The sequence below is a fragment of the Oncorhynchus tshawytscha genome, linkage group LG10 (genome assembly GCF_018296145.1).
Source record: "Oncorhynchus tshawytscha isolate Ot180627B linkage group LG10, Otsh_v2.0, whole genome shotgun sequence".
Taxonomy (NCBI): Eukaryota; Metazoa; Chordata; class Actinopteri; order Salmoniformes; family Salmonidae; genus Oncorhynchus; species Oncorhynchus tshawytscha.
The window spans coordinates 1,472,510-1,544,598 of record NC_056438.1 but is presented as its reverse complement, the minus strand read 5'-3'; the positions used below and the strand labels follow the sequence as shown (position 1 = coordinate 1,544,598).

Genomic DNA, 72,089 nt, shown 5'->3' with positions numbered 1-72,089 from the left:
AATATGGTTGTAAATGCATTTACCGGGACTCCTATTGTCCATGCCCGCTATGGGAGTACCCTACTACGACCCTCTATCCATGGGGGCCGCCCTGAGTGCTTTATGGACTGTTTAAAATAGGCACCTGGTAACCCAAAAATAAAAATATGGTTGTAAAATGCAAGCGAGCTACGGTCAAGCGGGATATCTCGTTGAACTCGGCACGGCCTAGGGATTATGGTAATGCCATTGCCTGCTCTCTGTGTCTTTAAGCACCGCACTTTGTCACTCCATCCTTGCTGTGTGTGTGTGTGAGAGCTTTTCTTTGACATCTGTTGGGAGAAATGACTGACTTACAGTTTATGGGGATTGCCTAATCACACATATGAAGTTTTGAAAAGATCTGACCTTTTTAACCCTTGGAAACTGCCACTATGACATCATTTAAGGCACTTCCGGTTGGCACAGGAAGCTATAAATAAACCCATATCCTGATTGGGGTATGCCTTTACAGAATCCTGAGTTTTAAGTCTTTACGTTAAGAACTGAGTTATTTACAGAGGGTTTAGTGAGTGTGTGTTATTTCAGAAAATCATAGAAAATCACAGAAATCTCGCAGAGCTCCGCAGCACACTTTAAAAAGATTCGTAAGAACACCCTGCAACTGGATCTGTAACCGTTGAAAAAAAAAACACCTATCCGTGAACATCACCAATCTGTCATTGTACGATTTCTCTTAAAATGACGATAGATAAATGGCTGGTTCTTTTTTTATTGACACCGGAGGCTCCTTGACTTTGACATGAAGTGGAAAAATAATTTCTCTATTTTCATTTTGGACCTTTAATCCCAGATAAATGGCCATAACTCAAAAACCGTTGAGGCCTGGACGCTATCTTGTTCGGGGCCAACTGCCCATTATGCCAAACCTACGCTCACCGAGTTTCGGCTTCGAAATATTTTCCGTTTTCGAGATAAGGCCCCGTCGTGAATCGTGATGTTTTGTCCGATAGCAATATGATTGCTTATGCCCCCCTGTGGGATATTCTGGGACAGTGGAAAAATGACCAAAATCTTATTATTTTTGTGAAACGGAAACCGAATGTCCGACAAAGTTCATTTGATGACTTCCTGGTAGGTCCGGCCCTGCCGCTCGGCCCGACGCCGTCCGCGAATTTTAAAAACGTTTTCGGACGTCTAGTAAGGGACCGTACATTTGCAATGTGCACTTTCTCACTAACCATACGGCAAATGCCCAAATGTTCCCTTAAGGTATGTAAGGGGATAAAGAATATGTACATAAGGATATATGAATGAGTGATGGTACAGAGCAGCATAGGCAAGATACAGTAGATGATATTGAGTACAGTATATACATATGAGATAAGTATGTAAACCAAGTGGCATAGTTAAAGTGGCTAGTGATACATGTATTACATAAGGATGCAGTCGATGATATAGAGTACAGTATCAACGTATGCATATGAGATGAACAATGTAGGGTAAGTAACATTATATAAGGTAGCATTGTTTAAAGTGGCTAGTGATATATTTACATCATTTCCCATCAATTCCCATGATTAAAGTGGCTGGAGTAGAGTCAGTGTCATTGACAGTGTGTTGGCAGTAGCCACTCAATGTTAGTGGTGGCTGTTTAACAGTCTGATGGCCTTGAGATAGAAGCTGTTTTTCAGTCTCTCGGTCCCAGCTTTGATGCACCTGTACTGACCTCGCCTTCTGGATGGCAGCGGGGTGAACAGGCAGTGGCTCGGGTGGTTGATGTCCTTGATGATCTTTATGGCCTTCCTGTAGCATCGGGTGGTGTCGGTGTCCTGGAGGGCAGGTAGTTTGCCCCGGTGATGCGTTGTGCAGACCTCACTACCCTCTGGAGAGCCTTACGGTTGAGGGCGGTGCAGTTGCCATACCAGGCGGTGATACAGCCCGCCAGGATGCTCTCGATTGTGCATCTGTAGAAGTTTGTGAGTGCTTTTGGTGACAAGCCGAATTTCTTCAGCCTCCTGAGGTTGAAGAGGCGCTGCTGCGCCTTCCTCACGATGCTGTCTGTGTGAGTGGACCAATTCAGTTTGTCTGTGATGTGTATGCCGAGGAACTTAAAACTTGCTACCCTCTCCACTACTGTTCCATCGATGTGGATGGGGGGTGTTCCCTCTGCTGTTTCCTGAAGTCCACAATCATCTCCTTAGTTTTGTTGACGTTGAGTGTGAGGTTATTTTCCTGACACCACACTCCGAGGGCCCTCACCTCCTCCCTGTAGGCCGTCTCGTCGTTGTTGGTAATCAAGCCTACCACTGTTGTGTCGTCCGCAAACTTGATGATTGAGTTGGAGGCGTGCATGGCCACGCAGTCGTGGGTGAACAGGGAGTACAGGAGAGGGCTCAGAATGCACCCTTGTGGGGCCCCAGTGTTGAGGATCAGCAGGGAGGAGATGTTGTTGCCTACCCTCACCACCTGGGGGCGGCCCGTCAGGAAGTCCAGTACCCAGTTGCACAGGGCGGGGTCGAGACCCAGGGTCTCGAGCTTGATGATGAGCTTGGAGGGTACTATGGTGTTGAATGCCGAGCTGTAGTCGATGAACAGCATTCTCACATAGGTTGTTTACATTTCAGCCACCAGTGCATCATGTTATACTGTTTACATTTCAGCCACCAGACCAGAGCATCATGTTATACTGTTTAAATATCAGCCACCAGACCAGAGCATCATGCTATACTGTTTAAATATCAGCCACCAGAGCATCATGTTATACTGTTTAAATGTCAGCCACCAGACCAGAGCATCATGTTATACTGTTTAAATGTCAGCCATCAGACCAGAGCATCATGTTATACTGTTTACATTTCAGCCACCAGTGCATCATGTTATACTGTTTACATTTCAGCCACCAGACCAGAGCATCATGTTATACTGTTTAAATGTCACCCACCAGACCAGAGCATCATGCTATACTGTTTAAATGTCAGCCACCAGACCAGAGCATCATGTTATACTGTTTAAATGTCAGCCACCAGACCAGAGCATCATGTTAGACTGTTTAAATGTCAGCCATCAGACCAGAGCATCATGTTATACTGTTTAAATGTCAGCCACCAGACCAGAGCATCATGTTATACTGTTTAAATGTCAGCCACCAGACCAGAGCATCATGTTATACTGTTTAAATGTCAGCCACCAGACCAGAGCATCATGTTATACTGTTTAAATGTCAGCCACCAGACCAGAGCATCATGTTATACTGTTTAAATGTCAGCCACCAGACCAGAGCATCATGCTATACTGTTTAAATATCAGCCACCAGAGCATCATGTTATACTGTTTAAATGTCAGCCACCAGACCAGAGCATCATGTTATACTGTTTAAATGTCAGCCATCAGACCAGAGCATCATGTTATACTGTTTAAATGTCAGCCACCAGCCTAGAGCATCATGTTATACTGTTTACATTTCAGCCACCAGTGCATCATGTTATACTGTTTAAATGTCAGCTACCAGACCAGAGCATCATGCTATACTGTTTAAATGTCAGCCACCAGACCAGAGCATCATGTTATACTGTTTAAATGTCAGCCACCAGACCAGAGCATCATGTTATACTGTTTAAATGTCAGCCACCAGACCAGAGCATCATGCTATACTGTTTAAATGTCAGCCACCAGACCAGAGCATCATGTTAGACTGTTTAAATGTCAGCCATCAGACCAGAGCATCATGTTATACTGTTTAAATGTCAGCCACCAGACCAGAGCATCATGTTATACTGTTTAAATGTCAGCCACCAGACCAGAGCATCATGTTATACTGTTTAAATGTCAGCCACCAGACCAGAGCATCATGTTATACTGTTTAAATGTCAGCCACCAGACCAGAGCATCATGTTATACTGTTTAAATGTCAGCCACCAGACCAGAGCATCATGCTATACTGTTTAAATATCAGCCACCAGAGCATCATGTTATACTGTTTAAATGTCAGCCACCAGACCAGAGCATCATGTTATACTGTTTAAATGTCAGCCATCAGACCAGAGCATCATGTTATACTGTTTAAATGTAAGCCACCAGCCTAGAGCATCATGTTATACTGTTTACATTTCAGCCACCAGTGCATCATGTTATACTGTTTAAATGTCAGCTACCAGACCAGAGCATCATGCTATACTGTTTAAATGTCAGCCACCAGACCAGAGCATCATGTTATACTGTTTAAATGTCAGCCACCAGACCAGAGCATCATGTTATACTGTTTAAATGTCAGCCACCAGACCAGAGCATCATGCTATACTGTTTAAATGTCAGCCACCAGACCAGAGCATCATGTTATACTGTTTAAATGTCAGCCACCAGACCAGAGCATCATGTTATACTGTCTAAATGTCAGCCACCAGACCAGAGCATCATGCTATACTGTTTAAATGTCAGCCACCAGACCAGAGCATCATGTTATACTGTTTAAATGTCAGCCACCAGACCAGTGCATCATGTTATACTGTTTACATTTCAGCCACCAGTGCATCATGTTATACTGTTTACATTTCAGCCACCAGACCAGAGCATCATGTTATACTGTTTAAATGTCAGCCACCAGACCAGAGCATCATGCTATACTGTTTAAATATCAGCCACCAGAGCATCATGTTATACTGTTTAAATGTCAGCCACCAGACCAGAGCATCATGTTATACTGTTTAAATGTCAGCCATCAGACCAGAGCATCATGTTATACTGTTTAAATGTCAGCCATCAGACCAGAGCATCATGTTATACTGTTTAAATGTCAGCCACCAGCCTAGAGCATCATGTTATACTGTTTACATTTCAGCCACCAGTGCATCATGTTATACTGTTTAAATGTCAGCTACCAGACCAGAGCATCATGTTATACTGTTTAAATGTCAGCCACCAGACCAGAGCATCATGCTATACTGTTTAAATGTCAGCCACCAGACCAGAGCATCATGTTATACTGTTTAAATGTCAGCCACCAGACCAGAGCATCATGCTATACTGTTTACATTTCAGCCACCAGTGCATCATGTTATACTGTTTACATTTCAGCCACCAGTGCATCATGTTATACTGTTTACATTTCAGCCACCAGCCTAGAGCATCATGTTATACTGTTTAAATGTCAGCCACCAGAGAATCATGCTATACTGTTTAAATGTCAGCCACCAGAGCATCATGTTATACTGTTTAAATGTCAGCCACCAGACCAGAGCATCATGTTATACTGTTTAAATGTCAGCCACCAGAGCATCATGTTATACTGTTTACATTTCAGCCACCAGTGCATCATGTTATACGGTTTACATTTCAGCCACCAGACCAGAGCATCATGTTATACTGTTTCAATGTCAGCCACCAGAGAATCATGCTATACTGTTTAAATGTCAGCCACCAGAGCATCATGTTATACTGTTTAAATGTCAGCCACCAGACCAGAGCATCATGTTATACTGTTTAAATGTCAGCCACCAGAGCATCATGTTATACTGTTTAAATGTCAGCCACCAGCCTAGAGCATCATGTTATACTGTTTACATTTCAGCAACCAGTGCATCATGTTATACTGTTTAAATGTCAGCTACCAGACCAGAGCATCATGTTATACTGTTTAAATGTCAGCCACCAGACCAGAGCATCATGCTATACTGTTTAAATGTCAGCCACCAGAGCATCATGTTATACTGTTTAAATGTAAGCCATCAGACCAGAGCATCATGTTATACTGTTTAAATGTCAGCCACCAGACTAGAGCATCATGTTATACTGTTTACATTTCAGCCACCAGTGCATCATGTTATACTGTTTACATTTCAGCCACCAGTGCATCATGTTATACTGTTTACATTTCAGCCACCAGACCAGAGCATCATGTTATACTGTTTAAATGTCAGCCACCAGAGCATCATGCTATACTGTTTAAATGTCAGCCACCAGAGCATCATGTTATACTGTTTAAATGTCAGCCACCAGACCAGAGCATCATGTTATACTGTTTAAATGTCAGCCACCAGACCAGAGCTTCATGCTATACTGTTTAAATGTCAGCCACCAGACCAGAGCATCATGTTATACTGTTTAAATGTCAGCCACCAGACCAGAGCATCATGTTATACTGTTTAAATGTCAGCCACCAGACCAGAGCATCATGTTATACTGTTTAAATGTCAGCCACCAGACCAGAGCATCATGTTATACTGTTTACATTTCAGCCACCAGTGCATCATGTTATACTGTTTACATTTCAGCCACCAGTGCATCATGTTATACTGTTTACATTTCAGCCACCAGACCAGAGCATCATGTTATACTGTTTAAATGTCAGCCACCAGACATGAGCATCATGCTATACTGTTTAAATATCAGCCACCAGAGCATCATGTTATACTGTTTAAATGTCAGCCACCAGACCAGAGCATCATGTTATACTGTTTAAATGTCAGCCATCAGACCAGAGCATCATGTTATACTGTTTAAATGTCAGCCATCAGACCATAGCATCATGTTATACTGTTTAAATGTCAGCCACCAGCCTAGAGCATCATGTTATACTGTTTACATTTCAGCCACCAGTGCATCATGTTATACTGTTTAAATGTCAGCTACCAGACCAGAGCATCATGTTATACTGTTTAAATGTCAGCCACCAGACCAGAGCATCATGCTATACTGTTTAAATGTCAGCCACCAGACCAGAGCATCATGTTATACTGTTTAAATGTCAGCCACCAGACCAGAGCATCATGTTATACTGTTTAAATGTCAGCCACCAGAGCATCATGTTATACTGTTTAAATGTCAGCCATCAGACCAGAGCATAATGTTATACTGTTTAAATGTCAGCCACCAGACTAGAGCATCACGTTATACTGTTTACATTTCAGCCACCAGTGCATCATGTTATACTGTTTACATTTCAGCCACCAGTGCATCATGTTATACTGTTTACATTTCAGCCACCAGACCAGAGCATCATGTTATACTGTTTAAATGTCAGCCACCAGAGCATCACGCTATACTGTTTAAATGTCAGCCACCAGAGCATCATGTTATACTGTTTAAATGTCAGCCACCAGACCAGAGCATCATGTTATACTGTTTAAATGTCAGCCATCAGACCAGAGCATCATGTTATACTGTTTAAATGTCAGCTACCAGACTAAAGCATCATGTTATACTGCTTAAATGTCAGCCCCCAGACTAGAGCATCATGTTATACTGTTTACATTTCAGCCAGCAGTGCATCATGTTATACTGTTTAAATGTCAGCTACCAGACCAGAGAATCATGTTATACTGTTTAAATGTCAGCCAACAGACCAGAGCATCATGCTATACTGTTTAAATGTCAGCCACCAGACCAGAGCATCATGTTATACTGTTTAAATGTCAGCCACCAGACCAGAGCATCATGTTATACTGTTTAAATGTCAGCCACCAGACCAGAGCATCATGTTATACTGTTTAAATGTCAGCCACCAGACCAGAGCATCATGTTATACTGTTTACATGTCAGCCACCAGAGTATCATGCTATACTGTTTAAATGTCAGCCACCAGACCAGAGCATCATGTTATACTGTTTAAATGTCAGCCACCAGACCAGAGCATCATGTTATACTTTTTAAATGTCAGCCACCAGAGCATCATGTTATACTGTTTACATTTCAGCCACCAGTGCATCATGTTATACTGTTTACATTTCAGCCACCAGACCAGAGCATCATGTTATACTGTTTAAATGTCAGCCACCAGAGAATCATGCTATACTGTTTAAATGTCAGCCACCAGAGCATCATGTTATACTGTTTAAATGTCAGCCACCAGACCAGAGCATCATGTTATACTGTTTAAATGTCAGCCACCAGAGCATCATGTTATACTGTTTAAATGTCAGCCACCAGCCTAGAGCATCATGTTATACTGTTTACATTTCAGCCACCAGTGCATCATGTTATATTGTTTAAATGTCAGCTACCAGACCAGAGCATCATGTTATACTGTTTAAATGTCAGCCACCAGACCAGAGCATCATGCTATACTGTTTAAATGTCAGCCACCAGACCAGAGCATCATGTTATACTGTTTAAATGTCAGCCACCAGACCAGAGCATCATGTTATACTGTTTAAATGTCAGCCACCAGACTAGAGCATCATGTTATACTGTTTACATTTCAGCCACCAGTGCATCATGTTATACTGTTTACATTTCAGCCACCAGTGCATCATGTTATACTGTTTACATTTCAGCCACCAGACCAGAGCATCATGTTATACTGTTTAAATGTCAGCCACCAGAGCATCATGCTATACTGTTTAAATGTCAGCATCATGTTATACTGTTTAAATGTCAGCCACCAGACCAGAGCATCATGTTATACTGTTTAAATGTCAGCCATCAGACCAGAGCATCATGTTATACTGTTTAAATGTCAGCCACCAGACCAGAGCATCATGTTATACTGTTTAAATGTCAGCCAGACCAGAGCATCATGTTATACTGTTTAAATGTCAGCCACCAGCCTAGAGCATCATGTTATACTGTTTACATTTCAGCAACCAGTGCATCATGTTATACTGTTTAAATGTCAGCTACCAGACCAGAGCATCATGTTATACTGTTTAAATGTCAGCCACCAGACCAGAGCATCATGCTATACTGTTTAAATGTCAGCCACCAGAGCATCATGTTATACTGTTTAAATGTCAGCCACCAGAGCATCATGTTATACTGTTTAAATGTCAGCCACCAGACTAGAGCATCATGTTATACTGTTTACATTTCAGCCACCAGTGCATCATGTTATACTGTTTACATTTCAGCCACCAGTGCATCATGTTATACTGTTTACATTTCAGCCACCAGACCAGAGCATCATGTTATACTGTTTAAATGTCAGCCACCAGAGCATCATGTTATACTGTTTAAATGTCAGCCACCAGAGCATCATGTTATACTGTTTAAATGTCAGCCACCAGACCAGAGCATCATGTTATACTGTTTAAATGTCAGCCACCAGACCAGAGCATCATGTTATACTGTTTAAATGTCAGCCACCAGACCAGAGCATCATGTTATACTGTTTAAATGTCAGCCACCAGACCAGAGCATCATGTTATACTGTTTAAATGTCAGCCACCAGACCAGAGCATCATGTTATACTGTTTAAATGTCAGCCACCAGACCAGAGCATCATGTTATACTGTTTACATTTCAGCCACCAGTGCATCATGTTATACTGTTTACATTTCAGCCACCAGTGCATCATGTTATACTGTTTAAATGTCAGCCACCAGACATGAGCATCATGCTATACTGTTTAAATATCAGCCACCAGAGCATCATGTTATACTGTTTAAATGTCAGCCACCAGACCAGAGCATCATGTTATACTGTTTAAATGTCAGCCATCAGACCAGAGCATCATGTTATACTGTTTAAATGTCAGCCATCAGACCAGAGCATCATGTTATACTGTTTAAATGTCAGCCACCAGCCTAGAGCATCATGTTATACTGTTTACATTTCAGCCACCAGTGCATCATGTTATACTGTTTAAATGTCAGCTACCAGACCAGAGCATCATGTTATACTGTTTAAATGTCAGCCACCAGACCAGAGCATCATGCTATACTGTTTAAATGTCAGCCACCAGACCAGAGCATCATGTTATACTGTTTAAATGTCAGCCACCAGACCAGAGCATCATGTTATACTGTTTAAATGTCAGCCACCAGAGCATCATGTTATACTGTTTAAATGTCAGCCATCAGACCAGAGCATAATGTTATACTGTTTAAATGTCAGCCACCAGACTAGAGCATCACGTTATACTGTTTACATTTCAGCCACCAGTGCATCATGTTATACTGTTTACATTTCAGCCACCAGTGCATCATGTTATACTGTTTAAATGTCAGCCACCAGACATGAGCATCATGCTATACTGTTTAAATATCAGCCACCAGAGCATCATGTTATACTGTTTAAATGTCAGCCACCAGACCAGAGCATCATGTTATACTGTTTAAATGTCAGCCATCAGACCAGAGCATCATGTTATACTGTTTACATTTCAGCCACCAGAGCATCATGTTATACTGTTTAAATGTCAGCCACCAGCCTAGAGCATCATGTTATACTGTTTACATTTCAGCCACCAGTGCATCATGTTATACTGTTTAAATGTCAGCTACCAGACCAGAGCATCATGTTATACTGTTTAAATGTCAGCCACCAGACCAGAGCATCATGCTATACTGTTTAAATGTCAGCCACCAGACCAGAGCATCATGTTATACTGTTTAAATGTCAGCCACCAGACCACAGCATCATGTTATACTGTTTAAATGTCAGCCAGACCAGAGCATCATGTTATACTGTTTAAATGTCAGCCATCAGACCAGAGCATCATGTTATACTGTTTAAATGTCAGCCACCAGACTAGAGCATCATGTTATACTGTTTACATTTCAGCCACCAGTGCATCATGTTATACTGTTTACATTTCAGCCACCAGTGCATCATGTTATACTGTTTAAATGTCAGCCACCAGACCAGAGCATCATGTTATACTGTTTAAATGTCAGCCACCAGACCAGAGCATACTGTTTAAATGTCAGCCACCAGAGCATCATGTTATACTGTTTAAATGTCAGCCACCAGACCAGAGCATCATGTTATACTGTTTAAATGTCAGCCATCAGACCAGAGCATCATGTTATACTGTTTAAATGTCAGCATCATGTTATACTGTTTAAATCAGACCAGAGCATCATGCATCATGTTATACTGTTTAAATGTCAGCCACCAGACCAGAGCATCATGTTATACTGTTTACATTTCAGCCACCAGTGCATCATGTTATACTGTTTAAATGTCAGCTACCAGACCAGAGCATCATGTTATACTGTTTAAATGTCAGCCACCAGACCAGAGCATCATGTTATACTGTTTAAATGTCAGAGCATCATGTTATACTGTTTAAATGTCAGCCACCACCAGAGCATCATGTTATACTGTTTAAATGTCAGCCACCAGACCAGAGCATCATGTTATACTGTTTAAATGTCAGCCACCAGACCAGAGCATCATGTTATATGTTCAGCCACCAGACCAGAGCATCATGTTATACTGTTTAAATGTCAGCCACAGACCAGAGCATCATGTTATACTGTTTAAATGTCAGCCACCAGACCAGAGCATCATGTTATACTGTTTAAATGTCAGCCACCAGACCAGAGCATCATGTTATACTGTTTAAATGTCAGCCACCAGACCAGAGCATCATGTTATACTGTTTAAATGTCAGCCACCAGACCAGAGCATCATGTTATACTGTTTAAATGTCAGCCAGACCAGTGCATCATGTTATACTGTTTAAATGTCAGCCACCAGACCAGTGCATCATGTTATACTGTTTAAATGTCAGCCACCAGCATCATGTTATACTGTTTAGCATCATGTTATACTGTTTAAATGTCAGCCACCAGACCAGAGCATCATGCTATACTGTTTAAATATCAGCCACCAGACCAGAGCATCATGTTATACTGTTTAAATGTCAGCCACCAGACCAGAGCATCATGCTATACTGTTTAAATGTCTGCCACCAGACCAGAGCATCATGCTATACTGTTTAAATGTCAGCCACCAGACCAGAGCATCATGCTATACTGTTTAAATGTCAGCCACCAGACCAGAGCATCATGTTATACTGTTTAAATGTCAGCCACCAGACCAGAGCATCATGTTATACTGTTTAAATGTCAGCCACCAGACCAGAGCATCATGTTATACTGTTTAAATGTCAGCCACCAGAGCATCATGTTATACTGTTTAAATGTCAGCCACCAGAGCATCATGTTATACTGTTTAAATGTCAGCCACCAGACCAGAGCATCATGTTATACTGTTTAAATGTCAGCCACCAGACCAGAGCATCATGTTATACTGTTTAAATGTCAGCCACCAGAGCATCATGTTATACTGTTTAAATGTCAGCCACCAGACCAGAGCATCATGTTATACTGTTTAAATGTCAGCCATCAGACCAGAGCATCATGTTATACTGTTTAAATGTCAGCCACCAGCCTAGAGCATCATGTTATACTGTTTACATTTCAGCCACCAGTGCATCATGTTATACTGTTTAAATGTCAGCTACCAGACCAGAGCATCATGTTATACTGTTTAAATGTCAGCCACCAGACCAGAGCATCATGTTATACTGTTTAAATGTCAGCCACCAGACCAGAGCATCATGTTATACTGTTTAAATGTCAGCCACCAGACCAGAGCATCATGTTATACTGTTTAAATGTCAGCCACCAGACCAGAGCATCATGTTATACTGTTTAAATGTCAGCCACCAGACAGAGCATCATGTTATACTGGTTAAATGTCAGCCACCAGACTAGAGCATTGTGTTATACTGTTTACATTTCAGCCACCAGTGCATCATGTTATACTGTTTAAATGTCAGCTACCAGACCAGAGCATCATGTTATACTGTTTACATGTCAGCCACCAGAGCATCATGTTATACTGTTTAAATGTCAGCCATCAGACCAGAGCATCATGTTATACTGTTTAAATGTCAGCCACCAGACCAGAGCATCATGCTATACTGTTTAAATGTCAGCCACCAGACCAGAGCATCATGTTATACTGTTTAAATGTCAGCCACCAGACCAGAGCATCATGTTATACTGTTTAAATGTCAGCCACCAGACCAGAGCATCATGTTATACTGTTTAAATGTCAGCCACCAGACCAGAGCATCATGTTATACTGTTTAAATGTCAGCCACCAGAGCATCATGTTATACTGTTTAAATGTCAGCCACCAGACTAGAGCATCATGTTATACTGTTTACATTTCAGCCACCAGTGCATCATGTTATACTGTTTACATTTCAGCCACCAGTGCATCATGTTATACTGTTTAAATGTCAGCCACCAGACCAGAGCATCATGTTATACTGTTTAAATGTCAGCCACCAGAGCATCATGTTATACTGTTTAAATGTCAGCCACCAGACCAGAGCATCATGTTATACTGTTTAAATGTCAGCCACCAGACCAGAGCATCATGCTATACTGTTTAAATGTCAGCCACCAGACCAGAGCATCATGTTATACTGTTTAAACGTCAGCCACCAGACCAGTGCATCATGTTATACTGTTTACATTTCAGCCACCAGTGCATCATGTTATACTGTTTACATTTCAGCCACCAGACCAGAGCATCATGTTATACTGTTTAAATGTCAGCCACCAGACCAGAGCATCATGCTATACTGTTTAAATATCAGCCACCAGACCAGAGCATCATGCTATACTGTTTAAATGTCAGCCACCAGACCAGAGCATCATGTTATACTGTTTAAATGTCAGCCACCAGACCAGAGCATCATGCTATACTGTTTAAATGTCAGCCACCAGACCAGAGCATCATGTTATACTGTTTAAATGTCAGCCACCAGACCAGAGCATCATGTTATACTGTTTAAATGTCAGCCACCAGACCAGAGCATCATGCTATACTGTTTAAATGTCAGCCACCAGACCAGAGCATCATGTTATACTGTTTAAATGTCAGCCACCAGACCAGTGCATCATGTTATACTGTTTACATTTCAGCCACCAGTGCATCATGTTATACTGTTTACATTTCAGCCACCAGACCAGAGCATCATGTTATACTGTTTAAATGTCAGCCACCAGACCAGAGCATCATGCTATACTGTTTAAATATCAGCCACCAGTGCATCATGTTATACTGTTTAAATGTCAGCCACCAGACCAGAGCATCATGTTATACTGTTTAAATGTCAGCCATCAGACCAGAGCATCATGTTATACTGTTTAAATGTCAGCCACCAGCCTAGAGAATCATGTTATACTGTTTACATTTCAGCCACCAGTGCATCATGTTATACTGTTTAAATGTCAGCTACCAGACCAGAGCATCATGTTATACTGTTTTAATGTCAGCCACCAGACCAGAGCATCATGCTATACTGTTTAAATGTCAGCCACCAGACCAGAGCATCATGTTATACTGTTTAAATGTCAGCCACCAGAGCATCATGTTATACTGTTTAAATGTCAGCCATCAGACCAGAGCATCATGTTATACTGTTTAAATGTCAGCCACCAGACTAGAGCATCATGTTATACTGGTTAAATGTCAGCCACCAGACTAGAGCATTGTGTTATACTGTTTACATTTCAGCCACCAGTGCATCATGTTATACTGTTTAAATGTCAGCTACCAGACCAGAGCATCATGTTATACTGTTTACATGTCAGCCACCAGAGCATCATGTTATACTGTTTAAATGTCAGCCACCAGACCAGAGCATCATGTTATACTGTTTAAATGTCAGCCACCAGACCAGAGCATCATGCTATACTGTTTAAATGTCAGCCACCAGACCAGAGCATCATGTTATACTGTTTAAATGTCAGCCACCAGACCAGAGCATCATGCTATACTGTTTAAATGTCAGCCACCAGACCAGAGCATCATGTTATACTGTTTAAATGTCAGCCACCAGACCAGAGCATCATGTTATACTGTTTAAATGTCAGCCACCAGAGCATCATGTTATACTGTTTAAATGTCAGCCACCAGACTAGAGCATCATGTTATACTGTTTACATTTCAGCCACCAGTGCATCATGTTATACTGTTTACATTCAGCCACCAGACCAGAGCATCATGTTATACTGTTTAAATTCAGCCACCAGACCAGAGCATCATGTTATACGGTTTAAATGTCAGCCACCAGACCAGAGCATCATGTTATACTGTTTAAATGTCAGCCACCAGACCAGAGCATCATGTTATACTGTTTAAATGTCAGCCACCAGACCAGAGCATCATGTTATACTGTTTAAATGTCAGCCACTAGACCAGAGCATCATGTTATACTGTTTAAATGTCAGCCACCAGACCAGAGCATCATGCTATACTGTTTAAATGTCAGCCACCAGACCAGAGCATCATGTTATACTGTTTAAATGTCAGCCACCAGACCAGTGCATCATGTTATACTGTTTACATTTCAGCCACCAGTGCATCATGTTATACTGTTTACATTTCAGCCACCAGACCAGAGCATCATGTTATACTGTTTAAATGTCAGCCACCAGACCAGAGCATCATGCTATACTGTTTAAATATCAGCCACCAGACCAGAGCATCATGCTATACTGTTTAAATGTCAGCCACCAGACCAGAGCATCATGTTATACTGTTTAAATGTCAGCCACCAGACCAGAGCATCATGCTATACTGTTTAAATGTCAGCCACCAGACCAGAGCATCATGTTATACTGTTTAAATGTCAGCCACCAGACCAGAGCATCATGTTATACTGTTTAAATCAGACCAGAGCATCATGCTATACTGTTTAAATGTCAGCCACCAGACCAGAGCATCATGTTATAGTTTAAATGTCAGCCACCAGACCAGAGCATCATGTTATACTGTTTAAATGTCAGCCACCAGACCAGAGCATCATGTTATACTGTTTAAATGTCAGCCACCAGACCAGAGCATCATGTTATACTGTTTAAATGTCAGCCACCAGACCAGAGCATCATGCTATACTGTTTAAATGTCAGCCACCAGACCAGAGCATCATGTTATACTGTTTAAATGTCAGCCACCAGACCAGTGCATCATGTTATACTGTTTACATTTCAGCCACCAGTGCATCATGTTATACTGTTTACATTTCAGCCACCAGACCAGAGCATCATGTTATACTGTTTAAATGTCAGCCACCAGACCAGAGCATCATGCTATACTGTTTAAATATCAGCCACCAGTGCATCATGTTATACTGTTTAAATGTCAGCCACCAGACCAGAGCATCATGTTATACTGTTTAAATGTCAGCCATCAGACCAGAGCATCATGTTATACTGTTTAAATGTCAGCCACCAGCCTAGAGAATCATGTTATACTGTTTACATTTCAGCCACCAGTGCATCATGTTATACTGTTTAAATGTCAGCTACCAGACCAGAGCATCATGTTATACTGTTTTAATGTCAGCCACCAGACCAGAGCATCATGCTATACTGTTTAAATGTCAGCCACCAGACCAGAGCATCATGTTATACTGTTTAAATGTCAGCCACCAGAGCATCATGTTATACTGTTTAAATGTCAGCCATCAGACCAGAGCATCATGTTATACTGTTTAAATGTCAGCCACCAGACTAGAGCATCATGTTATACTGGTTAAATGTCAGCCACCAGACTAGAGCATTGTGTTATACTGTTTACATTTCAGCCACCAGTGCATCATGTTATACTGTTTAAATGTCAGCTACCAGACCAGAGCATCATGTTATACTGTTTACATGTCAGCCACCAGAGCATCATGTTATACTGTTTAAATGTCAGCCACCAGACCAGAGCATCATGTTATACTGTTTAAATGTCAGCCACCAGACCAGAGCATCATGCTATACTGTTTAAATGTCAGCCACCAGACCAGAGCATCATGTTATACTGTTTAAATGTCAGCCACCAGACCAGAGCATCATGTTATACTGTTTAAATGTCAGCCACCAGACCAGAGCATCATGTTATACTGTTTAAATGTCAGCCACCAGTGCATCATGTTATACTGTTTACATTTCAGCCACCAGTGCATCATGTTATACTGTTTATACAGCCACCAGACCAGAGCATCATGTTATACTGTTTAAATGTCAGCTACCAGACCAGAGCATCATGTTATACTGTTTACATTTCAGCCACCAGTGCATCATGTTATACTGTTTAAATGTCAGCTACCAGACCAGAGCATCATGTTATACTGTTTACATTTCAGCCACTAGTGCATTATGTTATACTGTTTAAATGTCAGCTACCAGACCAGAGCATCATGTTATACTGTTTAAATGTCAGCCACCAGACCAGAGCATCATGCTATACTGTTTAAATGTCAGCCACCAGAACAGAGCATCATGTTATACTGTTTACATTTCAGCCACCAGTGCATCATGTTATACTGTTTAAATGTCAGCCACCAGACCAGCATCATGTTATACTGTTTAAATGTCAGCCACCAGACCAGAGCATCATGTTATACTGTTTAAATGTCAGCCACCAGACCAGAGCATCATGTTATACTGTTTAAATGTCAGCCACCAGACCAGAGCATCATGTTATACTGTTTAAATGTCAGCCACCAGACCAGAGCATCATGTTATACTGTTTAAATGTCAGCAGAGCATCATGTTATACTGTTTAAATGTCAGCCCAGACCAGAGCATCATGTTATACTGTTTAAATGTCAGCCACCAGACCAGAGCATCATGTTATACTGTTTACATTTCAGCCACCAGTGCATCATGTTATACTGTTTAAATGTCAGCCACCAGACCAGAGCATCATGCTATACTGTTTAAATGTCAGCCACCAGACCAGAGCATCATGTTATACTGTTTAAATGTCAGCCACCAGACCAGAGCATCATGTTATACTGTTTAAATGTCAGCCACCAGACCAGAGCATCATGTTATACTGTTTAAATGTCAGCCACCAGACCAGAGCATCATGTTATACTGTTTAAATGTCAGCCACCAGAGCATCATGTTATACTGTTTAAATGTCAGCCACCAGACCAGAGCATCATGTTATACTGTTTACATTTCAGCCACCAGTGCATCATGTTATACTGTTTAACCATGCATCAGCCACCAGACCAGAGCATCATGCTATACTGTTTAAATGTCAGCCACCAGACCAGAGCATCATGTTATACTGTTTAAATGTCAGCCACCAGACCAGAGCATCATGTTATACTGTTTAAATGTCAGCCACCAGACCAGAGCATCATGCTATACTGTTTAAATGTCAGCCACCAGACCAGAGCATCATGTTATACTGTTTAAATGTCAGCCACCAGACCAGAGCATCATGTTATACTGTTTAAATGTCAGCCACCAGACCAGAGCATCATGCTATACTGTTTAAATGTCAGCCACCAGACCAGAGCATCATGTTATACTGTTTAAATGTCAGCCACCAGACCAATGCATCATGTTATACTGTTTACATTTCAGCCACCAGTGCATCATGTTATACTGTTTACATTTCAGCCACCAGACCAGAGCATCATGTTATACTGTCAGCCACCAGAACAGAATATCATGCTATACTTCAGCCACCAGACCAGAGCATCATGCTATACTGTTTAAATGTCAGCCACCAGACCAGAGCATCATGTTATACTGTTTAAATGTCAGCCACCAGACCAGAGCATCATGTTATACTGTTTAAATGTCAGCCACCAGACCAGAGCATCATGTTATACTGTTTAAATGTCAGCCACCAGACCAGAGCATCATGTTATACTGTTTAAATGTCAGCCACCAGACCAGAGCATCATGTTATACTGTTTAAATGTCAGCCACCAGACCAGAGCATCATGTTATACTGTTTAAATGTCAGCCACCAGACCAGAGCATCATACTTACTGTTTAAATGTCAGCCACCAGACCAGAGCATCATGCTATACTGTTTAAATGTCAGCCACCAGACCAGAGCATCATGTTATACTGTTTAAATGTCAGCCACCAGACCAGTGCATCATGTTATACTGTTTACATTTCAGCCACCAGTGCATCATGTTATACTGTTTACATTTCAGCCACCAGACCAGAGCATCATGTTATACTGTTTAAATGTCAGCCACCAGACCAGAGCATCATGCTATACTGTTTAAATATCAGCCACCAGTGCATCATGTTATACTGTTTAAATGTCAGCCACCAGACCAGAGCATCATGTTATACTGTTTAAATGTCAGCCATCAGACCAGAGCATCATGTTATACTGTTTAAATGTCAGCCACCAGACCAGAGCATCATGTTATACTGTTTAAATTTCAGCCACCAGTGCATCATGTTATACTGTTTAAATGTCAGCTACCAGACCAGAGCATCATGTTATACTGTTTAAATGTCAGCCACCAGACCAGAGCATCATGTTATACTGTTTAAATGTCAGCCACCAGAGCATCATGTTATACTGTTTAAATGTCAGCCATCAGACCAGAGCATCATGTTATACTGTTTAAATGTCAGCCACCAGACCAGAGCATCATGTTATACTGTTTAAATGTCAGCCACCAGACTAGAGCATTGTGTTATACTGTTTACATTTCAGCCACCAGTGCATCATGTTATACTGTTTAAATGTCAGCCACCAGACCAGAGCATCATGTTATACTGTTTACATGTCAGCCACCAGAGCATCATGTTATACTGTTTAAATGTCAGCCACCAGACCAGAGCATCATGTTATACTGTTTAAATGTCAGCCACCAGACCAGAGCATCATGCTATACTGTTTAAATGTCAGCCACCAGACCAGAGCATCATGTTATACTGTTTAAATGTCAGCCACCAGACCAGAGCATCATGTTATACTGTTTAAATGTCAGCCACCAGACCAGAGCATCATGTTATACTATTTTAAATGTCAGCCACCAGTGCATCATGTTATACTGTTTACATTTCAGCCACCAGTGCATCATGTTATACTGTTTACATTACAGCCACCAGACCAGAGCATCATGTTATACTGGTTAAATGTCAGCCACCAGACTAGAGCATCATGTTATACTGTTTACATTTCAGCCACCAGTGCATCATGTTATACTGTTTAAATGTCAGCTCAGCCAGAGCATCATGTTATACTGTTTACATTTCATCCACCAGAGCATCATGTTATACTGTTTAAATGTCAGCCACCATTCCAGAGCATCATGTTATACTGTTTAAATGTCAGCCACCAGACTAGAGCATCATGTTATACTGTTTAAATGTCAGCCACCAGACCAGTGCATCATGTTATACTGCATCAGTGCATCATGTTATACTGTTTAAATTTCAGCCACCAGACCAGAGCATCATGTTATACTGTTTAAATGTCAGCCACCAGACCAGAGCATCATGCTATACTGTTTAAATATACCAGTGCATCATGTTATACTGTTTAAATGTCAGCCACCAGACCAGAGCATCATGTTATACTGTTTAAATGTCAGCCATCAGACCAGAGCATCATGTTATACTGTTTAAATGTCAGCCACCAGACCAGAGCATCATGTTATACTGTTTAAATGTCAGCCAGACCAGAGCATCATGTTATACTGTTTAAATGTCAGCCACCAGACCAGAGCATCATGTTATACTGTTTAAATGTCAACCAGAGCATCATGTTATACTGTTTAAATGTCAGCCATCATGTTATACAGACCAGAGCATCATGTTATACTGTTTAAATGTCAGCCACCAGACTAGAGCATCATGTTATACTGGTTAAATGTCAGCCACCAGACTAGAGCATTGTGTTATACTGTTTACATTTCAGCCACCAGTGCATCATGTTATACTGTTTAAATGTCAGCTACCAGACCAGAGCATCATGTTATACTGTTTACATGTCAGCCACCAGAGCATCATGTTATACTGTTTAAATGTCAGCCACCAGACCAGAGCATCATGTTATACTGTTTAAATGTCAGCCACCAGACCAGAGCATCATGCTATACTGTTTAAATGTCAGCCACCAGACCAGAGCATCATGTTATACTGTTTAAATGTCAGCCACCAGACCAGAGCATCATGTTATACTGTTTAAATGTCAGCCACCAGACCAGAGCATCATGTTATACTGTTTAAATGTCAGCCACCAGTGCATCATGTTATACTGTTTACATTTCAGCCACCAGTGCATCATGTTATACTGTTTACATTACAGCCACCAGACCAGAGCATCATGTTATACTGGTTAAATGTCAGCCACCAGACTAGAGCATCATGTTATACTGTTTACATTTCAGCCACCAGTGCATCATGTTATACTGTTTAAATGTCAGCTACCAGACCAGAGCATCATGTTATACTGTTTACATTTCATCCACCAGAGCATCATGTTATACTGTTTAAATGTCAGCCACCATTCCAGAGCATCATGTTATACTGTTTAAATGTCAGCCACCAGACTAGAGCATCATGTTATACTGGTTAAATGTCAGCCACCAGACTAGAGCATCATGTTATACTGTTTACATTTCAGCCACCAGTGCATCATGTTATACTGTTTAAATGTCAGCTACCAGACCAGAGCATCATGTTATACTGTTTACATTTCATCCACCGGTGCATCATGTTATACTGTTTAAATGTCAGCCACCAGACCAGAGCATCATGTTATACTGTTTAAATGTCAGCCATCAGACCAGAGCATCATGTTATACTGTTTAAATGTCAGCCACCAGACCAGAGCATCATGCTATACTGTTGAAATGTCAGCCACCATACCAGAGCATCATGTTATACTGTTTAAATGTCAGCCACCAGACCAGAGCATCATGTTATACTGTTTAAAAGTCAGCCACCAGAGCATCATGTTATACAGTTTAAATGTCAGCCATCAGACCAGAGCATCATGTTATACTGTTTAAATGTCATCCACCAGACCAGAGCATCATGCTATACTGTTTACATTTCAGCGACCAGTGCATCATGTTATACTGTTTACATGTCAGCCACCAGAGTATCATGCTATACTGTTTAAATGTCAGCCACCAGACCAGAGCATCATGTTATACTGTTTAAATGTCAGCCACCAGACCAGAGCATCATGTTATACTGTTTAAATGTCAGCCACCAGACTAGAGCATCATGTTATACTGTTTAAATGTCAGCCACCAAACCAGAGCATCATGCTATACTGTTTAAATGTCAGCCACCAGACCAGAGCATCATGTTATACTGTTTAAATGTCAGCCACCAGACCAGAGCATCATGTTATACTGTTTAAATGTCAGGCACCAGAGCATCATGTTATACTGTTTAAATGTCAGCCATCAGACCAGAGCATCATGCTATACTGTTTAAATGTCAGCCACCAGACCAGAGCATCATGTTATACTGTTTACATTTCAGCCACCAGTGCATCATGTTATACTGTTTACATTTCAGCCACCAGTGCATCATGTTATACTGTTTACATTTCAGCCACCAGACCAGAGCATCATGTTATACTGTTTAAATGTCAGCCACCAGACCAGAGCATCATGCTATACTGTTTAAATATCAGCCACCAGAGCATCATGTTATACTGTTTAAATGTCAGCCACCAGACCAGAGCATCATGTTATACTGTTTAAATGTCAGCCACCAGACTAGAGCATCATGTTATACTGTTTAAATGTCAGCCACCAAACCAGAGCATCATGCTATACTGTTTAAATGTCAGCCACCAGACCAGAGCATCATGTTATACTGTTTAAATGTCAGCCACCAGACCAGAGCATCATGTTATACTGTTTACATTTCAGCCACCAGTGCATCATGTTATACTGTTTAAATGTCAGCCACCAGACCAGAGCATCATGTTATACTGTTTACATGTCAGCCACCAGAGTATCATGCTATACTGTTTAAATGTCAGCCACCAGACCAGAGCATCATGTTATACTGTTTAAATGTCAGCCACCAGACCAGAGCATCATGTTATACTGTTTAAATGTCAGCCACCAGACCAGAGCATCATGCTATACTGTTTAAATCAAATCAAATTTTATTTGTCACATACACATGGTTAGCAGATGTTAATGCGAGTGTAGCAAAATTCTTGTGCTTCTAGTTCCGACAATGCAGTAATAACGAGCAAGTAATCTAACTAACAATTCCAAAAAAACTACTGTCATACACAGTGATAGGACCATGAGTAAGTCAACATTGATAGGACCAAAGAGTTAATCAATGTGTTTTTTCCATAAATAGACAAGTATTTACCTCTCCATGGTTGCAGAATTGTATCTATTTTTGTTAACTATTGATTGAAATGAATTGTGGTCAGTTCATTTATATTTTTGTAGGTGTGAATACCAAGTATGTCTACTTCACCATCCGCCCATTTTATTGGTCAACTACAAGGTAAACACTGTATTTTAATGATCCAATAGGTAATACAATCCAATACATACAATACAATACATACTTGTCATAATTAGGTTTTAGTCCAGAGAGGCTAGAAAAGTGACCAAGATCTTCAATGAGTCTGTGCAGGGATTCAGATTGCGGACAAGAGTCATCAACATACATTGAATTTGTACAGGGATCCAGATTGCGGACAAGAGTCATAGTCATACATTGAGACTGTGCAGGGATCCAGATTGCGGACTAGACTCATCAACATACATTGAGACTGTGCAGGGATCCAGACTAGACTCATCAACATACATTGAGACTGTGCAGGGATCCAGATTGCAGACTAGACTCATCAACATACATTGAGACTGTGCAGGGATCCAGATTGCGGACAAGAGTCATCGTCATACATTGCCACTTTTGTTTTTTTCCCCTGGATTTCCCTTGATGTTCTTGTTGGATCTAATTTTAATAGCCAGCATTTCAATGGCCATAATAATATAATTCTGATATCCTCTAGTGTCTCCCCATCCCGCGTGCGGGAGTGTAATCATTGACTGACACTAATTAGCATAACGCAACGGACATAAATATTCCTAGAAAATATTCCTATTCATGAAAATCACAAGTGAAATATATTGAGACACAGCTTAGCCTTTTGTTAATCACCCTGTCATCTCAGATTTTCAAAATATGCTTTACAGCCAAAGCTAGACAAGCATTTGTGTAAGTTTATCGATAGCCTAGTATAGCATTTTGTCCAGTTAGCAGCAGGTAACTTGGTCACGGAAATCAGAAAAGCAATCAAATTAAATCGTTTACCTTTGAGCTTCGGATGTTTTCACTTACGAGACTCCCAGTTAGATAGCCAATGTTCCTTTTTTCTAAAAATATTATTTTTGTTGGCGAAGTAGCTCTGTTTGTTCTTCACGTTTGGCTGAGAATTCTCCCGGAAATTGCAGTCACAAAAACTCAGAAAAATATTCCAAATTAGCTCCATAATATCGACAGAAACATGGCAAACGTTGTTTATAATCAACCCTCAAGGTGTTTTTCAAATATCTATTAGATAATATATCCACCGGGACAATTGGTTTTTCAGTAGGACCGATTGGAATAATGACTACCTCTGTAATTTACGCGAGAATCACTCTGGGAGCCATCAGGCGACCAGTTTCGCAATGTAGCCGCTTACGGGTATTCTTCAACATAAATGCGTAAAACTACGTCACAATACTGTAGACACCTTGGGGAATACGGAGAAAAAGTAATCTGGGTGATAGCCCATTCACTGCTCAATAGGGACGCATTGGAACGCAGAGCTTCCAAAAGATGAGTCACTTCCGGATTGGATTTTTCTCAGGCTTTCGCCTGCAAAATCAGTTATGTTATACTCACAGACAATATTTTTACAGTTTTGAAACTTTAGAGTGTTTTCTATCCTAAGCTGTCAATTATATGCATATTCTAGCATCTGGTCCTGACAAAATATCCCGTTTGCTATGGGAACGTTATTTTTCCAAAAATGAAAATACTGCCCCCTAGTCACAACAGGATATGAGGCGATCCTGTATGAACTCAGGTTCTCACCTTGAGCCCTGCTCCTGCAGCATTTCACCAGCAGTATGATGGTCACCAGCAGGTAGGGAGACCCCACCAGTAAACTACACAGCAGCCTGGGTAGAGACATGGACAACACTGGGACTACAGGAGATGGAACTGCAGTTGGAGAAAGAAAACAATGTTAAAAAACACTGGAGATGGTGATAGGCAGAGACATGGACAACACTGGAGATGGTGCTGGAGAGAGACATGGACAACACTGGAGATGGTGATGGAGAGAGACATGGACAACACTGGAGATGGTGCTGGAGAGAGACATGAACAACACTGGAGATGGTGATGGAGACAGACATGGACAACACTGGGACTGCTGGAGATGGAATGGGAGTTGGAACTGCAGTTGGGGGAAGATCGAATAAATCCCCAGTGCCTTCCGTTCTACTAGCTAACATGCAATCATTGGATAATAAAATTGACGACCTACGAGGAAGATTAAACTACCAACGGGACATTAAAACTGTAAAATCTTATGCTTCACAGAGTCACAGCTGAACAACAACATTATCAACATACAACTGGATGGTTATACGCTGTATCAGCAGGATAGAACAGCAGCGTCAAGGGGATTCGGACTATGTATATTTGTAAACAACAGCGGGTGCACGATATCTAAGGAAGTCTCGAGGATTTGCTCGCCTGAGGTAGAGTATCTCATGGTAAGCTGTAGACCACACTATCTAACTAGAGAATTTTCATCTGTATTTTTCATAGCTGTCTACATACCAACACAGCCCGATTCTGGCACTAACACCGCACTGAATGAGCTGTATTCCCGCCATAAGCAACCAAGAATACGCTCATCCATAGGCAACACTCCTAGTGGCCTTGAATGCAGGGACATTTAAATCCAAATTTCTATCAGCAGGTCAAATGTGCAACCAGAGGAAAAAAACTTAAATAAAAATAAATAAAGCAAAGCTCTCCCTCCATTTGGCAAATCTGACCATAATTCTATCCTCCTGATTCCTGCTTACAAGCCAAAAAATAAATCAGGAAGCACCAGTGACTCGGTCAATAAAAAAGTGGTCAGATGAAGCAGATGCTAGTCTACAGGACTGTTTTGCTAGCAAAACGTGACTCTTCCGAATGCATTGAGGAGTACACCACATCAGTCATTGGCTTCATCAATAAGTGCATCAATGACGTCGTCCCCACAGTGACTGTACGTACTTGCCCCAACCAGAATCCATGGATTACAGTCAACATCCGCACTGAGCTAAAGGCTAGAGCTGCTGCTTTCAAGGTGCGAGACTCTAACCTGGAATCGTATAAGAAATCCCGCTATGCCCCCCGACGAACCATCAAACAGTCAAAGTGTCAATACAGGACTAAGATCGAATCTGTACTACACCATTTCCTACGCTCGTAGGATGTGGCAGGGCTTGCAAACCATTACAGACTACAAAGGGAAGCACAGCCGAGAGCTGCCCAGTGACACGAGCCTCCAGAAGAGCTAAATCACTTCTATAATCACTTCGAGGCATTTCCCACCTGGACAAAAGGAACACCTATGTGAGAATGCTATTCATTGACTACAGCTCAGCGTTCAACACCAAAGTGCCCTCAAAGCTCATCACCAAATCAAATCAAATCAAATTTTATTTGTCACATACACATGGTTAGCAGATGTTAATGCGAGTGTAGCGAAATGCTTGTGCTTCTAGTTCCGACAATGCAGTAATAACGAGCAAGTAATCTAACTAACAATTCCAAAAAAAACTACTGTCTTATACACAGTGTAAAGGGATAAAGAATATGTACATAAGGATATATGAATGAGTGATGGTACAGAGCAGCATAGGCAAGATACAGTAGATGATATCGAGTACAGTATATACATATGAGATAAGTATGTAAACCAAGTGGCATAGTTAAAGTGGCTAGTGATACATGTATTACATAAGGATGCAGTCGATGATATAGAGTACAGTATCAACGTATGCATATGAGATGAACAATGTAGGGTAAGTAACATTATATAAGGTAGCATTGTTTAAAGTGGCTAGTGATATATTTACATCATTTCCCATCGATTCCCATGATTAAAGTGGCTGGAGTAGAGTCAGTGTCATTGACAGTGTGTTGGCAGTAGCCACTCAATGTTAGTGGTGGCTGTTTAACAGTCTGATGGCCTTGAGATAGAAGCTGTTTTTCAGTCTCTCGGTCCCAGCTTTGATGCACCTGTACTGACCTCGCCTTCTGGATGACAGCGGGGTGAACAGGCAGTGGCTCGGGTGGTTGATGTCCTTGATGATCTTTATGGCCTTCCTGTAGCATCGGGTGGTGTAGGTGTCCTGGAGGGCAGGTAGTTTGCCCCCGGTGATGCGTTGTGCAGACCTCACTACCCTCTGGAGAGCCTTACGGTTGAGGGCGGTGCAGTTGCCATACCAGGCGGTGATACAGCCCGCCAGGATGCTCTCGATTGTGCATCTGTAGAAGTTTGTGAGTGCTTTTGGTGACAAGCCGAATTTCTTCAGCCTCCTGAGGTTGAAGAGGCGCTGCTGCGCCTTCCTCACGATGCTGTCTGTGTGAGTGGACCAATTCAGTTTGTCTGTGATGTGTATGCCGAGGAACTTAAAACTTGCTACCCTCTCCACTACTGTTCCATCGATGTGGATGGGGGGTGTTCCCTCTGCTGTTTCCTGAAGTCCACAATCATCTCCTTAGTTTTGTTGACGTTGAGTGTGAGGTTATTTTCCTGACACCACACTCCGAGGGCCCTCACCTCCTCCCTGTAGGCCGTCTCGTCGTTGTTGGTAATCAAGCCTACCACTGTTGTGTCGTCCGCAAACTTGATGATTGAGTTGGAGGCGTGCATGGCCACGCAGTCGTGGGTGAACAGGGAGTACAGGAGGGGGCTCAGAACGCACCCTTGTGGGGCCCCAGTGTTGAGGATCAGCGGGGAGGAGATGTTGTTGCCTACCCTCACCACCTGGGGGCGGCCCGTCAGGAAGTCCAGTACCCAGTTGCACAGGGCGGGGTCGAGACCCAGGGTCTCGAGCTTGATGACGAGCTTGGAGGGTACTATGGTGTTGAATGCCGAGCTGTAGTCGATGAACAGCATTCTCACATAGGTATTCCTCTTGTCCAGATGGGTTAGGGCAGTGTGCAGTGTGGTTGAGATTGCATCGTCTGTGGACCTATTTGGGCGGTAAGCAAATTGGAGTGGGTCAAGGGTGTCAGGTAGGGTGGAGGTGATATGGTCCTTGACTAGTCTCTCAAAGCACTTCATGATGACGGATGTGAGTGCTACGGGGCGGTAGTCGTTTAGCTCAGTTACCTTAGCTTTCTTGGGAACAGGAACAATGGTGGCCCTCTTGAAGCATGTGGGAACAGCAGACTGGTATAGGGATTGGTTGAATATGTCCGTAAACACACCGGCCAGCTGGTCTGCGCATGCTCTGAGGGCGCGGCTGGGGATGCCGTCTGGGCCTGCAGCCTTGCGAGGGTTAACACGTTTAAATGTCTTACTCACTTCGGCTGCAGTGAAGGAGAGACCGCATGATTCCGTTGCAGGCCGTGTCAGTGGCACTGTATTGTCCTCAAAGCGGGCAAAAAGTTATTTAGTCTGCCTGGGAGCAAGACATCCTGGTCCGTGACTGGGCTGGGTTTCTTCCTGTAGTCCGTGATTGACTGTAGACCCTGCCACATACCTCTTGTGTCTGAGCTGTTGAATTGAGATTCTACTTTGTCTCTGTACTGGCGCTTAGCTTGTTTGATAGCCTTGCGGAGGGAATAGCTGCACTGTTTGTATTCAGTCATGTTACCAGACACCTTGCCCTGATTAAAAGCAGTGGTTCGTGCCTTCAGTTTCACACGAATGCTGCCATCAATCCACGGTTTCTGGTTAGGGAATGTTTTAATCGTTGCTATGGGAATGACATCTTCAACGCACGTTCTAATGAACTCGCACACCGAATCAGTGTATTCGTCAATGTTGTTGTCTGACGCAATACGAAAAATCTCCCAGTCCACGTGATGGAAGCAGTCTTGGAGTGTGGAGTCAGCTTGGTCGGGCCAGTGTTGGACAGACCTCAGCGTGGGAGCTTCTTGTTTTAGTTTCTGTCTGTAGGCAGGGATCAACAAAATGGAGTCGTGGTCAGCTTTTCCGAAAGGGGGGCGGGGCAGGGCCTTATATGCGTCGCGGAAGTTAGAGTAACAATGATCCACCCCTGGTTGCGCAATCAATATGCTGATAAAATTTAGGGAGTCTTGTTTTCAGATTAGCCTTGTTAAAATCCCCAGCTACAATGAATGCAGCCTCCGGATAAATCGTTTCCAGTTTGCAGAGAGTTAAATAAAGTTAGTTCAGAGCCATCGATGTGTCTGCTTGGGGGGGGATATATACGGCTGTGATTATAATCGAAGAGAATTCTCTTGGTAGGTAATGCGGTCTACATTTGATTGTGAGGAATTCTAAATCAGGTGAACAGAAGGATTTGAGTTCCTGTATGTTTCCTTCATCACACCATGTCACGTTGGCCATAAGGCATACGCCCCCGCCCGTCTTCTTACCAGAAAGATGTTTGTTTCTGTCGGCGCGATGCGTGGAGAAACCCGCTGGCTGCACCGCTTCGGATTGCGTCTCTCCAGTGAGCCATGTTTCCGTGAAGCAGAGAACGTTACAGTCTCTGATGTCCCTCTGGAATGCTACCCTTGCTCGGATTTCATCAACCTTGTTGTCAAGAGACTGGACATTGGCAAGAAGAATGCTGGGGAGTGGTGCACGATGTGCCCGTCTCCGGAGTCTGACCAGAAGACCGCTTCGTTTCCCTCTTTTTCTGAGTCGTTTTTTTTTTTTTTTTTTTTTTTGGGTCGCTGCATGTGATCCACTCGGTTACACTGGTTGTAAGGCAGAACACAGGATCCGCATCGCGAAAAACATATTCTTGGTCCCAAGCTAAGGACCCTGGGACTAAACACCTCCCTCTGCAACTGGATCCTGGACTTCCTGACGATCAGCCCCCAGTTGGTAAGGTTAGGTAACAACACATCCGACATGCTGATCCTCAACACAGCGGCCCCTCAGGGGTGCGTGCTCACTCCCCCTCCTGTACTCCCTGTTCACTCATGATTGCACAGCCAGGCACGACTGCAACACCAACATTACGTTTGCCCGATGACATAACAGTGGTAGGCCTGATCACCGACAACTACGAGACATCCTATAGGGAGGAGGTCAGAGACCTGGACATGTGATGCCAGGACAACAAACTCTCCCTCAATGTGATCAAGACAAAGGAGATGATTGTGGACTTCAGGAAAAAGAGGACTGAGCATGCCCTCATTCTCAGCGAAGGAGCAGCTTGAGAGCTTCAAGTTCCTTGGTGTCCACATCATCAACAAACTAACATGTGCCATGTGTGAATTGTCCAAGCACACCAAGACAGTCGTGAAGAAAGGCTCAACAAAACCTTTTCCCGCTCAGGTGACTGAAAAGATTTGGCATGGGTCCTCAGATCCTCAAAGGTTTCTACAGCTGCACCATTGAGAGCATGACTGGTTGCATCACTGCCTGGTACGGCAACTGCTCGGCATCTGACCGCAAAGCAATACAGAGGGTAGTGCGTACGGCCCAGTACATCAATGGGGCTATGCTGCCTGCCATCCAGGACCTCTACACCAGGCGGTGTCAGAGGAAGGCCCTAAAAATGTCAAAGACTCTAGCCACCCTAGTCATGGACTGTTCTCTCTGCTACCGCACGGCAAGCGGTACCGGAGCGCCAAGTCTAGGTCCAAGAGGCTTCTAAACAGCTTCTACCTCAAGCCAAAAGACTCCTTAACATCTAAACAAATGGCTGCCCAGACTAATTGCATCCCCCCCAACCCCTCTTCTACGCTGCTGCTACTCTGTTATTATCTTGCATAGTCACTTTAATAACTCTACCTTGTACATATAACCTCAATTACCTTGAATAACTGGTGCTCCCATACATTGACTCTGTACAGTACCCCCTGTATACAGCCTCCACATTGACTCTACCGTAATACCCTGTATATAGCCTCCACATTGACTCTGTACCAGTACCCCGTGTATATAGCCTCCACATTGACTCTGTACCGTAATAACCTGTATATAGCCTCCACATTCACTCTGTACCGGTACCCCCTGTATATAGCCTCCACATTGACTCTGTACTGGTACCCCCTGTATATAGCCTCCACATTGACTCTGTACCGGTACCCCCTGTATATAGCCTCCACATTGACTCTGTACCGGTACCCCCTGTATACAGCCTCCACATTGACTCTACCGTAATACCCTGTATATAGCCTCCACATTGACTCTGTACCAGTACCCCGTGTATATAGCCTCCACATTGACTCTGTACCGTAATAACCTGTATATAGCCTCCACATTGACTCTGTACCGGTACCCCCTGTATATAGCCTCCACATTGACTCTGTACCGGTACCCCCTGTATATAGCCTCCACATTGACTCTGTACCGGTTCCCCCTGTATATAGCCTCCACATTGACTCTGTACCGGTACCCCCTGTATATAGCCTCCACATTGACTCTGTACCAGTACCCCCTGTATACAGCCTCCACATTGACTCTGTACCGGTACCCCCTGTATATAGCCTCCACATTGACTCTGTACCGGTACCCCCTGTATACAGCCTCCACATTGACTCTACCGTAATACCCTGTATATAGCCTCCACATTGACTCTGTACCAGTACCCCGTGTATATAGCCTCCACATTGACTCTGTACCGTAATAACCTGTATATAGCCTCCACATTCACTCTGTACCAGTACCCCCTGTATATAATCTCGCAATTGTTATTTTAACTGCTGCTCTTTAATTGTTCTTTAATTGCTCTTTAATTGTATTTTTTTTTAATGCATTGTTGGTTAAAGGCTTGAAAGTGAGCATTTCACTGTAAAGTCTTCACCTGCTGTATTCATGTGAAAAATAGAATTTGATTTGACTTGAAGCATGGTGGTGGCAGCATCATGTGACTAATACAATTTGTCTTGAAGCATGGTGGTGGCAGCATCATGTGAAAAATACCATTTGATTTGTCTTGAAGCATGGTGGTGGCAGCATCATGTGACTAATACAATTTGATTTGTCTTGAAGCATGGTGGTGGCAGCATCATGTGACTAATACAATTTGATTTGTCTTGAAGCATGGTGGTGGCAGCATCATGTGACTAATACAATTTGATTTGTCTTGATGCATGGTGGTGGCAGCATCATGTGACTAATAACATTTTATTTTATTTTATTTTAATTAAAAATACATGTTTTGTCATACGTGTGGTATACCATGGCTTCCAGCCAATCAGCATTGAGGTCTGGAACCACCCAGTTTATGATGCAGGTTTCAGCACCACTTAACAGTGTAAAGAGGAACCACCCAGTGTATAATGCAGGTTTCATATATAAACTAAAAAAAAATCATATATAAACAGGTCTCCCCAGGATCACAGCTCCAGCTGTATATAATATATATAAACATCATATATAAACAGTTCTCTCCAGGATCACAGCTCCAGCTGTATATAATATATAAACATATATATAAACAGGGCTCTCCAGGATCACAGCTCCATCTGTATATAATATATAAACAGGTCTCTCCAGGATCACAGCTCCAGCTGTATATCATATATAAACAGGGCTCTCAAGGATCACAGCTCCAGCTGTATATAATATATAAACAGGACTCTCCAGGATCACAGGTCCAGCTGTGTATAATATCCAGTATAAACATCATATATAAACAGGTCTCTCCAGGGTCACAGCTCCAGCTATATATAATATATCAATTGAGGGCTGGAACTACCCAGTTTATAATGCAGGTTTCAGCACCTCTTGACTGTGTAAAGAAGAACCACCCAGTTTATAATGCAGGTTTCAGCACCACTTAACTGTGTAAAGAAGAACCACCCAGTTTATAATGCAGGTTTCAGCACCACTTAACAGTGTAAAGAAGAACCACCCAGTTTATAATGCAGGTTTCAGCACCACTTAACAGTGTAGAGAAGAACCACCCAGTTTATAATGCAGGTTTCAGCACCACTTAACAGTGTAAAGAAGAACCACCCAGTTTATAATGCAGGTTTCAGCACCTATTAACAGTGTAAAGAAGAACCACCCAGTTTATAATGCAGGTTTCAGCACCACTTAACAGTGTAAAGAACCACCAAGTTTATAATGCAGGTTTCAGCACCACTTAACAGTGTAAAGAAGAACTACCCAGTTTATAATGCAGGTTTCAGCACCACTTAACAGTGTAAAGAAGAACCACCCAGTTTATAATGCAGGTTTCAGCACCACTTAACAGTGTAAAGAAGAACCACCCAGTTTATAATGCAGGTTTCAGCACCACTTAACAGTGTAAAGAAGAACCACCCAGTTTATAATGCAGGTTTCAGCACCACTTAACAGTGTAAAGAAGAACCACCCAGTTTATAATGCAGGTTTCAGCACCACTTAACAGTGTAAAGAAGAACCAGATAATCTGAATGTTTCTCATATCAAATCAAAATGAAATCAAATTTTATTGGTCACATACACATAGGTAGCAGATGTTATCGTGTAGCGAAATGCTTATGCTTCTAGTTCCAACAGTGTAGCAGTATCTAACAGGTAATATCTAACAATTCCACAACAAAACCTAATACACACAATCTAGTAAAGGAATGGAATAAGAATATATAAATATGAAAATTGGCGCATCCTGTTTTTGTTTATGCATAGGAGGGGAGCAACAAGATGGAGTCATGGTCAGATTTGCCAAAAGGAGGGCGAGGCAGGGCCATGTATGCATCACCATAGTTAGAGTAGCAATGGTCGAGAGTGCAATCGATAAGCTGATAAAATTTAGCTTGTTCTCAAATTATGCTTTGCTAAAATCCCCAGCTACAATAAATGCAGCCTCAGGATATCTGGTTACTAGGTGGCATAAAGTCCAGTGAAGTTCCTTGATGGCCGTCTTGGTATCCGCTTGCAGGGGGATATACACGGCTGTGACAATAACCGAGTAATGTTCTCTTGGGAGATAATACGGTCGGCATTTGATTGTGAGGAATTCTAGGTCAGGTGAACAAAGGACTTGAGTTCTTGTATGTTGTTAAAATTACACCATGAGTCGTTAATCATGAAACATACACCCCCGCGCTTCTTCTTACCAGAGAGACAACATGTCTCCGACAGCATGTCCCCAGCCATGTTTCCTTGAAACAGAGTATGTTACATTCCCAGATATCTCTTTGGAAAGAACTCTTGCCCTGATTTTGTCTACTTTGCTAACTAGGGACAGGACATTAGCGAGTATTACACTCGGAAGAGGTGGTGTGCTTGCATCTGAAGCCTCACTAGAAGACCGCTCCGGAAACCGGGGGTGCTGTTTTGGGTCGGCCTCTGGAATCAGTTCAAATAACCTGGGAGGTGCAGACTAAGGATCCGCTTTAGGGAAGTCGTATTCCTGGTCGTAGTGCTGGTTGTGCTGGTAAGTTGACGTCTCTCTGATATCTTCCCAGTATTATGTATTAATATTTATATTATTTTGTAATAACACTTAAGGTTTTCTGAGCTAACAACAATGTAAGAAATAATACAATAAAAAACAAAATACTGCAAAGTTTCCTAAGGACTCGAAGCAAAGCTGCCATCTCTGTATACATCCATATTCTCACCTGTCACTGTCATCCAGCTCTCTGGTGATTCTTCTTCAGAGTTGGTACACTTGTAGAGACCTTCATCTGACTTGGATACTGCAGGGATGGTCATCTCTCGTGTAGTCTCATTTCTGATGAGGGATCCATCTTTGTAGAAATCAGCTGTGAGGTTAGAGGGAGTTACCTGATATCTGCAGCGCAGAGTCACAGAATCTCCCTCAGTCACAGGAAGGGCAGGGCTCTCCAGGATCACAGCTCCATCTGTATATAATATTTAAACAGGTCTCTCCAGGATCTCAGGTCCAGTTGTATATATATATATAAACAGATCTCTCCAGGATCACAGCTCCAGCTGTATATCATATATAAACCTTACATCAGCTATCTCAAACCAGATGAACCACTAAATACTATAATGTTAGTAGATGGTGTTTGTGGACAAACCATGTACTGTGATGTTGACAGCATTGCTGTGTTCTCCAGACTCAGGCTCACACCAGTACACTCCACTGTGCGATGGTATTAGTGACACGTTGCATGAAGACCCTTGTTGTTTTCCCCAGTCAGTATTACACTTTGAAACGATTCCTCTCAATGTGTTCCTCACCACTCTCCATCCAGTTGACTTCCCCTGAACCTCACAGCTCAGAGAGACAGACTCAAATTTAAAAAACTGAGATCTGTCAGGACTGATGCTCAGAGAAGCTGGAGGAGAGATATCTGAGAGAGAGAGAGAGAGAGAGAGAGAGAGAGAGAGAGAGAGAGAGAAAAAAACAATGAGTAGAGTACAGTAGCTTCCTCTTGCATAGCTAAAGTGAGCCTCCAACTTGGTTACATTAACCCAGGCGGACTAGCTAGGAACTAGCTAGAAAGAGTTAAACTTTAACCAAGTTGGAGTCTCACGTTAGCTAACTAGCTAGCTACCACAGCTAGCTAGTTAGCTAACGTGAGACTCCAACTTGGTTACATTAACACAGGCGGACTATATACAAGAAAATATCCCCAAACACACAGTGGCTAAACTCTGGTGCCCAAACACCTGGAGTGCCCTCATTCACTAACTCAAGAGTGGTCATATCTACCCTTCTACCAAGAAAAGACCTTACACTGCTACCATACAGCAAGTGAATGCAACCACCACTCCATCCTGGACTTGAACAGCCTCTAAAATGAGGTCCATCTCTACCAGACAACAGTCCCCATCCTGGACTTGAACAGCCTTTATAACCAGGTCCACCTCTACAAGACAACAGTCCCCATTCTGGACTTGAACAGCCTTTATAACCAGGTCCACCTCTACAAGACAACAGCCCCCATCCTGGACATGAACAGCCAAGTGTGCAGTTAAATTTGGTAAAAAAACACACACATTTCTTTCCACTGGGCCGTGGGTTGAGACAGGGATGCAGCTTGAGCCCTCTTCAACATACATATATCAACAATTTGGTGATGGCACTAGACCAGTCTGCAGCACCGAGCCTCACCCTACTTGACTCAGAAATCAAATGTCTATAGTTACAGATGATCTAGTGCTTCTGTCCTCAACCAAGGAGGGCCTATAGCAACACCTAGATCTTCTGCACAGATTCTGTCACGATTTGGGCCCTGAGAGTAAACCTCAGTAAGACAAAAATAATGGTGTTCCAAGTAAGGGAATACCACCCTGAAATGGGCAAAAATGAATGTGAACTTATTGGCACAGGACGAAACATATACACAATATACAATACCACTCAAATGGACATTGTTTCATTCAAAACTGATTGCAAATGCCATATTGCAAATGCCAAGTGTCACACAGCAAAAAAACAAGAGATGGCGAGAGCGCTACCCTGAAAATGTTCATATTGCAAATGAGCATCAAGTCAAGACCAAAGAGTAAAATTTTGAAAATGTTGATTTGTTTTATCACCACCTTAAAAAGTGCTTTCTGGACCTTGATTTTTTTGTCAATTACACATGTGTAAGAACGGTATGAACATACTTTTGTCATATTTTATTGTCATATTTAAAAGAAAATGTAATTGTGCATAAGGCATATGTTTTGTCCATTTGCAATATGATTTCATAGGAAGTCAAAAGTCAAAGTCAAAAGTCAGTGAACCATTGCCAAAGGCCTTAAGGATGTCCATGAAAATGTCCAAATGCAATATGAAAGTATTAAAGTGCGACATCAGGGTGTTATGTGCATTTGCCATGTACGATCATATGAAGTCGGCGTCCAAACCCAAAAGTGAACGAAATGGCATTTATACTTCCCAAATTATACACTGCTCAAAAAAATAAAGGGAACACTAAAATAACACATCCTAGGTCTGAATGAATGAAATATTCTTATTAAATACTTTTTTCTTTACATAGTTGAATGTGCTGACAACAAAATCACACAAAAATTATGAATGGAAATCAAATTTATCAACCCATGGAGGTCTGGATTTGGAGTCACACTCAAAATTAAAGTGGAAAACGACACTACAGGCTGATCCAACTTTGATGTAATGTCCTTAAAACAAGTCAAAATGAGGCTCAGTAGTGTGTGTGGCATCCACGTGCCTGTATGACCTCGCTACAATGCCTGGACATGCTCCTGATGAGGTGACAGATGGTCTCCTGAGGGATCTCCTCCCAGACCTGGACTAAAGCATCCGCCAACTCCTGGACAGTCTGTGGTGCAACGTGGCATTGGTGGATGGAGCGAGACATGATGTCCCAGATGTGCTCAATTGGATTCAGGTCTGGGGAACGGGCGGGCCAGTCCATAGCATCAATGCCTTCCTCTTGCAGGAACAGCTGACACACTCCAGCCACATGAGGTCTAGCATTGTCTTGCATTAGGAGGAACCCAGGGCCAACCACACCAGTATATGGTCTCACAAGGGGTCTGAGGATCTCATCTCGGTATCTAATGGCAGTCAGGCTACCTCTGGCGAGCACTTGGAGGGCTGTGCGGCCCCCCAAAGAAATGCCAACCCACACTATGACTGACCCACCGCCAACCCGGTCATGCTGGAGGATGTTGAAGGCAGCAGAACGTTCTCCACGGCGTCTCCAGACTGTCACGTCTGTCACATGTGCTCAGTGTGAACCTGCTTTCATCTGTGAAGAGCACAGGGCGCCAGTGGCGAATTTGCCAATCTTGGTGTTCTCTGGCAAATGCCAAACGTCCTGCACGGTGTTGGGCTGTAAGCACAACCCCCACCTGTGGACATCAGTCCCTCATACCACCCTCATGGAGTCTGTTTCTGACCATTTGAGCAGACACATGCACATTTGTGGCCTGCTGGAGGTCTCTGGCAGTGCTCCTCCTGCTCCTCCTTGCACAAAGGCGGAGGTAGCGGTCCTGATGCTGGGTTGTTGCCCTCCTACGGCCTCCTCCATGTCTCCTGATGTACTGGCGTGTCTCCTGGTAGCGCCTCCATGCTCTGGACATTACGCTGACAGACACAGCAAACCTTCTTGCCACATCTCACATTGATGTGCCATCCTGGATGAGCTGCACTACCTGAGCCACTTGTGTGGGTTGTAGACTCCGTCTCATGCTACCACTAGAGTGAAAGCACCGTCAGCATTCAAAAGTGACCAAAGCATCAGCCAGGAAGCATAGGAACTGAGAAGTGGCCTGTGGTCCCCACCTGCAGAACCACTCCTTTATTGGGGGTGTCTTGCTAAATGCCTATAATTTCCACCTGTTTTCTATTCCATTTGCACAACAGCATGTGAAATTTATTGTCAATCAGTGTTGCTTCCTAAGTGGACAGTTTGATTTCACAGAAGTGTGATTGACTTGGAGTTACATTGTTTTGTTTAAGTGTTCCCTTTATTTTTGAGCAGTGTATATAGCCCTATGTTAAGCCATGAATCAACCTAGATGGTCCATTTGTCATGTATGATGAGGGAGAAGTGGGACTCTGTTGTTTAACTTGTTTTTTTAAGTAAAAAATGTCCAAAATAACCAGGGGCTCCCCCAATTGGATTGGCATGGGGGGGGCTGCTCCATTACCAAACCGTGGACCCCTTGCACCCCCCTAAAGGCATTAAAATATGCTTTTTAAATGTGCTCCTGGTAACCCGTACCAATCTCAGGCGCCGGGATGTCCATTTGCAATACGTTTCAATGGGCATTTACCATCACGAATTTGACATGCTCAAAAATACTACAGAAATGCAAAATTGACTGGCCTGATGAACTTGGGATGTCCGGGCAGTGATTCTGGTTCCTTTCCATCTCTCATTGTGTTGATTTCATCATGTCCATTTGGTGATGTTTTTCACTCTTTAAACATATTGCAAATGGACAAAGTCAGCCAGCAGGTCAGCGTCAATCAATCAATTAGATATCATTCTGACACCAAACCCACTTTTTCCAACTCGTTTAGAAGCCAACTATCACATATTTCAGAGCAGTTCATAGTTCATAGTTCATTTGGAGCCCGAGCAGAGACCTTAATTGGTGCTGAAAATCCACATTTTCTGGGTGTTGCTATGAGGTCCTTGAATGCGCTATCGGACAGAAACATTAGGGTCCGTCTCTATGGGCCAAGGTGGTTTCAATGCACCTAGTTTTGCAACTCTTGGACTTTTCTAAATGTCGTCATTTTCGTGATGGTCAAAATGAATTGAAATTATTGCAAATGTAAGAGGCTGTTTCTCGGTCTGAGAACCTTCTAGAGCCACCTAACAAAAGTTTCAGAGCCTGACGTTTTTTTGATAATTGAACAAAGGTAACTATTGTAGGCTCTGTTTGTCTCTAAACCCCACACTTTGTCACTCCATCCTTGCTGTGTTTATGTGTGAGTTTTTCTTGGAAGTCTGATGGGAGAAATGACTGATTTACAGTTCATGAGGGTTACCTAGTCACACGTGAAGTTTTGGAAAGATGTGACTTTTTTTACCTTTCGAAACAGCCCCTATGACTCCAATTTAAGGCACTTCCGGTTGATACAGGAGGCTGAAAGTGAATACATATCCTCATCATCTTTATGTTAAGACCTGATTTACAGAGGGTTGAATGAGTGTGTGTGATTTCATCACAGAAGTCTCGCAGTCCCGAAACCTTAACGTCTGAACACGCCGCAACTGGATCTGGATCTGAAAAAATAACACATTTCTTTGACAATCACCAATTGTACTTTGTATGATTTCTCGTAAATTACGATAGATAAATGGCTGGTTCTGTTTTTCCTGACTCCGTAGGTTCAAGTGCTTTATTAACATGAAGCAGTCAAATTAGCGCTCTATTTTCGTTTTTGACCTTTAATCCCAGAAAAATGGCCTTAACTCAAAAAGGCCTCGACGCCATCTTTTTCGGGGCTAACTGCCCATTATGCCAAACCTATGCTCACCAAGTTTCGTCTTTGAAGTCTTTTCCGTTTAGGAGAAATGGCCATGTCGTGATTGGTGATGTTTTGTACATTTGCAATAAGATTCCATTTGCCCTCTGGTGGAATATACCGGGACAGCAGAAAAATGACCAAAATTTGTAAATGTTATAAAACGAAAAACAAATGTCCGAGAGACTCCGTTCGATGACTTCCCGGAAGATCTGGCCCCGGTGCACGGGCCGCCTCCGTCCGCAAATTTTACAAACATTTGCGGACGTCTAGTAAGGGACCTTATATTTTCAATATGGAGTTTCTCATCGATCATACAGCAAATGCCAAAATGTTCCTTTCATGTATGTAAGGTCCAGTCGCCAAGACAACAAATACAAATTCTATCTAGATACAGTTGCACTAGAACATAAAAAATAATTATATCTACCTCGACCTAAACATCAACACCAAAGGTAACTTCCACAAGGCTGTGAATGATCTAACAGACAAATCAGGAAGGGCCTTCTATAGCAGCAAAAACAATAAAACATGACATCCCAATCAGGATCTGGCTACAAATGCTTCAATCCTTTAAAAAACACTTTGCCCATTATGGAAACACCCAATTGAGACCCTGAATACAGATTTCTGCAAAAATATGCTTTTTGTAAAACACAAGCAGAGCAGAATTAGGGCAATATCTGTTCACAAACAGACCCCACAGAGCCCCAGGACAGCAACACAATTAGACCCAACCAAATCATGAGAAAACAAAAAGATAATTACTTGAAACATCGGAAAGAATTAAACTGAGCAAACTAGCACGCTATCTGGCCCTAAATAGAGGGTGTGTCTAGAGAAACAACTAGCTTGTGTCTGTTACATGGAGTCTATAGAGAAACAACTAACTTGTGTCTGTTACATGGAGTCTATAGAAAAACAACTAACTTGTGTATGTTACATGGTGTCTACAGAGAAACAACTAACTTGTGTCTGTTACATTGTGTCTGCAGGACAGGCCCAGTGGGTTGTGTCTGTTACATGGTGTCTATAGGACAGGCCCAGTGGGTGGTGTCTGTTACATGGTGTCTATAGGACAGGCTCAGTGGGTTGTGCCTGTTACATGGTGTCTATAGGACAGGCCCAGTGGGTTGTGTCTGTTACATGGTGTCTACAGGACAGGCCCAGTGGGTGGTGTCTGTTACATGGTGTCTATAGGACAGGCCCAGTGGGTTGTGTCTGTTACATGGCGTCTATAGGACAGACCCAGTGGGTTGTGTCTGTTACATGGTGTCTATAGGACAGGCTCAGTGGGTTGTGCCTGTTACATGGTGTCTATAGGACAGGCCCAGTGGGTTGTGTCTGTTACATGGTGTCTACAGGACAGGCCCAGTGGGTGGTGTCTGTTACATGGTGTCTATAGGACAGGCCCAGTGGGTGGTGTCTGTTACATGGTGTCTATAGGACAGGCCCAGTGGGTGCTGTCTGTTACATGGTGTCTATAGGACAGGCCCAGTGGGTGGTGTCTGTTACATGGTGTCTATAGGACAGGCCCAGTGGGTGGTGTCTGTTACATGGTGTCTATAGGACAGGCCCAGTGGGTGCTGTCTGTTACATGGTGTCTATAGGACAGACCCAGTGGGTTGTGTCTGTTACATGGTGTCTATAGGACAGGCTCAGTGGGTTGTGTCTGTTACATGGCGTCTATAGGACAGACCCAGTGGGTTGTGTCTGTTACATGGTGTCTATAGGACAGGCTCAGTGGGTTGTGCCTGTTACATGGTGTCTATAGGACAGGCCCAGTGGGTTGTGTCTGTTACATGGTGTCTACAGGACAGGCCCAGTGGGTGGTGTCTGTTACATGGTGTCTATAGGACAGGCCCAGTGGGTGGTGTCTGTTACATGGTGTCTATAGGACAGTGTAGGGTAGGTAGGGTCAGTGTAGGGTAGGTAGGGTTAGTGTAGGGGTAGGTAGGGTTTGTGTAGGGGTAGGTAGGTTTAGTGTAGGGGTAGGTAGGGTTAGTGTAGGGGTAGGTAGGGTTAGTGTAGGGTAGGTAGGGTTAGTGTAGGGGTAGGGTTAATGTCGGTTAGGCAGTGTCAGAAAATCTAGCTCCAGATTATGTCCTGGTCTAGGTAGTTTGTCATAATATAATAGCGAAAGCAGATCTAGCTGGTATATTATAATAGAGACAGTAGATATTGCTGGTCTGTCATAATATAATAGAGACAGTAGATTTATAATTGTCACGCCCTGGTCTTTGTATTCTGTGTTTTCTTTATTATTTTGGTTAGGCCAGGGTGTGACATGGGTTTATTTTGTGGTGTGTTTTTGTATTTGGGGTTTTAGTAGGTATTGGGATTGTGGCTTAGTAGGGTTGTCTAGCATAGTCTATGGCTGTCTGAATTGGTTCTCAATCAGAGGCAGGTGATTATCGTTGTCTCTGATAGGGAACCATATTTAGGCAGCCATATTCTTTGAGTGTTTGGTGGGTGATAGTTCCTGTCTCTGTGTTAGTTGTCACCAGATAGGCTGTATAGATTTTCACATTCCGTTTGTTGTTTTTGTATTGTCGTGTTTCATCATTATTAAACATGTATGAAAATTACCACGCTGCATTTTGGTCCGACTCTCCTTCTTCGTCAGAGGAGGAGTTAGAAGAAAACCGTAACAATAATAGTGACAGTAGATCTAGCTGGTCTGTAATAATATAATAGAGACAGTAGATCTAGCTGGTCTGTAATAATATAATAGAGACAGTAGATCTAGCTGGTCTGTAATAATATAATAGAGACAGTAGATCTAGCTGGTCTGTCATATTATAAAAGAGACAGTAGATCTAGCTGGTCTGTAATAATATAATAGAGACAGTAGATCTAGCTGGTCTGTAATAATATAATAGAGACAGTAGATCTAGCTGGTCTGTAATAATATAATAGAGACAGTAGATCTAGCTGGTCTGTAATAATATAATAGAGACAGTAGATCTAGCTGGTCTGTAATAATATAATAGAGACAGTAGATCTAGCTGGTCTGTAATAATATAATAGAGACAGTAGATCTAGCTGGTCTGTAATAATATAATAGAGACAGTAGATCTAGCTGGTCTGTAATAATATAATAGAGATAGATCTAGCTGGTCTGTAATAATATAATAGAGACAGTAGATCTAGCTGGTCTGTAATAATATAATAGAGACAGTAGATCTAGCTGGTCTGTAATAATATAATAGAGACAGTAGATCTAGCTGGTCTGTAATAATATAATAGAGACAGTAGATCTAGCTGGTCTGTAATAATATAATAGAGACAGTAGATCTAGCTGGTCTGTAATAATATAATAGAGACAGTAGATCTAGCTGGTCTGTCATATTATAAAAGAGACAGTAGATCTAGCTGGTCTGTAATAATATAATAGAGACAGTAGATCTAGCTGGTCTGTAATAATATAATAGAGACAGTAGATCTAGCTGGTCTGTAATAATATAATAGAGACAGTAGATCTAGCTGGTCTGTAATAATATAATAGAGACAGTAGATCTAGCTGGTCTGTAATAATATAATAGAGACAGTAGATCTAGCTGGTCTGTAATAATATAATAGAGACAGTAGATCTAGCTGGTCTGTAATAATATAATAGAGACAGTAGATCTAGCTGGTCTGTAATAATATAATAGAGATAGTTGATCTAGCTGGTCTGTAATAATATAATAGAGACAGTAGATCTAGCTGGTCTGTCATAATATAATAGAGACAGTAGATCTAGCTGGTCTGTAATAATATAATAGAGACAGTTGATCTAGCTGGTCTGTCATAATATAATAGACACAGTAGATATAGCTGGTCTGTCATAATATAATAGAGAGAGTAGATCTAGCTGGTCTGTAATAATATAATAGAGAGAGTAGATCTAGCTGGTCTGTAATAATATAATAGAGAGTAGATCTAGCTGGTCTGTAATAATATAATAGAGACAGTAGATCTAGCTGGTCTGTAATAATATAATAGAGACAGTAGATCTAGCTGGTCTGTAATAATATAATAGAGACAGTAGATCTAGCTGGTCTGTAATAATATAATAGTGACAGTAGATCTAGCTGGTCTGTAATAATATAATAGAGACAGTAGATCTAGCTGGTCTGTCATAATATATTAGAGACAGTAGATCTAGCTGGTCTGTAATAATATAATAGAGACAGTAGATCTAGCTGGTCTGTAATAATATAATAGAGACAGTAGATCTAGCTGGTCTGTAATAATATATTAGAGACAGTAGATCTAGCTGGTCTGTAATAATATATTAGAGACAGTAGATCTAGCTGGTCTGTAATAATATAATAGAGACAGTAGATCTAGCTGGTCTGTAATAATATAATAGAGACAGTAGATCTAGCTGGTCTGTAATAATATAATAGTGACAGTAGATCTAGCTGGTCTGTAATAATATAATAGAGACAGTAGATCTAGCTGGTCTGTCATAATATATTAGAGACAGTAGATCTAGCTGGTCTGTAATAATATAATAGAGACAGTTGATCTAGCTGGTGTGTTATAATATAATAGAGACAGTAGATCTAGCTGGTCTGTAATAATATAATAGAGACATTAGATCTACCTGGTCTGACATAATATAATAGATACAGTAGATCTAGCTGGTCTGACATAATATATTAGAGACAGTAGATCTAGCTGGTCTGTCATACTATTTTAGAGACAGTAGATCTACCTGGTCTGTCATAATATAATAGTGACAGTAGATCTAGCTGGTCTCTCATAATATAATAGTGACAGTAGATCTACCTGGTCTGACATAATGTAATAGAGACAGTAGATCTAGCTGGTCTGTCATAATATAATAGTGACAGTAGATCTACCTGGTCTGACATAATATAATAGATACAGTAGATCTAGCTGGTCTGACATAATATAATAGTGACAGTAGATCTAGCTGGTCTGTCATAATATAATAGAGACAGTGTATCTAGCTCAAGATTATGTCCTGGTCCATCATAATATAATAGAGACAGTGTATCTAGCTCAAGATTATGTCCTGGTCTGTCAAAATGTAAAAGAGACAGTAGATCTATCTCCAGACAGAGAGACAGGGAGGGAGACAGTGAGAGAGACAGTGAGGGAGGGAGGGAGACAGGGAGACAGGGAGGGAGACAGGGAGTGAGGGAGAGAGACAGTGGGGGAGGGAGAGAGGGAGGGAGGGAGTGAGACAGTGAGGGAGGGAGTGAGGGAGGGAGTGAGATAGTGAGGGAGGGAGGGAGACAGTGAGTGAGGGAGGGAGGGAGGGAGTGAGATAGTGAGGGAGGGAGTGAGGGAGGGAGTGAGACAGTGAGTGAGGGAGGGAGGGAGATAGTGAAGGAGGGAGTGAGGGAGGAAGACAGTGAGGGAGTGAGTGAGATAGTGAGGGAGGGAGACAGTGAGGGAGGGAGTGAGATAGTGAGGGAGTGAGACAGTGAGGGAGGGAGTGAGATAGTGAGGGAGGGAGACAGTGAGGGAGGGAGGGAGATAGTAAGGGAGGTGCAGAACAATTGGATATCCTTTATGGACCCTTCTTTACAAAGACAAGGACTGGAGACTGATATGAACCAATGAAGAGACCAGGAAGACATTATACTATTATAGAACAGGTGATGAATATAGATAAATGTACTCACCTCCACCTTGTCCGAGGCTACAGTATACCAGTGAACTCAACAGCACTGAAACACACAGTGAGAACTATCACTATGGTGCATGATGTAAACACTGAAACACACAGAGAGAACTATCACTATGGTACATGATGTAAACACTGAAACACACAGAGAGAACTATCACTATGGTACATGATGGAAACACTGAAACACACAGAGAGAACTATCACTATGGTACATGATACAAAGCAAACTACAAACTAACATGACTCAGTTACAGCTAATATGACCCCACTATGGAAAGGGGAGACTCTCAGCTACAAACTAATATGACCCCACTATGGAAAGGGGAGACTCTCAGCTACAAACTAATATGACCCCACTATGGAAAGAGGAGACTCAGCTACAAACTAATATGACCCCATGATGGAAAGAGGAGACTCTCAGCTACAAACTAATATGACCCCACTATGGAAAGGGGAGACTCTCAGCTACAAACTAATATGACCCCACTATGGAAAGGGGAGACTCTCAGCTACAAACTAATATGACCCCACTATGGAAAGAGGAGACTCTCAGATACAAACTAATATGACCCCACTATGGAAAGAGGAGACTCTCAGCTACAAACTAATATGACCCCACTATGGAAAGGGGAGACTCTCAGCTACAAACTAATATGACCCCACTATGGAAAGGGGAGACTCTCAGATACAAACTAATATGACCCCACTATGGAAAGAGGAGACTCTCAGCTACAAACTAATATGACCCCACTATGGAAAGGGGAGACTCTCAGCTACAAACTAATATGACCCCACTATGGAAAGGGGAGAATCTACGACCACCACAAGTGTCAAGGGACTCGTCTGAAGGTCAATTATTATATTTCCTTAGCTTTCTTATAACTCGGAGAGGATAGACTCTTCAAAACCATATAGATATTAAACCATATAGATATTAAACTATACAGATATTAAACTATACAGATATTAAACTATACAGATATTAAACTATATAGATATTAAACCATACAGATATTAAACTATACAGATATTAAACTATACAGATATTAAACTATACAGATATTAAACTATATAGATATTAAACTATATAGATATTAAACTATATAGATATTAAACTATATAGATATTAAACTATACAGATATTAAACTATATAGATATTAAACTATATAGATATTAAACTATATAGATATTAAACTATATAGATATTAAACTATCAGATTTTAAACTATATAGATATTAAACTATATTGATATTAAACCATAAAGATATTAAACTATATAGATACAAAACCATATAGATTTTAAACCACATATATATATATATTAAACCATTTAGATAATATTCAACTCACAGAGTTGAAGACAGGTTCGTTCCATCTCCATGTGTCGATCACTAACTGTATCTAAATTCTAATGACTTGTAGCCTGTCCATCCCCCCACCCACCTCTCCTCTCTACCCATCTACACTTCCTTCTTGAGAAGGAGAGAGAGAGATGGCTTTATTCTTTTGGAAATTCTGTGAGTGTGATGTTTACTGTTCATCTTTATTGTTTATTTCACTTTTGTATCTACCTCAATTGCTTTGTTAACATGTTTTTCCCATGCCAATAAAGCCGATTGAATTGATAGATAGATACAGAGAGAGAGGGGAGAGAGGGGAAAGAGAGAGTGAGGGAGATAGATACATACAGAAAGAGAGTGGGGAGAGAGAGAGAGAGAGAGAGAGAGAGAGAGAGAGAGAGAGAGAGAGGGAGATATATACAGAGAGAGAGAGAGAGAGAAAGAAAGAAAGAGCGCGACAGAGAGAGAGAGAAAGAGATGGAGACAAAGAGACACAGCTGCATGTGAGCTCACACATTTTCAGCATGTTCTTACAAAAAGATAGACTTAGAGTTAGATAAACTTGAATTTTTCCACAAGGATATATATAGGACACTACCCTCCATAATATAACATTGACTCCAAATCAAACCTCCAAATCTACAACCTGATTTTGGACAAAACTACCTGGAAGTATTCCTACAACCAAAGATTCTTATTTCCAAGATTTACAGCAAATAGTCTGGCAAACAACCAACAGAAACCTGAAACACCATCCAACCTGGAACTGAGTGAGTCATCTTTAGTCTGAAGTCCAACCTGGAACTGAGTGAGTCATGTTTAGCTACCAAGCTTGTTAGGACAGCTACCAAGCTTGTTAGGACAGCTACCAAGCTTGTTAGGACAGCTACCAAGCTTGTTAGGACAGCTACCAAGCTTGCTAGGACAGCTACCAAGCTTGCTAGGACAGCTACCAAGCTTGCTACAGTGGTTCTTCCTGTAAAAGTTGTGTCAAACTGCAGCACACCTTGCGGGCTGCCTCAGAATTCTATAGCATGTCATTTAATTATTTAGTACGTTTTAAGTTCGTCGGCGTACACATCACAGACAAAATGAATTGGTCCACCCACACAGACAGCGTTGTGAAGAAGGCGCAGCAGCCCCTCCGGAGGCTGAAGAAATTCGGCTTGTCACCAAAAGCACTCACAAACTTCTACAGATGCACAATCGAGAGCATCTTGTCGGGCTTGTAGTGAGGTCTGCACAATGCATCACCGGGGGCAAACTACCTGCCCTCCAGGACACCTACACCACCCGATGTCACAGGAAGGACATAAAGATCATCAAGGACATCAACCACCCGATCCACTGCCTGTTCACCCTGCTATCATCCAGAAGGCGAGGTCAGTACAGGTGCATCAAAGCGGGGACCAAGAGACTGAAAAACAGCTTCTATCTCAAGGCCTCTTAGAGACCACTGAGACGCCAGCGTCTCACCTAGCCAACAGGAAATGGAAATGCGCAACGCCAAATGCTAATAGTACTTGATAAAACTCAAACTTTCATTAAAACACACATGCAGGGTACTCAATTAAAGCTACACTCGTTGTGAATCTAGCCAACATGTCAGATTTTTTAAATGCTTTTCGGCGAAAGCATGAGAAGCTATTATCAGATAGCATGCACCCCCCGAAATACCTGAACGAGATGTAAACAAAAGAATTAGCGTAGCCGGCGCTACACAAAACGCAGAAATATAAAACATTCATTACCTTTGACGAGCTTCTTTGTTGGCACTCCAATATGTCCAATAAACATCACAATTGGGTCTTTTTTTCGATTAATTCCGTCCATGTATACCCAAAATGTCCATTTATGAAGCCTGTCTGATCCAGAAAAAAAACAGCTTTCCAAAACGCAATGTCATTTTTTTAAATTAAAAAAGTTGCCTATAAACTTTGCCAAAACACTTCAAACTACTTTTGTAATCCAACTTTAGGTATTTGTAAACGTTAATAATCAATCAAATTGATCACGGGGCGATCTGTATTCAATAGCAGCAAGTCTTGAAATCATGGGCGATATTCTCTCTTTCATAACTTCCCACGGTGTACCCTCTGACAGGAAGTGCCTATTTCTCATTTCACCAAGGATTCACTTCAACCCAATTCCCAACACTGGCGACATCGTGTGGAAGCTGTAGGAACTGTAAACTGGGTGCTATCTATTTTCCCTTGCCATAGACAATACAGGGACCTCGCGGAGGGATATTTTTTGTTTGTTTTGTGAACAGTTTTTCCTTGGGGTTTTGCACACACGTTCTGTTATAGTCACAGACATGATTTAACCAGTTTTAGAAACTTCAGAGTGTTTTCTATCCACACATACTAATCACATGCATATACTATATTCCTGGCATGAGTAGCAGGCCATTGAAATTTTGCACGATTTTTAACAAAAAGTTTAAAAAATGCACCCGATCTTTAAGAGCATTAGACCTCACACTAAAGGCTTCAGTCATACAAAAGGTAAACTTAAATCCGAACTGGTTGGAGATTATAAGAGTACATGGCCATAAAGGCTAGATTCATTTTTCAAGCTGTTCAAACATTTATAGATGACCAGCAGGGTCAAATAATATAAATAGTGCTTTTAGAGGGTGCAACCTTAGTAATAAATGTCAGTTGGCTTTTCATAGCCGAGCATTAAGAGGTCAAGAGAGAGAGAGAGAGAGAGAGAGAGAGAGAGAGAGAGAGCTGCATGTGAGCTGAGAGAGTACCGAAACACACACAGTGATGTGTGGAATACAGCAATAAGAATGACCATTTAATATGCAGATCACCTCCTATTACCCTTCCCAGAGTTTAAAGAATGGTCTGTGTTCAATGATTAGTGACATTGTGGCATTTAAGGCATGTGGCCAACTATTTCACCACAGTTTCACTCTGCTCTGAGACAAGCATGGGGACTGGTCTTGATAAATAAATGAGATTTTTATTTTTCACTGAATCTCTGTTTAGGTATTGGTTAGACTACAATTAGGGTGTGGAAATGTTAGGATTATTTTGCTCTTAGTACTGTAGCCTACTCCCGACCGTCACGTTGTACAGCGCCATAGGGGTTTTGAAACCCTGCAGGTTTCATTTTTTATTTTCTTGGAATAGAAACACCATAATATTAATCAAATGAATTAATTTAAATTTCTTAAAATCATTCCCATATACTATGTTCTTACAAAAAAAGGTTTTAAATTCTCTAGTACAGACAATATTTTAAAAAATCTACTGCTTCTCAAAGATGCCCTCTGGTGGTGACACTAACTAAAAGTAACAATGGCTGACACTTAAATCAAATCAAATCAAATTGTATTTGTCACATACACATGGTTAGCAGATGTCAATGCGAGTGTAGCGAAATGCTTGTGCTTCTAGTTCCGACAATGCAGTAATAACCAACGAGTAATCTAACCTAACAATTCCAAAACTACTACCTTATACACACAAGTGTAAAGGGATGAAGAATATGTACATAAAGATATATGAATGAGTGATGGTACAGAACGGCATAGGCAAGATACAGTAGATGGTATCAAGTACAGTATATACATGTGACATGAGTAATGTAGGGTATGTAAACAAAGTGGCATAGTTTAAAGTGGCTAGTGATACATGTATTACATAAAGATGCAGTAGATGGTATAGAGTACAGTATATACATATGAGATGAGTAATGTAGGGTATGTAAACATTATATTAGGTGGCATTGTTTAAAGTAGGTAGTGATACATTTTTTTACATCCATTTCCATCAATTTCCATTATTAAAGTGAGCTGGAGTTGAGTCAGTGTGTTGGCAGCAGCCACTCAATGTTAGTGGTGGCTGTTTAAAATGTAAAAATATTTAAATAATTTCTACCCTCTGATCTCATATTCATTATATAAATAGGCCCATGTGCTCCTCCATCAGATGAACCGCACTAAAGCGATTTTATTAAAGTTTGTAATATTGTCATTCCTTCCAGAAGGGAGAGCAGGCCATGTCCAGACTTTCTCTGTGACCTCAAGTACTCACTAACTCTGTATTCAATGATTTTTCTGGGCTCCATCAGTCATGGACAGAAACTTCTGAGGCACATTATTAATAATGATGAACACCTGGAGGTTCACTTTTAAGCTACATTTTTATTTTATTTAACCAGGCAAGTCAGTTAAGAACAAATTCTTAATTTCAATGACGGCCTAGGAACAGTGCGTTAACTGCCTGTTCAGGGGCAGAACAACAGATTTGTACCATGTCAGCTCGGGGGTTTGAACTTGCAACCTTGCGGTTACTAGTACAACACTCTAACCACTAGGCTAACCTCCCACCCAGGATCCAGCTCAGTTGGTATTCTGTGTCCACTCGTGGTCTCTCTCTTCGGTTACACATCCATGGAAGAGCAGAACAGCATAACGGTCCGGGTGGCCCTTGCTGTGCCTGGTGAGCAGTTCGTCAAGTTCTGTTGTCAGTAGAGGAATGGAAATGTCAGGGTGAACCTGACGATCTTGCCACATATGAGCAGAATGGTACCGCCCTGAGCCCCCATTGATTACAGTGATAGAAACAGTCAGATCAATTAAGCATTAAAAATGACTACAACACACAAAAGCTGAGTACAGAAACACATGTTAAGAATCTAGCAAAACTAACTGCTTTCTTGGGAACAATGCATTCTCCACGGATGGTTGTCGGCATGGTTGTATGCTCTGCAAAAACACATTCACGTCTTTAGTACACAATTATCGATTTTATTACACGCATTGATAGGCTATATACATTTTTTTTTCATTTTTTTAAGAGTACAAGGACAGAGAGCTGTTTGGCATCTGTGTTGGCTCTAAGACCATTTAACACTTGAACTAAGGCTGTTTCTGTGCTGTGGTGGGCACCAAAACTAGATAGGATTTTTTTTAAACAGTTGGCAATTTAAAAAAAAATGTAGCTGTTGGAACACCAACTAATCCAGAACTCTGCTTAAGAGATGGCAGATTGGCCGATAATGTCTTAGAGCTGAGGAATCTAGATTCATTTTCTTCAGAAGGGGTTTCACCATAACAGATTTTAGTGCAGCGGGGAAAGTGTCTGTGAACAGGGAGGGATAAACAATAGCTTGCACTTCTTCTTCAAAACAGGTTTTAATTGCATATCTGAAGGTGGTGGGGATAGGATGGAGAAGGCAGGAAGAAGGTGGTGGGGATAGGATGGAGAAGGCAGGTAGAAGGTTAAGTTGTTGTGATGTCACTTTCCTGAACATGTCTGTGTCGACCAAGGGAAAAAAATCCATAGTACCTTTGTGTGGTAGGCTGGTACACATATCATCAGACTTCATCAGACTTCTAGTCAGGTCTTGACTGATACCCAGTCTAATGTTGAATCTTATCTCTGAAATATGCTGCATTTAGATGTGTAGAATTCACATAGGTTTGCGGGGGTAGGATTTTCATTCAGTATTACCCTGAGCTGTGGGCAACAAGGTAGTATAAATCCATAATGGTGATCAGATAAAGCAACATCAAAAATAGAGGATATGTCAATAGAAAACCCCTTGGTAATAACCAGGTCCAGAGTATGGCTGTGGTTATGGGTGGGCCCAGTAGAAAACCCCTTGGTTATAACCAGGTCCAGAGTATGGCTGTGGTTATGGGTGGGCCCAGTAGAAAGCCCCTTGGTAATAACCAGGTCCAGAGTATGGCTGTGGTTATGGGTGGGCCCAGTAGAAAGCCCCTTGGTAATAACCAGGTCCAGAGTATGGCTGTGGTTATGGGTGGGCCCAGTAGAAAGCCCCTTGGTAATAACCAGGTCCAGAGTATGGCTGTGGTTATGGGTGGGCCCAGTAGAAAGCCCCTTGGTAATAACCAGGTCCAGAATATGGCTGTGGTTATGTGTGGGCCCAGTAGAAAGCCCCTTGGTAATAACCAGGTCCAGAGAATGGCTGTGGTTATGGGTGGGCCCAGTAGAAAACCCCTTGGTAATAACCAGGTCCAGAGTATGGCTGTGGTTATGGGTGGGCCCTGTAGAAAGCCCCTTGGTAATAACCAGGTCCAGAGTATGGCTGTGGTTATGGGTGGACCCAGTAGAAAGCCCCTTGGTAATAACCAGGTCCAGAGTATGGCTGTGGTTATGGGTGGACCCAGTAGAAAGCCCCTTGATAATAACCAGGTCCAGAGTATGGCTGTGGTTATGGGTGGTCCCAGTAGAAAGCCCCTTGGCAATAACCAGGTCTAGAGTATGGCTGTGGTTATGGGTGGGCCCAGTAGAAAACCCCTTGGTAATGACCAGGTCCAGAGTATGGCTGTGGTTATGGGTGGGTCCAGTAGAAAGCCCCTTGGTAATAACCAGGTCCAGAGTATGGCTGTGGTTATGGGTGGGCCCAGTAGAAAGCCCCTTGGTAATAACCAGGTCCAGAGTATGGCTGTGGTTATGGGTGGGCCCAGTAGAAAACCCCTTGGTAATAACCAGGTCCAGAGTATGGCTGTGGTTATGGGTGTGCCCAGTAGAAAACCCCTTGGTAATAACCGGGTCCAGAGTATGGCTGTGGTTATGGGTGGGTCCAGTAGAAAGCCCCTTGGTAGTAACCAGGTCCAGAGTATGACTGTGGTTATGGGTGGGCCCAGTAGAAAGCCCCTTGGTAATAACCAGGTCCAGAGTATGGCTGTGGTTATGGGTGGGCCCAGTAGAAAACCCCTTGGTAATAACCAGGTCCAGAGTATGGCTGTGGTTATGGGTGGGCCCTGTAGAAAGCCCCTTGGTAATAACCAGGTCCAGAGTATGGCTGTGGTTATGGGTGGACCCAGTAGAAAGCCCCTTGGTAATAACCAGGTCCAGAGTATGGCTGTGGTTATGGGTGGACCCAGTAGAAAGCCCCTTGATAATAACCAGGTCCAGAGTATGGCTGTGGTTATGGGTGGTCCCAGTAGAAAGCCCCTTGGCAATAACCAGGTCTAGAGTATGGCTGTGGTTATGGGTGGGCCCAGTAGAAAACCCCTTGGTAATGACCAGGTCCAGAGTATGGCTGTGGTTATGGGTGGGTCCAGTAGAAAGCCCCTTGGTAATAACCAGGTCCAGAGTATGGCTGTGGTTATGGGTGGGCCCAGTAGAAAGCCCCTTGGTAATAACCAGGTCCAGAGTATGGCTGTGGTTATGGGTGGGCCCAGTAGAAAACCCCTTGGTAATAACCAGGTCCAGAGTATGGCTGTGGTTATGGGTGTGCCCAGTAGAAAACCCCTTGGTAATAACCAGGTCCAGAGTATGGCTGTGGTTATGGGTGGGCCCAGTAGAAAACCCATTGGTAATAACCAGGTCCAGAGTATGGCTGTGGTTATGGGTGGGCCCAGTAGAAAGCCCCTTGGTAATAACCAGGTCCAGAGTATGGCTGTGGTTATGGTTGGGCCCAGTAGAAAACCCCTTGGTAATAACCAGGTCCAGAGTATGGCTGTGGTTATGGGTGGTCCCAGAAAGCCCCTTGGTAATAACTAGGTCCAGAGTATGGCTGTGGTTATGGGTGTGCCCAGTAGAAAGCCCCTTGGTAATAACAAGGTCCAGAGTATGGCTGTGGTTATGGGGGCTGACATTTAAACAGTATAACATGATGCTCTGGTCTGGTGGCTGACATTTAAACAGTATAACATGATGCTCTGGTCTGGTGGCTGACATTTAAACAGTATAACATTATGCTCTTGTCTGGTGGCTGACATTTAAACAGTATAACATGATGCTCTGGTCTGGTGACTCCATTTTGTTGATCCCTGCCTACAGACAGAAACTAAAACAAGAAGCTCCCACGCTGAGGTCTGTCCAACGCTGGTCCGACCAAGCTGACTCCACACTCCAAGACTGCTTCCATCACGTGGACTGGGAGATGTTTCGTATTGCGTCAGACAACAACATTGACGAATACGCTGATACGGTGTGCGAGTTCATTAGAACGTGCGTTGAAGATGTCGTTCCCATAGCAACGATTAAAACATTCCCTAACCAGAAACCGTGGATTGATGGCAGCATTCGTGTGAAACTGAAGGCACGAACCACTGCTTTTAATCAGGGCAAGGTGTCTGGTAACATGACTGAATACAAACAGTGCAGCTATTCCCTCCGCAAGGCTATCAAACAAGCTAAGCGCCAGTACAGAGACAAAGTAGAATCTCAATTCAACGGCTCAGACACAAGAGGTATGTGGCAGGGTCTACAGTCAATCACGGACTACAGGAAGAAACCCAGCCCAGTCACGGACCAGGATGTCTTGCTCCCAGGCAGACTAAATAACTTTTGCCCGCTTTGAGGACAATACAGTGCCACTGACACGGCCTGCAACGGAAACATGCGGTCTCTCCTTCACTGCAGCCGAAGTGAGTAAGACATTTAAACGTGTTAACCCTCGCAAGGCTGCAGGCCCAGACGGCATCCCCAGCCGCGCCCTCAGAGCATGCGCAGACCAGCTGGCCGGTGTGTTTACGGACATATTCAATCAATCCCTATACCAGTCTGCTGTTCCCACATGCTTCAAGAGGGCCACCATTGTTCCTGTTCCCAAGAAAGCTAAGGTAACTGAGCTAAACGACTACCGCCCCGTAGCACTCACATCCGTCATCATGAAGTGCTTTGAGAGACTAGTCAAGGACCATATCACCTCCACCCTACCTGACACCCTTGACCCACTCCAATTTGCTTACCGCCCAAATAGGTCCACAGACGATGCAATCTCAACCACACTGCACACTGCCCTAACCCATCTGGACAAGAGGAATACCTATGTGAGAATGCTGTTCATCGACTACAGCTCGGCATTCAACACCATACTACCCTCCAAGCTCGTCATCAAGCTCGAGACCCTGGGTCTCGACCCCGCCCTGTGCAACTGGGTACTGGACTTCCTGACGGGCCGCCCCAGGTGGTGAGGGTAGGCAACAACATCTCCTCCCCGCTGATCCTCAACACTGGGGCCCCACAAGGGTGCGTTCTGAGCCCTCTCCTGTACTCCCTGTTCACCCACGACTGCGTGGCCATGCACGCCTCCAACTCAATCATCAAGTTTGCGGACGACACAACAGTGGTAGGCTTGATTACCAACAACGACGAGACGGCCTACAGGGAGGAGGTGAGGGCCCTCGGAGTGTGGTGTCAGGAAAATAACCTCACACTCAACGTCAACAAAACTAAGGAGATGATTGTGGACTTCAGGAAACAGCAGAGGGAACACCCCCATCCACATCGATGGAACAGTAGTGGAGAGGGTAGCAAGTTTTAAGTTCCTCGGCATACACATCACAGACAAACTGAATTGGTCCACTCACACAGACAGCATTGTGAGGAAGGCGCAGCAGCGCCTCTTCAACCTCAGGAGGCTGAAGAAATTCGGCTTGTCACCAAAAGCACTCACAAACTTCTACAGATGCACAATCGAGAGCATCCTGGCGGGCTGTATCACCGCCTGGTATGGCAACTGCACCGCCCTCAACCGTAAGGCTCTCCAGAGGGTAGTGAGGTCTGCACAACGCATCACCGGGGGCAAACTACCTGCCCTCCAGGACACCTACACCACCCGATGCTACAGGAAGGCCATAAAGATCATCAAGGACATCAACCACCCGAGCCACTGCCTGTTCACCCCGCTGCCATCCAGAAGGCGAGGTCAGTACAGGTGCATCAAAGCTGGGACCGAGAGACTGAAAAACAGCTTCTATCTCAAGGCCATCAGACTGTTAAACAGCCACCACTAACATTGAGTGGCTACTGCCAACACACTGTCAATGACACTGACTCTACTCCAGCCACTTTAATCATGGGAATCGATGGGAAATGATGTAAATATATCACTAGCCACTTTAAACAATGCTACCTTATATAATGTTACTTACCCTACATTGTTCATCTCATATGCATACGTTGATACTGTACTCTATATCATCGACTGCATCCTTAAGTAATACATGTATCACTAGCCACTTTAACTATGCCACTTGGTTTACATACTTATCTCATATGTATATACTGTACTCGATATCATCTACTGTATCTTGCCTATGCTGCTCTGTACCATCACTCATTCATATATCCTTATGTACATATTCTTTATCCCCTTACACTGTGTATGACAGTAGTTTTTTTTTGAATTGTTAGTTAGATTACTTGCTCGTTATTACTGCATTGTCGGAACTAGAAGCACAAGCATTTCGCTACACTCGCATTAACATCTGCTAACCATGTGTATGTGACAAATAAAATTTGATTTGATTGATTTGATTTGATTTGGTGGCTGACATTTAAACAGTATAACATGATGCTCTGGTCTGATGGCTGACATTTAACCAGTATAACATGATGCTCTGGTCTGGTGGCTGACATTTAAACAGTATAGCATGATGCTCTGGTGTCTGACATTTAAACAGTATAACATGATGCTCTGGTCTGGTGTCTGACATTTAAACAGTATAACATGATGCTCTGTCTGGTGGCTGACATTTAAACAGTGTAACATGATGCTCTGGTCTGGTGGCTGACATTTAAACAGTATAGCATGATGCTCTGGTTGCTGACATTTAAACAGTATAACATGATGCTCTGGTCTGGTGGCTGACATTTAAACAGTATAACATGATGCTCTGGTGTCTGACATTTAAACAGTATAACATGATGCTCTGGTCTGATGGCTGACATTTAAACAGTATAACATGATCCTCAAAAGACCCAAAGTCACAAAATTAAACATACTACTGACCTACCTTCAGGCCTACCTTCACCAGCTCAACTTATTGTGGGAAGCTTGTGGAAGGCTACCCGAAACATTTGACCCCAGTTAAAGAATTTAAAGGCAATGCTACCAAATACTAATTGAGTGTATGTAAACTTCTGACCCACTGGGAATTTGATGAAAGAAATACAAGCTGAAATTAATCATTCTCTCTACTATTATTCGGACATTTCACATTCTTCAAATAAAGTGGTGATCCTAAATGACATAAGACAGGGAATTTTACTGCGATTAAATGTCAGGAATTGTGAAAAACTGAGTTTAAATATTTTTGGCTCAAGTGTATGTGAACTTCCGACTTCAGCTGCACGTATTCTGTGTGATGTACATTCAGAGTTCTAAACACTTAAAACACCAGTCAAACACCTGGTTGAATCAGTCATTATAATTGGACTGTATGTTGGGGTTTTATAAATGTATATAACTACACATTAAACACTGGGACCTGTTGGGTGTATAAATGTATCTAACTACACATTAAACACTGAGACCTGTTGGGGTGTATAAATGTATCTAACTACACATTAAACACTGGGACCTGTTGGGGTCTATAACTGTTCCTGTGGTGTTGGAGGTCTTCACTGTAGTAGACTGGATCAGCTCCTCTGTCCCTCACTCATCTCTCTCTCCTCTCTCTTTACCTAGTGACCCTGTTCATCAGAACGTCATGGTGGATGGAAAAAGATGCTCTCTTCAGCTGCGGTGAATAACCACAACCCTGTCAGTCCATCTCTTTACTTCTCCTTTCTCTTATATTCTCTCTCCCTCCTTCCCTTTTCGTAACCAACTGCGGCCTTGACCTCCAACAGTATCAGCAACACAGAGGTGTGAAGTTTCCACAACAGAGAGAGTCAGTTTATCATGTACTTCTCTTTAGACGCTGCAGCCTTGACCTCCATCAACAGAGTTAGAGTTAGTTTATCATGAGAACATACAGACACCACTGACTGGAACTATCAACAACAAGAGTTGGTTTATCATGATAACATACAGACACCACTGACTGGAACCAGCTGACAGTATCAGTTGTAAAGGACAGTTGTAGTGTTTTGTCCACAATGAATGATGTAAAGACTTCATTACTACTAGCAGAAGGAAAGTTGTAGTGTTTTGTCCATGATGAATGATGTAAAGGCTTCAATGTGTTTTTATATTGAGCTACTCTGTTATATTCTGTTTGTTCATGTGAAATTGGAAAGTGTATTTTTCTATAATGTCGTTGTGTGTGTATATCTTGAGCAACACCGTCGTATGGCTGCCAACTTGCCAAATAAAGCTTCCTAAAATGTGTTAGAAAATGTGTCAGTTTGTCACGTCACTTAGAAGTCTTTCATGAGTTTGGAGTAATAATATGTTCCACTACTGAAGACATTGTCTCTAATCTAGTGGAGGAATAACATGTTCCACTACTGAAGACATTGGTCTCTAATCTAGTGGAGGAATAATATGTTCCACTACTGAAGACATTGGTCTCTAATCTAGTGGAGGAATAACATGTTCCACTACTGAAGACATTGTCTCTAATCTAGTGGAGTAATAATATGTTCCACTACTGAAGACATTGGTCTCTAATCTAGTGGAGTAATAACATGTTCCACTACTGAAGACATTGTCTCTAATCTAGTGGAGTAATAACATGTTCCACTACTGAAGACATTGTCTCTAATCTAGTGGAGTAATAACATGTTCCACTACTGAAGACATTGTCTCTAATCTAGTGGAGTAATAACATGTTCCACTACTGAAGACATTGTCTCTAATCTAGTGGAGTAATAACATGTTCCACTACTGAAGACATTGTCTCTAATCTAGTGGAGTAATAACATGTTCCACTACTGAAGACATTGTCTCTAATCTAGTGGAGTAATAACATGTTCCACTACTGAAGACATTGTCTCTAATCTAGTGGAGTAATAACATGTTCCACTACTGAAGACATTGTCTCTAATCTAGTGGAGTAATAACATGTTCCACTACTGAAGACATTGTCTCTAATCTAGTGGAGTAATAACATGTTCCACTACTGAAGACATTGTCTCTAATCTAGTGGAGTAATAACATGTTCCACTACTGAAGACATTGTCTCTAATCTAGTGGAGTAATAACATGTTCCACTACTGAAGACATTGTCTCTAATCTAGTGGAGTAATAACATGTTCCACTACTGAAGACATTGTCTCTAATCTAGTGTAGTAATAACATGTTCCACTACTGAAGACATTGTCTCTAATCTAGTGGAGTAATTACATGTTCCACTACTGAAGACATTGTCTCTAATCTAGTGGAGTAATAACATGTTCCACTACTGAAGACATTGTCTCTAATCTAGTGGAGTAATAACATGTTCCACTACTGAAGACATTGTCTCTAATCTAGTGGAGTAATAACATGTTCCACTACTGGAGATCTGGGTTGTGCCTTCAGATTTCTAGAAAATGAATGACTAAGGAAGTATGTTTCACTTCTCTTTTGACTTCTCTAACCCCAAACCCCGGCCTGGTCTGATTGGTCTGTTTTGCAAGCATTCCCCGAAGTCTTGCGATATTGTGCCTCTGGGTTTAGACATTTCTGGTGGGTATCAGCAGCAACAGAGCAGGTTTGAATCCTAGGCAACCTGCTTACACATTGTTTGAAGTACAATAGACCAACATAGCTAACGTAGTAGGTCAAAGCTGTGTGCTGGAAAACCTTGGTAGAGCATGGGTGTAGAAGGCATTGTGGTGCTCGTGTGAATTTATTTTATTTTTCGGGCTAAAGACCAATGCCTACTTCCCACTTTAAACATATTTTATTTTTTGTAATTAAATACAGAGCCTTCAGAAAGTATTCATACCCCTTGACTTATTCTGCATTTTCTTGTGTTCCAGACTGAATTCAAAATGTATTATTTCTCACCCACCCCACAATGATATCACAATACCCCATAATGATATCACAATACCCCACAATGACATCACAATACCCCATAATGATATCACAATACCCCACAGTGACATCACAATACCCCATAATGACATCACAATACCCCATAATGACATCACAATACCCCATAATGACATCACAATATCTCACAATGACATCACAATATCTCACAATGACATCACAATACCCCATAATGACATCACAATATCGCACAATGACATCACAATACCCCATAATGACATCACAATACCCCATAATGATATCACAATATCTCACAATGACATCACAATACCCCACAATGACATCACAATACCCCATAATGACATCACAATATCTCATAATGACATCACAATACCCCATAATGACATCACAATATCTCACAATGGCATCACAATACCCCATAATGACATCACAATATCTCACAATGACATCACAATACCCCATAATGACATCACAATACCCCATAATGATATCACAATATCGCACAATGACATCACAATACCCCATAATGACATCACAATACCCCATAATGATATCACAATATCTCACAATGACATCACAATACCCCACAATGACATCACAATACCCCATAATGACATCACAATATCTCATAATGACATCACAATACCCCATAATGACATCACAATATCTCACAATGACATCACAATACCCCATAATGACATCACAATATCTCACAATGGCATCACAATACCCCATAATGACATCACAATATCTCACAATGACATCACAATACCCCATAATGACATCACAATACCCCATAATGATATCACAATATCGCACAATGACATCACAATACCCCATAATGACATCACAATACCCCATAATGATATCACAATATCTCACAATGACATCACAATACCCCACAATGACATCACAATACCCCATAATGACATCACAATATCTCATAATGACATCACAATACCCCATAATGACATCACAATATCTCACAATGAGATCACAATACCCCATGATGACATCACAATATCTCACAATGACATCACAATAACCCACAATGACATCACAAAACCCCATAATGACATCACAATATCTCACAATGACATCACAATAACCCACAATGACATCATAATACCCCACAATGACTTCACAATACCCCACAATGACATCACAATACCCCAAAATGACATCACAATACCCCATAATGACATCACAATACCCCATAGTGACATCACAATATCTCACAATGACATCACAATATCTCACAATGACATCACAATACCCCATAATGACATCACAATATCTCACAATGACATCACGATATCTCACAATGACATCACAATACCCCATAATGACATCACAATATCTCACAATGACATCACAATACCCCATAATGATATCACAATATCTCACAATGACATCACAATACCCCATAGTGATATCACAATATCTCACAATGACATCACAATACCCCATAGTGACATCACAATATCTCACAATGACATCACAATATCTCACAATGACATCACAATACCCCATAATGACATCACAATATCTCACAATGACATCACAAAACCCCACAATGACATCACAATACCCCATAATGATACCACAATATCTCAAAATGACATCACAAAACCCCACAATGACATCACAATACCCCACAATGACATCACAATACCCCATAATGACATCACAATACCCCCATAATGATATCACAATATCTCACAATGACATCACAATACCCCACAATGACATCACAATACCCCATAATGACATCACAATATCTCATAATGACATCACAATACCCCATAATGACATCACAATATCTCACAATGACATTACAATACCCCATAATGACATCACAATATCTCACAATGACATCACCATACCCCATAATGACATCACAATACCCCATAATGACATCACAATATCTCACAATGACATCACAATACCCCATAATGACATCACAATATCTCACAATGACATCACAATACCCCATAATGACATCACAATACCCCATAATGACATCACAATATCTCACAATGACATCACAATACCCCATAATGACATCACAATACCCCATAATGATATCACAATATCTCACAATGACATCACAATACCCCACAATGACATCACAATACCCCATAATGACATCACAATATCTCATAATGACATCACAATACCCCATAATGACATCACAATATCTCACAATGACATCACAATACCCCATAATGACATCACAATATCTCACAATGACATCACAATACCCCATAATGACATCACAATACCCCATAATGATATCACAATATCTCATAATGACATCACAATACCCCATAATGACATCACAATATCTCACAATGACATCACAATACCCCATAATGACATCACAATATCTCACAATGACATCACAATACCCCATAATGACATCACAATACCCCATAATGATATCACAATATCTCACAATGACATCACAATACCCCATGATGACATCACAATATCTCACAATGATATCACAATACCCCATAATGACATCACAATACCCCATAGTGACATCACAATATCCCATAGTGACATCACAATATCTCACAATGATACATCTCACAATGACATCACAATACCCCATAATGACATCACAATATCTCACAATGGCATCACAATACCCCATAATGATATCACAATATCTCACAATGACATCACAATACCCCATAATGACATCACAATATCTCACAATGACATCACAATACCCCATAATGACATCACAATACCCCATAATGATATCACAATATCTCACAATGACATCACAATACCCCATGATGACATCACAATATCTCACAATGACATCACAATAACCCACAATGACATTCCAAAACCCCACAATGACATCACAATACCCCACAATGACATCACAATACCCCATAATGACATCACAATACCCCATAATGATATCACAATATCTCACAATGACATCACAATACCCCATAGTGATATCACAATATCTCACAATGACATCACAATGTCTCACAATGACATCACAATATCTCACAATGACATCACAATATCTCACAATGACATCACAATACCCCATAATGACATCACAATATCTCACAATGACATCACAAAACCCCACAATGACATCACAATACCCCATAATGATACCACAATATCTCAAAATGACATCACAAAACCCCACAATGACATCACAATACCCCACAATGACATCACAATACCCCATAATGACATCACAATACCCCATAATGATATCACAATATCTCACAATGACATCACAATACCCCACAATGACATCACAATACCCCATAATGACATCACAATATCTCATAATGACATCACAATACCCCATAATGACATCACAATATCTCACAATGACATTACAATACCCCATAATGACATCACAATATCTCACAATGACATCACAATACCCCATAATGACATCACAATACCCCATAATGACATCACAATATCTCACAATGACATCACAATACCCCATAATGACATCACAATATCTCACAATGACATCACAATACCCCATAATGACATCACAATACCCCATAATGACATCACAATATCTCACAATGACATCACAATACCCCATAATGACATCACAATACCCCATAATGATATCACAATATCTCACAATGACATCACAATACCCCACAATGACATCACAATACCCCATAATGACATCACAATATCTCATAATGACATCACAATACCCCATAATGACATCACAATATCTCACAATGACATCACAATACCCCATAATGACATCACAATATCTCACAATGACATCACAATACCCCATAATGACATCACAATACCCCATAATGATATCACAATATCTCATAATGACATCACAATACCCCATAATGACATCACAATATCTCACAATGACATCACAATACCCCATAATGACATCACAATATCTCACAATGACATCACAATACCCCATAATGACATCACAATACCCCATAATGATATCACAATATCTCACAATGACATCACAATACCCCATGATGACATCACAATATCTCACAATGACATCACAATACCCCATAATGACATCACAATACCCCAATGACATCACAATATCCCATAGTGACATCACAATATCTCACAATGATATCACGATATCTCACAATGACATCACAATACCCCATAATGACATCACAATATCTCACAATGGCATCACAATACCCCATAATGATATCACAATATCTCACAATGACATCACAATACCCCATAATGACATCACAATATCTCACAATGACATCACAATACCCCATAATGACATCACAATACCCCATAATGATATCACAATATCTCACAATGACATCACAATACCCCATGATGACATCACAATATCTCACAATGACATCACAATAACCCACAATGACATTCCAAAACCCCACAATGACATCACAATACCCCACAATGACATCACAATACCCCATAATGACATCACAATACCCCATAATGATATCACAATATCTCACAATGACATCACAATACCCCATAGTGATATCACAATATCTCACAATGACATCACAATGTCTCACAATGACATCACAATACCCCATAATGACATCACAATATCTCACAATGACATCACAATACCCCATAGTGACATCACAATATCTCACAATGACATCACGATATCTCACAATGACATCACAAAACCCCACAATGACATCACAAAACCCCACAATGACATCACAATACCCCATAATGATACCACAATATCTCACAATGACATCACAAAACCCCACAATGACATCACAATACCCCACAATGACATCACAATACCCCATGATGACACAATATCTCACAATGACATCACAAAACCCCACAATGACATCACAATACCCCACAATGACATCACAATACCCCATGATGACACAATATCTCACAATGACATCACAATACCCCATAATGATACCACAATATCTCAAAATGACATCACAAAACCCCACAATGACATCACAATACCCCACAATGACATCACAATACCCCATAATGACATCACAATACCCCATAATGATATCACAATATCTCACAATGACATCACAATACCCCACAATGACATCACAATACCCCATAATGACATCACAATATCTCACAATGACATCACAATACCCCATAATGACATCACAATACCCCATAATGATATCACAATATCTCACAATGACATCACAATACCCCATAATGACATCACAATACCCCATAATGACATCACAATATCTCACAATGACATTACAATACCCCATAATGACATCACAATATCTCACAATGACATCACAATACCCCATAATGACATCACAATACCCCATAATGACATCACAATATCTCACAATGACATCACAATACCCCATAATGACATCACAATATCTCACAATGACATCACAATACCCCATAATGACATCACAATACCCCATAATGACATCACAATATCTCACAATGACATCACAATACCCCATAATGACATCACAATACCCCATAATGATATCACAATATCTCACAATGACATCACAATACCCCACAATGACATCACAATACCCCATAATGACATCACAATATCTCATAATGACATCACAATACCCCATAATGACATCACAATATCTCACAATGACATCACAATACCCCATAATGACATCACAATATCTCACAATGACATCACAATACCCCATAATGACATCACAATACCCCATAATGATATCACAATATCTCATAATGACATCACAATACCCCATAATGACATCACAATATCTCACAATGACATCACAATACCCCATAATGACATCACAATATCTCACAATGACATCACAATACCCCATAATGACATCACAATACCCCATAATGATATCACAATATCTCACAATGACATCACAATACCCCATGATGACATCACAATATCTCACAATGACATCACAATACCCCATAATGACATCACAATACCCCATAGTGACATCACAATATCCCATAGTGACATCACAATATCTCACAATGATATCACGATATCTCACAATGACATCACAATACCCCATAATGACATCACAATATCTCACAATGGCATCACAATACCCCATAATGATATCACAATATCTCACAATGACATCACAATACCCCATAATGACATCACAATATCTCACAATGACATCACAATACCCCATAATGACATCACAATACCCCATAATGATATCACAATATCTCACAATGACATCACAATACCCCATGATAACATCACAATATCTCACAATGACATCACAATAACCCACAATGACATTCCAAAACCCCACAATGACATCACAATATCACAATGACATCACAATACCCCATAATGACATCACAATACCCCATAATGATATCACAATATCTCACAATGACATCACAATACCCCATAGTGACATCACAATATCTCACAATGACATCACAATGTCTCACAATGACATCACAATACCCCATAATGACATCACAGTATCTCACAATGACATCACGATATCTCACAATGACATCACAATACCCCATAATGACATCACAATATCTCACAATGACATCACAATACCCCATAGTGACATCACAATATCTCACAATGACATCACGATATCTCACAATGACATCACAAAACCCCACAATGACATCACAAAACCCCACAATGACATCACAATACCCCATAATGATACCACAATATCTCACAATGACATCACAAAACCCCACAATGACATCACAATACCCCACAATGACATCACAATACCCCATGATGACACAATATCTCACAATGACATCACAAAACCCCACAATGACATCACAATACCCCACAATGACATCACAATACCCCATGATGACACAATATCTCACAATGACATCACAATACCCCATAGTGACATCACAATATCTCACAATGACATCACGATATCTCACAATGACATCACAATACCCCATAATGACATCACAATATCTCACAATGACATCACAATACCCCACAATGACTTCACAATACCCCACAATGACATCACAATATCTCACAATGACATCACAATACCCCATAATGACATCACAATACCCCATAATGATATCACAATATCTCACAATGACATCACAATACCCCATGATGACATCACAATATCTCACAATGACATCACAATAACCCACAATGACATCACAAAACCCCATAATGACATCACAATACCCCACAATGACATCACAATACCCCATGATGACATCACAATATCTCACAATGACATCACAATACCCCATAATGACATCACAATACCCCATAGTGCCATCACAATATCCCATAGTGACATCACAATATCTCACAATGACATCACAATATCTCACAATGACATCACAATACCCCATAATGACATCACAATATCTCACAATGACATCACGATATCTCACAATGACATCACAATACCCCATAATGACATCACAATATCTCACAATGACATCACAATACCCCATAATGACATCACAATATCTCACAATGACATCACAATACCCCATAATGATATCACAATATCTCACAATGACATCACAATACCCCATAGTGATATCACAATATCTCACAATGACATCACAATATCTCACAATGACATCACAATACCCCATAATGACATCACAATATCTCACAATGACATCACAATACCCCATAATGACATCACAATATCTCACAATGACATCACAAAACCCCACAATGACATCACAATACCCCATAATGATACCACAATATCTCACAATGACATCACAAAACCCCACAATGACATCACAATACCCCACAATGACATCACAATACCCCATAATGACATCACAATACCCCATAATGATATCACAATATCTCACAATGACATCACAATACCCCACAATGACATCACAATACCCCATAATGACATCACAATATCTCATAATGACATCACAATACCCCATAATGACATCACAATATCTCACAATGACATCACAATACCCCATAATGACATCACAATATCTCACAATGACATCACAATACCCCATAATGACATCACAATACCCCATAATGACATCACAATATCTCACAATGACATCACAATACCCCATAATGACATCACAATATCTCACAATGACATCACAATACCCCATAATGACATCACAATACCCCATAATGACATCACAATATCTCACAATGACATCACAATACCCCATAATGACATCACAATACCCCATAATGATATCACAATATCTCACAATGACATCACAATACCCCATAATGACATCACAATATCTCACAATGACATCACAATACCCCATAATGACATCACAATATCTCACAATGACATCACAATACCCCATAATGACATCACAATACCCCATAATGATATCACAATATCTCACAATGACATCACAATACCCCATGATGACATCACAATATCTCACAATGAAATCACAATAACCCACAATGACATCACAAAACCCCATAATGACATCACAATACCCCACAATGACATCACAATACCACACAATGACATCACAATACCCCAAAATGACATCACAATACCCCATAATGACATCACAATACCCCATAATGACATCACAATATCTCACAATGACATCACAATATCTCACAATGACATCACAATACCCCATAATGACATCACAATATCTCACAATGACATCACGATATCTCACAATGACATCACAATACCCCATAATGACATCACAATATCTCACAATGACATCACAATACCCCATAATGATATCACAATATCTCACAATGACATCACAATACCCCATAGTGATATCACAATATCTCACAATGACATCACAATACCCCATAGTGACATCACAATATCTCACAATGACATCACGATATCTCACAATGACATCACAATACCCCATAATGACATCACAATATCTCACAATGACATCACAATACCCCATAATGACATCACAATATCTCACAATGACATCACAAAACCCCACAATGACATCACAATACCCCATAATGATACCACAATATCTCATAATGACATCACAAAACCCCACAATGACATCACAATACCCCACAATGACATCACAATACCCCATGATGACACAATATCTCACAATGACATCACAATACCCCATAATGATATCACAATATCTCACAATGACATCACAATACCCCACAATGACATCACAATACCCCACAATGACATCACAATACCCCATAATGATATCACAATATCTCAAAATGACATCACAATACCCCATAATGACATCACAATATCTCACAATGACATCACAATACCCCATAATGATACCACAATATCTCACAATGACATCACAAAACCCCACAATGACATCACAATACCCCACAATGACATCACAATACCCCATGATGACACAATATCTCACAATGACATCACAAAACCCCACAATGACATCACAATACCCCATAATGATATCACAATACCCCATGATGACACAATATCTCACAATGACATCACAATACCCCATAATGATATCACAATATCTCACAATGACATCACAATACCCCACAATGACATCACAATACCCCATAATGATATCACAATATCTCACAATGACATCACAATACCCCACAATGACATCACAATACCCCACAATGACATCACAATATCTCACAATGACATCACAATACCCCATAATGACATCACAATACCCCATAATGATATCACAATATCTCACAATGACATCACAATACCCCATGATGACATCACAATATCTCACAATGACATCACAATAACCCACAATGACATCACAAAACCCCATAATGACATCACAATACCCCACAATGACATCACAATACCCCACAATGACATCACAATACCCCAAAAAGACATCACAATACCCCATAATGACATCACAATACCCCATAGTGCCATCACAATATCCCATAGTGACATCACAATATCTCACAATGACATCACAATATCTCACAATGACATCACAATACCCCATAATGACATCACAATATCTCACAATGACATCACGATATCTCACAATGACATCACAATACCCCATAATGATATCACAATATCTCACAATGACATCACAATACCCCATAGTGATATCACAATATCTCACAATGACATCACAATACCCCATAGTGACATCACAATATCTCACAATGACATCACGATATCTCACAATGACATCACAATACCCCATAATGACATCACAATATCTCACAATGACATCACAATACCCCATAATGACATCACAATATCTCACAATGACATCACAAAACCCCACAATGACATCACAATACCCCATAATGATACCACAATATCTCACAATGACATCACAAAACCCCACAATGACATCACAATACCCCACAATGACATCACAATACCCCATAATGACATCACAATACCCCATAATGATATCACAATATCTCACAATGACATCACAATACCCCACAATGACATCACAATACCCCATAATGACATCACAATATCTCATAATGACATCACAATACCCCATAATGACATCACAATATCTCACAATGACATCACAATACCCCATAATGACATCACAATATCTCACAATGACATCACAATACCCCATAATGACATCACAATACCCCATAATGACATCACAATATCTCACAATGACATCACAATACCCCATAATGACATCACAATATCTCACAATGACATCACAATACCCCATAATGACATCACAATACCCCATAATGACATCACAATATCTCACAATGACATCACAATACCCCATAATGACATCACAATACCCCATAATGATATCACAATATCTCACAATGACATCACAATACCCCATAATGACATCACAATATCTCACAATGACATCACAATACCCCATAATGACATCACAATATCTCACAATGACATCACAATACCCCATAATGACATCACAATACCCCATAATGATATCACAATATCTCACAATGACATCACAATACCCCATGATGACATCACAATATCTCACAATGACATCACAATAACCCACAATGACATCACAAAACCCCATAATGACATCACAATACCCCACAATGACATCACAATACCCCACAATGACATCACAATACCCCAAAATGACATCACAATACCCCATAATGACATCACAATACCCCATAATGACATCACAATATCTCACAATGACATCACAATATCTCACAATGACATCACAATACCCCATAATGACATCACAATATCTCACAATGACATCACAATACCCCATAATGATATCACAATATCTCACAATGACATCACAATACCCCATAGTGATATCACAATATCTCACAATGACATCACAATACCCCATAGTGACATCACAATATCTCACAATGACATCACGATATCTCACAATGACATCACAATACCCCATAATGACATCATAATATCTCACAATGACATCACAATACCCCATAATGACATCACAATATCTCACAATGACATCACAATACCCCATAATGACATCACAATACCCCATAATGACATCACAATATCTCACAATGACATCACAATACCCCATAATGACATCACAATACCCCATAATGACATCACAATACCCCATAATGACATCACAATACCCCATAATGACATCACAATATCTCACAATGACATCACAATACCCCATAATGACATCACAATACCCCATAATGATATCACAATATCTCACAATGACATCACAATACCCCATAATGACATCACAATATCTCACAATGACATCACAATACCCCATAATGACATCACAATATCTCACAATGACATCACAATACCCCATAATGACATCACAATACCCCATAATGATATCACAATATCTCACAATGACATCACAATACCCCATGATGACATCACAATATCTCACAATGA

General features: G+C 41.3%; 1 protein-coding gene and 1 long non-coding RNA gene across 4 annotated transcripts; one reads left to right on the top strand and one right to left on the bottom strand.

Moving 5' to 3' along the window:
- Positions 1 to 33,673: 33,673 nt before the first annotated feature.
- On the bottom strand, positions 33,674 to 46,669 carry LOC112238988 (Fc receptor-like protein 5). Its single transcript, XM_042327980.1, has 5 exons — positions 46,571 to 46,669; positions 45,214 to 45,258; positions 34,683 to 34,958; positions 34,257 to 34,499; positions 33,674 to 34,092 (listed from the first exon to the last, which is right to left on the bottom strand). The coding sequence occupies exons 1-5, from the start codon at positions 46,599 to 46,601 to the stop codon at positions 34,016 to 34,018; spliced, it is 672 nt and encodes a 223-aa protein (XP_042183914.1). The 5' UTR covers positions 46,602 to 46,669; the 3' UTR covers positions 33,674 to 34,015.
- Positions 46,670 to 46,996: 327 nt separating this feature from the next.
- On the top strand, positions 46,997 to 58,614 carry LOC121847364. Of its 3 annotated transcripts, none has more exons than XR_006084223.1 (2): positions 46,997 to 47,330; positions 57,970 to 58,614. It is a non-coding gene; the product is annotated as an uncharacterized LOC121847364 (long non-coding RNA). The 3 variants fall into 3 exon arrangements; XR_006084224.1 differs by having other exon boundaries at positions 46,997 to 47,368; XR_006084225.1 differs by lacking the exon at positions 46,997 to 47,330 and adding an exon at positions 47,901 to 47,942.
- Positions 58,615 to 72,089: the final 13,475 nt, after the last annotated feature.

What these genes read in the sequence shown, in the direction of transcription:
- LOC112238988 (XM_042327980.1), bottom strand. Translation starts at nt 46,601, where the DNA reads ATGGAGATGGAACGAACCTGTCTTCAACTCT. An exon ending in ACGAACCTGTCTTCAACTCT is followed by an intron (nt 45,259 to 46,570) that starts GTGAGTTGAATA and finishes TGTGTGTTTCAG; the next exon opens with TGCTGTTGAGTTCACTGGTA. An exon ending in TGTCAACATCACAGTACATG is followed by an intron (nt 34,500 to 34,682) that starts GTTTGTCCACAA and finishes TATTATATACAG; the next exon opens with ATGGAGCTGTGATCCTGGAG.